Source organism: Rhipicephalus microplus, chromosome 3 (assembly GCF_043290135.1).
Source record: "Rhipicephalus microplus isolate Deutch F79 chromosome 3, USDA_Rmic, whole genome shotgun sequence".
In the NCBI taxonomy this organism is placed as follows: Eukaryota; Metazoa; Arthropoda; class Arachnida; order Ixodida; family Ixodidae; genus Rhipicephalus; species Rhipicephalus microplus.
Window position 1 is genome coordinate 219580240 of NC_134702.1, and position 72089 is coordinate 219652328.

General features: G+C 46.2%; 2 protein-coding genes across 3 annotated transcripts; one reads left to right on the forward strand and one right to left on the reverse strand.

The window, feature by feature from the left end:
- Nucleotides 1-5486: 5486 nt before the first annotated feature.
- LOC119177196 (protein numb) lies at nt 5487-6969 on the reverse strand. Its single transcript, XM_037428644.2, has one exon. The coding sequence runs from the start codon at nt 6675-6677 to the stop codon at nt 5487-5489; it is 1191 nt and encodes a 396-aa protein (XP_037284541.2). The 5' UTR covers nt 6678-6969.
- Nucleotides 6970-9828: 2859 nt separating this feature from the next.
- On the forward strand, nt 9829-40561 carry LOC119177027 (uncharacterized). Of its 2 annotated transcripts, none has more exons than XM_075890723.1 (2): nt 9829-9880; nt 39321-40561. In XM_075890723.1, the coding sequence occupies exons 1-2, from the start codon at nt 9869-9871 to the stop codon at nt 40236-40238; spliced, it is 930 nt and encodes a 309-aa protein (XP_075746838.1). In that variant the 5' UTR covers nt 9829-9868; the 3' UTR covers nt 40239-40561. The 2 variants fall into 2 exon arrangements, with proteins under 2 accessions (XP_075746838.1, XP_037284313.2); XM_037428416.2 differs by lacking the exon at nt 9829-9880 and adding an exon at nt 38670-38740.
- The last annotated feature ends 31528 nt before the right edge of the window (nt 40562-72089 follow it).

Genomic DNA, 72089 nt, shown 5'->3' on the forward strand with positions numbered 1-72089 from the left:
AGACAGACAGACAGATGGACGGACGGAGGGCTGAGTTGAGAGCCCACGAATCTTCGTTTCGCTCATCATCATTTACTCCGTGGATATGCTGTGATTGTTTTATTAGAAACTGCCTCTAAGTTCTTATTACAATGAAGAAGCGCTTCAGCCTAGTGACAATTGTTTCAAAAGTGAAAATATCTAAGGCGTATTTTATGCTGCCGTGAAACTTTAAGCGGTCTTGGTTTTTGCATTTCACGGTTCTTTAAAAAACACGCCACATTTTCTTAGGCTGTCCAAATTAGGAATGCTGTAACACATCAAGCGCATTTTCCAATGCCTTCTAATAGTTTCCGAGTCCCTGCAAACTAATATTTTTTCAGATGTTATTTTTTTCTTTATTTAGTGTCGCTTGTTATAGCCGTAGTAGTTTTCCTTGGTTTCCTAAAACTAGCTTCAGTTGCTGAGTATGCGTGAAGAAGTAACGTAAAATATGAAGTCCTGTTTCGATTGATTGATATGATTGATATGTGGGGTTTAACGTCCCAAAACCACTACATGATTATGAGAGACGCCGTAGTGGAGGGCTCCGGAAATTTCGACCACCTGGGGTTCTTTAACGTGCACCCAAATCTGAGTACACGGGCCTACAACATTTCCGCCTCCATCGGAAATGCAGCCGCCGCAGCCGGGATTTGAACCCGCGACCTGCGGGTCAGCAGCCGAGTACCTTAGCCGCTAGACCACCGCGGCGGGGCAAGTCCTGTTTCGAGTCTCGTATTTTCTAAATTCTGAGAGTTCATACTTCAGTTCTCGTCGGTTGTCCATGTGGTGGTACTGCAAATATTTATGCTCACTGCCATAAATTTTTCTATTTGCCTTCGTCTTTCATGCTTCTTTTTGTAGCATTACGAATCACGTAAAGCTAAATTTAGTAAATAGAGGTAAAACAATACGACTGTAACAAGTCACATTGCAAAGAAAAGCCAATCATCTACAGCGTCGACTCGAATTCTGGTTGCTTGAGTTGGAAGCGGGCATTCTACCACCGCAGCCGTTTGGTGGAGCTGCACGCTACTCTTAAATGACCACATAGTGCAGGCCACAAGCGGCATGACCCTGTTCAGTCTTCAGTTTTAAAAGCTCGTTCTTGAGCACTAACCTGTTCCATACACTCTAGTGGAGTAAAGGAGGGGCATGAACGGGCACTGGAGGGAAGGTGGACGGGGGGCGAGTTCGTTGCTCGAGCAGTAGCTACGAATTTTCATCATTAGAAAGAGCGGGTTTTGTGAGCAGTATATCGACAGACAGCAATAGATTGAGCGTAAGCCCTCGTACGTGCTGTATGCTCTCACCACCTACTTTACGTTCAGGTGACTGACAGCAGGAAGCCACTTCACTACTTCTAGCAGCCGAAATCACTTTTACAAAATTTTGTTGTTTCTTGAGGTCAGATCCAAAATAGTGAGCCATTAAACTCAATTACAATGCTAGTGTAACAGTTTCGAATTAGATTTATTTCTTTGCCATTATGACGAAACAAACTTTTGTTCAAAATAAGCTGATGGCTAAATTATTTACGAAGCCTAGCGTACTTGGCTCTTAACATGCTCGTTAGCATGCATGGAAAACACGCTAGAACATTTCAGGATCCTCTTGCTTTACCTCGTGACGCTGAGTTTGTACACCTGAAGCAAACATTATAGTATTTGAAATATTGTAAAGCAGCGAATGAAGAAGGATGACGATGAGAGTGGGCGCAAGCGATGTAGCTTCTGACTGTCGCGAGACTTTTGTAAACCCGACTGTTTTGAAAACTTATTTTTTTATTTTTTATTTTTTTGCAATTTAGGCATTGCGTGAGAAGTGTCAGAAGTGTGCTATTTATAAAATGTCCTCAAAATGTCCCGAGCAACTGAACTGTTATGCCTCATACTCTGGCCTCCTTACTGGCTGTTACTCGTTCTTAGGTCATCGACAGTTATGCATTATCTTTGAGCAACCTGCTTACTCTGAGTTAGCTCAAAGTTAGCCGGCTTATCTGCGAGCCGTACAGTTCACACAAAAAAAATTCTCTAGTTTTTTGCTGTCCTAGGAGAACTTTTGTTTGGGCGACCTGGTTCATGGTGAAACTTTTTGTGGGGCAGCGTTAAGAAACACATGGACCGAGACATAGAATGGACGCCCCGGGCACTGCTGTGTGGCTTCTACAGTGTGTGTTTACCTGCCCATTCTAAAAAGGTTCACTACTCACTTATTTATTATTAATTTGTAAAAATATTTGCGTAATATTTTAACCAGGTAATTTTTCACAACATACTGAAGACCCGGTAATGGTTCAAGAAGGAGAAACAGAAGAGTACTACGCAAAGAGGTGTAAAAAAAGAAGAAACACTTATATTTATATTGTCTGAAATTGCTAAACGACAATGTCCCATATTTTTCAGTGCACATATTGGCGTCTTCTACATGCAAAGTTCTTTTCTTTAGCTTCGGTGATGCTTCATTAGGTGTTTCACATCTCGCTTAGTTTCCTGTACTTTATCGGCTTGGACAATTCAGCTAATTGTATTATCTGTGTCAACATATCTACTTTCATCTAATTTAACTTTTTTACAGGTGCGATCAAGTTTTAGAGAGCTTGCCTGCTTTCCTGACTTGATACTTTCCATACAACAGCACTTGCTGCTATAGATAATAGTTGAGTTTCTGTGTTGTGTACAATAATAATAATTTTACTACTTCATCTACTAATACTATTATTAGGGGCGAAGCTCCTTAAAGCGGCAGCCCCGCCGCAGTGGTCTAGTGGCTAAGGTACTCGGCTGCTGACCCGCAGGTCGCGGTATCAAATCCCGGCTGCGGCGGCTGCATTTCCGATGGAGGCGGAAATGTTGTAGGCCCGGGTGCTCAGATTTAGGTGCACGTTAAAGAGCCTCAGGTGGTCAAAACTTCTGGAGCCCTCCACTACGGCATCTCTCATAATCATAGCGTGGTTTTGGGACGTTAAACCCCTACAAAATCAATCCATCCTTAAAGCGGCACCCGTTCGTCCCTCGTAGTCATAGTCGTAGTGTGTAACAAGTGTTACATTTTAACCTGCCAGGTTGTGCCGGTGGGAGATTTCTCCTGTGCTTTCTTGAACAATAAAAAGTTTGCGGTGGGCGCGTTAACTAAAAGCCGAATGCTCCTGCCTCTCGTTTCCCATTAGCAGCCGTTGGCATGCTCCAGTAGGAAACGTTAGGGGAAGTAGAAGTGTTAAAAGAGGACTTCTGCTGTCTCTTATTCCCAGTAGCAGCCATTGTTTACCTCCAAGGTAGTGCCTGGTGAGATTTCTCCTGTTTGTGATTAAGCAATAAAAAATTTTTGTTCAAAACGCCGTTGATTGAAGAAATAAATCCACGAAAGACGCCAGATGCTTTCTAAAAGCAAAACGAAAAGGCGCCAGATGTTTCTAAAGCAAAACAAAAAGAAGAAGAAACTTTCACGGTATTACTTCCAGGAGCTTCGTCCAATCTCATCAGCATTCACCTTGTGAATCTGCCGTCAAGATTTACTACTTATAATATTATTATTATTAGTATTGATAATAACAATACTCATAATATTGATAATGTTACTATGAAAAAATAGTTATATTTATACTAAAATTAAAAAAGGACAACGATAGTAATAACAATGCGAAAACTACATACTACAACAAAAGTTCTCAGCATATCCATGGAGCGAATAATGATGAGCTTGCCGAAGCGTCTGTCTATTTGTATGTCCCTCCATCCGTCTGTCCTCCTGTGTGCCCATCCTTTCGCGTGCCCGTCGATCCGTCTGTCTGTATGTCTGTCGGTTCATCCGAACGTCCGTCTATCTGTGTGTCTGTCTCTCTGTCCGTCCATCCGCTCCTATCACAATAGAGCACGCATGAAATGAACAGACGGACGGACGGACGCGTCGCCCTTCTCATCATCATTGACTCTGTGGATATGTTGTGATTTTTTTATTCTGTGAATTTCCAACCTCTTTAAGCGTCAACTATGGAAATCTACTAAGGCATTTAGTGGTATTTCCAAGGACAGATACAGACGACGCCATCTAGCGAGCAATTCTTAAAACTAACTAGAGGTTGCTACAACATCATAATATTACAGAAAAAGGAACGACCCACACCCAAAGAAGCTTTGTTTTTAAATGAGTTAAGCTTCAAAACTGTTGTTACGTTGGACTACGGTGCTTTTTCGAGATCCTCCAATCAAATATTGGCTAGTGAGCGATAACTTTTGTTACACCATCTGAAGCTTATTTCCGCTCACCGACTTTCAAATTATTAGAATCGTGGGTGTAAAAGCAAGGTGAAACTACGAGGGAAGATGATTTCTTAGGACGTTGTAGTAGCGATCCCATCCGCAAAATGACCAGAAGGTGGTACCGAGATTTATAACAGCTTTACCAGTTCTAAAAAGACAACCATCCAATCATCTGAAAGAAGATCGATGATGGTTTTATAAAGTGACTTTTCACAACCTATGGCATATACCAATCAGAGTGTTCTTTTTCTCTTTGTCATCGATATTCATTACTCAAACTGTCTCACAAACTCAAATGCTTGATCCTAAGCGGGTCCTCCTTCAGACGGCATGAGACATGTTTCAAGCATTATCATGAGGCTACTTTTCCTGAAAAGATCGGCTCCACAACATAGAAAAGCAAAACCAATTTTGAAACCGGTAAATAAGCGAAAACAGAAGTGAACGAGGGCTTTTTGATGTTAAATACTTCGGTATAACCAAATTAAGTTACAAGCAGCTGTATTACATCATTCGATGCGACAAGTCACGGGCTGGAATCCCACACTGGCGTCATCGGCATTGAGGACGACAGAAAGAGAGCTCGGCACAAGTCTGTGATTGTTAAATTTACAATTTGTGTCTCGCCTTAAAAGGCAATTATTGAGATTGATGCCTTGACATCAAGAAATAGATGTATGTCACATCTAGACGTGCAATGAACGTAGCTGTGATCGTATTGCCACGGTACATTTCCCAAGTTTTTGTTATCGTCCCAAAACACCACACGATTCTCAGCCCAAACCGCGCCTGCAGTTTTCGAGAAGGTTCCGAACTGTAGTAGATCGTTTCGATAAGATCACGCCCACTGTGCGAACGGTACAGATTGTTCTGGAACCTACGCCACCGCCAGCGATAACGCTAGAACATTCGACGGCAAGAATATAAATGCCGACGCGCTTCGCCGCTTGTCAGTAGTTGATCGACGGCCGACGCTCTGTTCGCCGCTATAGATCTGTGTATGTGCCGCTAATTTCCTCTATGGATAATGGAGTTTGTATGCCCCATAGTGCACAAGAGGGGTGTCTAAACGAGCACTGTATGAATAAATGATGTAAAGAGTTTTTTTTGAGTTTGAAGTTAATAAACTTCTCTTTGTATCAGTCCAAGACTGCTACTGTAATCGGACTTTCCGTTTACCGGGCACAGGTTCGCCCAAATAAACAGTTAAATTCCTACGCAAAGTTTCCTGTCTTTGGCCACGCCACGACCCCGTGACATCTGGTGGAGGTGCTGGGTAGGCAGGGAGGCCAGCCAGGCATCGGCGCGAGAGGAGTCAGCCCAGGGGTTGCTCTTTTGCACGGGTGCCACGCCGGCTTGTGGCAGTGGCTGCTGCGGAGCATCCTTTTCCCGGAACGGGTCGTCCCTGGCTGAGTCGCTGAGCAGGGTGAGCCCCTGGCTCACCTGCTGGCACATGGCGCTGATGCTGTCGGGCCTCTCGCTCAGCGGAGAGGACTCGGGTATCGGAGGGGGCACGTTGGTGAATCCGTTGTGACGTGCAGTGGGTGGCTGGAAGAGGTCGGTGGTGGCGGTGTCGAGGGACATGGCGCGCTGTCGCTCAAGCGTTGAGGGCAGCTCGTTGAGCCGCAGCAACAGCTGTCTCTTGAAGGGCAACGCCTGGCTCAGGCTGCCCAAGCCCCGGAAGGAACCCTGCCTCTGCAGCAGCGTCACTGTCGCGTGTGGCCACTCGATTGCGTACGGCTTCACCACTGCCTTCACTGGTGGTGTTTCTGAAGGTTTTCCCTCCTGGGGGTCATCGGGCAGGACAGGGTCGGTAAGGGAGCCTTGCCGGAAGGAGCCCGTGAAGGTGAAGCTTGATGTCTTCCGGTCTATGCTCATGAGGACACTCTCCTTGTCACGCTTCTGCTTGCGCTCCAGGCAAACCGCAAAGGCACAGCCCACAGCGTGGCTCAAGCGCTCCCCCGAGTCCTTGAGGGCCAGGAATCCGTGGCACATCCGTCGTCGTGTGGTGCCATCACGGGAGATGTACGAGAAGCCGCGGTAGTGATTGCGGTCGGGCGCGCAGAACGACACCTTCTCGATGGTCTGGTCGACCAGCAGGCCCCGGGTGCCTGTCTCGTCCACCACCCGAAGGCCATCGCCTGTCACGTGCAGTGTACCCCGCACCATGCGCCGCCAGCTGTTGCGCAAAACTTTCAGGGCCTCTTCACACAACTGCATGCCACGAGACTCAATGACTTCCACACAGCCGAGATATTTGACTGGGAAGGTGCAAGTTCCAGCCCGGACAGCCACCTCGTCCGCCTGCCACTGGTGCGGCTTGCTGCATTCGGGCACGTGCTCCCGACGTGCACCGCGCCGAAGGCTGTCTCGCAGGCTCCGTCGTAAACGGTCCATGCCTCAAGGCTCCAGAACCGGGCTTTCTCTGCCGTCGTTGCACCCGCACTTCACAAGCGTGTCGTCGAAACTCCGCGGCGTTGCACCGCTGGCGACACGGTGGTGTAGTAATCCAGTCGTCGTCGAAGCGTCCAGTCGCTCATAATCCTTTCGCACGCGGTCGCGGTCTAGTCGGCGGTACGTCCGCGACGGCAGAAGAGCTGCCACGGCCTGTAGCCCTGTGCATCAAGCCTATCGCTTATGTCGTACCGCTGCACAACAACGCACACCGCACACAACACCCAACAACCAGGCAGCACCAGGCAGGCTTCTCCGCTTCTCCCCCCGTCAGGACCTACTGGGGCCATTCCCGACGTCGGCTTTCGGAAACAAGTGGATCGTGGTAGCTACCGACTACCTCACCCACTACGCCGAGACAAAAGCCCTGCCAAAAGGCAGTGCATCCGAGGTAGCTAAGTCCTTCGTCGAAAATATCGTCCTACGTCACGGCGCCCCGGAGGTCCTTATAACCGACAGAGGAACGGCATTCACTGCCGACTTAACTCAAGCGATCTTGGCATACAGCCAAACAAACCACCGTCGGACGACAGCGTACCACCCACAGACCAACGGCCTCACCGAGTGGCTTAACAAGACGATCGCCGACATGCTGTCAATGTACTTCGATGTCGAACACAAGACGTGGCACGCCATTCTTCCGTATGTGACCTTCGCATACAACGCGGCGGTGCAGGAGACGACGCAGATATCTCCACACAAATTGGTCTACGGAAGGAGCCCGGCAACGACGCTCGATGCCATGTTACCCAACGTCACCGACGAAGAAAACCTCGATGTGAGCGAGTACCTTCAATGCGCCGAAGCCCGACAACTTGCGCGTCTCCGTATCAAGAATCAACAGACGACCCACAGCCACCGTTACAACCTTCGACGACGCTTCGTGGAATACCAGCCTGGTGAACGTGTTTGGGTGAGGACGCCGATACGCCGACGTGGACTAAGTGAAAAGCTTCTGCGACGGTACTTCGGACCGTACAGGGTGGTTCGACGTCTCGGCCCACTTGATTACGAGGTTGTCCCCGACGGCATCACGAACTCTCAACGACGCCGATCGCGACCTGTAGTGGTCCATGTCGTGCGCCTCAAGCCGTTTCATGCGCGTTAACAAACTGAACCAGTGTTTTTTGTATTATTGCTGTATCGTAATTTATTCATTGTACATTCTTGCATTATTATTGTACTTTCATCTTTGTTTAAAGCATCGGGACGATGCCTTTTTTCAGAGGGGGGCAATGCCACGTTCCATTTCCCAAGTTTTTGTTATCGTCCCAAAACACCACACGATTCTCAGCGCAAACCGCGCCTGCAGTTTTCGAGAAGGTTCCGGACTGTAGTAGATCATTTCGATAAGATCACGCCCACTGTGCGAACGGTACAGATTGTTCTGGAACCCACGCCACAGCCAGCGATAACGCTAGAACATTCGACGGCAAGAGTATAAATGCCGACGCGCTTAACCGCTTGTCAGTAGTTGATCGACGGCCGACGCTCTGTTCGCCGCTATCAGTCCAAGACTGCTACTGTAATCAGACTTTCCATTTACCGGGCACAGGTTCGCCCAAATAAACAGTTAAATTCCTACGCAAAGTTTCCTGTCTTCGGCCACGGCCCGTGACAGTATATTTCCGCGGCACTCACCTCGTTCTTTGCAGTGGGGCTTCTTTTATATATATTGTCTCTACACTTAGACATATTTAGACATCATTTCTTACCGCCCAGACGCATTGCTCGAGGGCAATCTTTTGATCATGGGGGCGCGAAGGAAGACTGATTGTACATATTCGAGTGCAAATATGCACATGAATACTGGATTGAGTACCGAACAATGCGTGCGTTAGGAGGAAAGCCTAGACAAAGATTAAAAAGTATACTTAGAAGTTATACTTGAAATTAGTGGTTATACTGCATGGAGTTGTAGTAAAAAAAGCGCGTTACATTCCATTTGCGATACTTGCGTCTATGTGTTTCGAGTTGTCTATGAATTCACCTTCGTACTGTCAATTGCTAGCTTGATGGTTAGCCCAATGGGCACATTGACCACCCTGGATAGGCGTTAGCCCCGGGTTCAAACGCCGGACTCGGACAGATTTTTCGGCAACTATAATACTTTCTTTCTGAACAGTCCCTATGAGTTCCTTGTGGCGTTGTGCTAAGAAGTTATAATAAAACTAAAAACGGCGAGAAGAAGAAGCGTTTGCAGACCTCTGTTTGCTAGATGCATTTACGAGGCTGAAAAACGAGGAAAAAAAATTAGAAGTGACAGTGGCTTGAGTTGCCGATGTGTTTCCACTAGCATGTATATGAAAGAATGGCTTGTCAGTGACCGTAACAGTAGCAGTTTGCCGTGTCCTACCAGTAGTTGCTTTTCAGGCGCGCCTGTACTCAAAAGAAAAACTATGCAAACACAAAACTGAAGCGAAATCTTGTTCTTTTGCATTCATAACTGGCACGCAAACGAAACTGCGCCCCATAACAGTTGCATATTATCTGTGGGCCCCTAACTTTCGTAGCGCTTGCATGAATCTATCGAGAAAATGAGCCGTAAATAAATTTGCATGCTCTCACATAAGGAACTGAAGTCGCTGTTTTGGTCTGGCCTAATATTGTAGAAGCATGTGAACCGGTAAATGTACGAGCACTGTTGACCATTTCCTCGTCTGTCCCTGGGAAAACTGAAGCTGTGGTGACCTCACGCAGCGCGAGAGCGGTACACTTCACCGCATTCCTGTGCAATTGAGGTCAACCTAGGCAAGCCCGGTCACTTCGGGTCCGCCTCATCCTCACTGCCGGCACGAATAGAAAAGTAAAAGCGTAGCTAATTTGAGCAACTTTAAACACACGTCTTAGCGTTCACGCTACCGTCTGCAATCAAAGTAGGAAGCATCGAGAGCGTCGTGCATAGTGAACCGTAAGGGAAACATTTCATTTCTGGGTGAGAATCTCAAGGGCGATAAGTATCGTTTGGTTCTACGTGACAGCAGTCTTACTCGTGACTTTCCTGCTTTACTTCTTTTCTGTTAAGATGAACCCTTTGATATTCACGGGTATTTAAGACTGGGAGCCGAACGCTGTACATGCATTGCATCTACAGTTTTCGAGGAGAAAATTGCCTCCACCGTCCAGCTAGCGAAATGAAAGCATTGGTGAGTACGGAGAGGTTCATTCGTAGGTATTCTAATCATTGTCAGCACTTGGCATGTGATTCTTAGGAATAGAAAGAAAAGGCAGTAGCATGCTTTGTTCATCACTTTATTTAGGCGTCTGTGAAGGTCCTTCACTGCGCTCGCATTCTCGAAGTTTTTCTATGTCGTTAAACACTATTAGCCTCCATTCTATGCATAACTTTTCTACGGGCATTTCGGAACTCTACCCTTCAGAAATATCTTTCGCAATATGTATAAATGACACCAAGAGGAACGAACATAAAGTGTCCCATTTTATGCTAGTTTGAATACCGACCGTTTGAATGCCCTATTAATTTATTTTTTCCACATTTTTTACAAATTTTTGAGCCTGTCTCAAAATTATTGCGCGAATAACAAACGTCACATATACTCATCGCGCCTTTGAGAACGGCTCTATTAGTGTTGAGATCTTGATCTTTACTTCATTTCGACATGTTATGGAGTAATACTTCAGGAAGCAAATCTGCGGACTAGAAAATATAACAAGTTTCATTTCACTTTATTTTTAGTACTATAGATACCCGTTGTGCTTTGTCTTAGGAGAATATTAGCACGTGTATGAAACAAAAAAACAAACGTTACAGCCATTCGCAAGTTCATACAATTTCCAGGTATTCTGATTGACTTTAATGGGCAGCAGCATCATGTAGTATGCCATGGCACTCTGTAGTAGCTAGAGCAAAACATGAGGGCTGCAGTGTTACAATTTGCATTCGACAACGGAATACATGCAGTGGACAGCTGAAGCTGTGCGACATGCATGGCGATGACGTCGTGATGTAACGTCGGTGGTTTTACCAGCTTTAAAACGACTTCTGGAAAGAAGGAAATTGACAGATCCCACGTTCAGTGCGAATCGATGATGTGTGTGAGTAAATTATGCCGTACCTGACTTCCATGTCATGAATATTATGTTTGTCGTATCTCTATTTCCGCCAACTATTCACGTTATGTGATACCAAATTTCGTATATGTTGAGCTAGCGAAAGGGCCGCGAGCGTGCCATGAGCGTCGCATGTAGTCATATTTCACATAACAAGCTTGCCTTGATTATTAGGTTAGGACGTGTCATTTACCTTCGTCGTCCATTTACATCACGTGATACCCAATTTCGGTATATGTCGAGCTAGTGAAACGGCCACGAGCACGTCATGAGCGTGGTATGTTGTGATGTTCTTACATCACACGCATGTCAAGATTATTATGTTTGCACCAGTCATATACTTTCGTCATTCATTGACGTCACCTAACACCGAAATTGGTAATTGTGAAGCTAGCGGAACGACCGCTAGTTCAACATGAGCGTAGCATGTAGCCGTGTTTTACATCACACGCTTGTAATTATTATGCTTGGAGGTGTCATTTACATTCGGCTTCCGTTCGTGTCCCGAAATACCAAATTTGGTGTATGCGAAGCTAGCGAAACGGCTTCGAGCGCATCTTGAGCATGGCATGTAGTCAGTTTGTTATATAGCACGCATGAGATGAGTATTATGTTTGCACCAGCCACAGATCTTCTTCATCCATTCAAGTTCCGTAATATTAAATTTTGTATATGTGAAGCTAGCGCAACGTCCACGAGCACACCGTGAGTGTGGCATGTAGCTATGTTCTTCCATGACACGCATATCATAATTATCATGTTTGGACGTAGCAATTACTATCACCATCAATTCACGTCGCGATTTACGAAATTTTGTATATGTACAGCTGGCAATGCAGCCGCGAGCGCACATCTAGCGTTACGTGTAGTCATGATCCTACATGACACACATCTCACGATTATTATGTCTGTACCAGTCATATACCTTTGTCATCCATATCCGTCCCGTAATACTGAATTTGGTATAGGTGAAGCTAGTGAAGCAGCCGCGAGCGAATCATGTGTGTGGCGCGTAGTCATCACTTACATGACATGCATGTCATGATTTCCACGTCAGGGTCTGTCACCTAAGTTCCCATTGTTGTCATGTGATACCATACGAGCTTTTCAACATGTCATGTGAACAAAACCACTGCAAGAGCAGCAAGACCATGAAATCTAAACCATCACATTTATGACATACATTTCATGATTTTCACGTTATTACTACTCGCGAATGCTGTCATGCGGTCACGTGCCATACCAATTTAGGTGTCGATGCTACTATCGGAATGAACAGGACAGCTAAAAGTCGTAGGTGGCGAGACAGATACCTAAGTACAATTAAAGTCGTCGAAGTTTGCTAAGAAATGCTTCGCATTTAACGGAATGACAAGTTGACGCCTAACATGAATTCTACGGGCCTGTCAAACTCATTTCGCGGGGGTAGTGCAACTACCCCGGAGATATTGCAGACCATGAGGGGAATAGCGTTTCACTAATGCTAACACGTTTCTCGCCGGTTGAATCATGTTAGTCCACTATGTATTCCAAGACAGGGTGCGAGATATGATTAATGTCGAAAGACTTGTAGATTAGAACTGACTGTACGAAAAAGTTTACGAGTGGTTAGGTAGAAAAAAATTGACCCCATATCTGTATACTTCACTGCAAACGTCATCAAAAGATGACACTCTTGGGTCTGGGTGGAGTGAATTAAACGTTTATTTTTTATGTTCTGCGTGAGAAAATCGGTAATTGTAATTCTTAAGGAGGAGCGTGAAACTTGAGCGCCATGTGGCAGCAATCTGAAAAAACGAAAGAAGCCCTGTAATATAGCAAGTGCGCGGCGTGTGCGCGATATTTTGGAGGCCATTATTTGTTGAATTCAAGAAAACGGGTAGCTGCCACAACCGTATTGTCTTGGAAAAGCGCTGCAAAGACTCGCCTTTTCGTGCATAGCATTGCACTGTCAGTGCAGCGTAATAAACGCTACGTTCTGTTATAATTACTTATGTATGCCATTTAGAGAAAAAAAAATACGTCACAGATAATGATGTGTTCAGCTTGTGCCTCCGATGAGCGCAATATTTCCTTTTAATCTATTCACAAGTATGAACGCCGAGACCAGATTGATATTGGTGGGGGCTGCCGATGAGGTTAGATGTTAGCTGTTTTGGGTGACAATCTGATAAGTCGACAGACTAAAAATATCACACCGAACTATTCTAAAAATGACTATCATCGCTAAAAATGAATGACGGTGAGTGAATTATGCGTCTTTATACTTCTTAGGAGTTAAAAAACGCCTGAGCGAAAGTTTTGTTTGTAGCTTTGATATTTGTAGCTTTGCTTCAGGTAATACCGAAAATATATCAAAAATGTTTTAACACATCGTATAATTGCTGTTAGCAGCGTTAATTCAGAACAACGTCTGCCTAAATGCAGTGAGAAACTAGCGCCCTTCAGCGGAGCAATGCGTGAGACTGTTTACAGATAGGGAGACTCGTGTGCCGTGAGAAATAAACAATGTGGGTGCTTTGAGCGTGTGCTTTGCAAGAAAAAGTAAAGCTTCCCTGGCGTAAGCAGCCAAAACCACCTTAAGGGCAGCTAGGAAACAGATCGAGAGGGGAAACGAACAATAGTCCTCGCCGGGTGCCAGTCGGTGCATTTTGCGCGCCCCGCCAATGTTGACCCTGCAACGTCACAAGAAAGTCCTGGTCTGCGTCAAACCACAGAAAATGTCTGTCGATTGCACTTGAATACTTGGACGAGCACACACCCTCAGTTTAAAACCAAATTAAAATATCTTCTAAGCTACGCACGCCACTAATAATCGGTAAGAAATGGCCCCGCATGCAGGACTGTCAAACAAAACAAGCATTTCGAGTTTCCAAATTTAATGTTAGGAGTCCTATGAGGCCATTAATCAACGGTATTACGAAGCGTGAACGCTATCAAGGTCGTTTCAGTGGGATGCTTGATCTGAAGTGTTCGCTAGTGTGCGATGAAGGGCAATGTAAATGCTGTACAAGATTTTTAGTGAGGGAAAAAAGTGGTTTCAAGAGACTGAGCACTATAGAATCCTCATCTAGCAGTAAGAGTAGTTATCTGGAAAGATAAAGCGGGGTGGTTAGTTAGGAATTATTTTGTTCAGTGCATGTGAATTTAATCTGCATAAGCTCAATATTACTTAATAATAGGTAATTATGAGGCAATATATCAAGATTTTTCAAGCAGGCTAAATGATTTCACTCGTTTAAACGCTGTAATCAAGAATAACATGAAAATCATGAAAACAGCTAGCTGTGTTTACTGAAGGTGCAAACTGACACTAGCTTACTGACTCTAAATAGACAATGATGTGCGAGTATAAACATGTTTCTGGAACGCAGTATACATAAAAACATTGCATTTTTTTTCATTGTAATTTTTATTATTGGGAGCTAATTGTTCTAAGGGAAATGCGTTGCTGCAGAGGCGTACTTAAAAAGTGTTAGGCTGATCACGAGTGTGCATCCTGTCTCTATTGAACGAATTTTGAATAAAAAAGAAGTAAAACATTTTGATAATAAGATGATGTACAAAATGAGTGAGTTAACCTATCTTCTTCCGAAATGTCCAGAACCTTGGCCTTGTCATCAGTGCCGTTGTGGCTACAGCCATGGCCGGTGGATTGCTTGGAGGCTACGGCCTTGGCTATGGTGGTGGCTACGGTGGGGGATTCGGAGGAGGCTTTGGCGGAGGTGTCGGCGGCGTCGGCATTGGTAGCAGCGTGGCTCTCTTGCACAGTGGTCCAGGCTTTGCGAAGGCTATCGCTGGCCCTGCGTTCCTCGTGAAGAGTGTTCATCACGTTCACAAGCTGCACGGAGGAGGAGCGGTCATTGCGCACTCTGGCTTGGGAGGGGGATACGGAGGCGGTTACGGAGGAGGATACGGAGGAGGATATGGTGGCTTCGGTTACGGCGGCTATGGTCTCGGCTATGGCTTCAAGGGTTGAACACCACACGCAACTTTATGGTCTAGTGAACGCTATCATTAGTTCACTACTATGACAGAGAATAATTGGGCGTAGAGACTGGCCCCGATAAGCAGACTGGTGGAGACTATGCGCATAACAATACTTTGGCGCGTTAGGTCTGCGTGCGATGGGGTAGTAGTTGCTGTAATGATAGATATCATATGAATTGTTATGAAGCCGAGTGCGAGAGTGATAGGTACACAACTTTCATAAAATCGTAATAGCCATTCTCACCGACGCTTTGCGAATGCTGCATTTCAGCGATGCTAGTTCAGAACGCATTGTTGTATCATTTTGATCATGGCTTGTTTAATTTGAAGTATTGCTTCGTGTCATCGAAGAGTCTTTCTCATGCACTGTATATATGCATTGTAGTCAAGAAAAAAATACAGCAACGTTTTTCAGCATGCAATTGTGTTTTCTTTATGTATGCTTTGCGGGCCCAATGTTGGAAAGAGTGGAGGCGTAAGAACTGCCGAAAAATTGAGAGTAGGTGATAATACAAGACCAGCTGCAAGAAGTGCAGCGAAAACAAGTAAATGACAAAGATGCATGCTGCAGATATCTATAAAACGTCAGTACTGCAAAAAGTGTTCTTGTTTGTCTCAGTTTAGAAAACTATTCATAAAGGTCCAGATGTCTGTGCCCCAGCACACGGCGGGCCACTGACACGACGAGGCAATCAGGTGGTGACCTTTTTTCAACAGCCCCAAGTTGTTCTTTCGACAGCCCAGAGTTGTGATTGTATGCCCGGACTTCTCCGAGTGGAGCCGCAATCGCCGACCGATACCGAATCAGTGCCACATACCGAAGCGTGCTTCTAAAGCAGGTGGTTCAAGGCCGCTAAACCACCACATTTCGCAAATAAGTTAGCTAAATAAACATCAGGATAAAGCTTGCAGAGAAACGCAGGATTTGGGTACGTTTCGATATGAAGTATTGTGAATGTCAGCCAGTGCCTGCACTATAATAAACTTGCCAGCCGCAGTTTGCTATCTTGACAAGAAGGTAAAAATTGTACACAGATAGACAAAAATTTTGGCGTCCAAAGTTCCCAAGAAAAAATATCGTTTTTAATATTGTATCCATAACGAAGTGCAGGGCAACTTCGTTGTAAGTAGCTGGCAGATTCTTATTCACGGAATTTTAAGGGTGACTCACAGATCCTCCACTGCCGCGGACAGCTATACTTTGCTCGTGGTAATGGGCCAACTGATTGAGTAGCATTTTTCTTTATGCTAAAAACGAGCTGACAATGGGGAAATACGGGTGGTTAATGAAAGGTGCAGTACCTGCTGTGAAAGCTGAAGAATTCTATGCTTTTTTTTTCAAAGTGGGATATTAAAAAGATTCTCATTTCTTATTGTTCCCTTTCTAGCTACACCTCTGTTGAATTTAGCCAGTGTTAGTACAACACTCCACAGGGTGTCAATACGCTTGTTCCGTAAAAAAAAAAACGTGCTCTCTAAAAAACGTATTTTCACATAGAATGCGTTAGGCTATCATCTGTGTTGAAAGGACTCCAGCTATCCTGAACTAAATGCTTCCTTGTTCTGTAAAGACTGTGTTCAGTTATGTTTTGTGTAGGCTATAAGCCACATGCATTCGGCCGCAATGGCATGATGGAACACGCAAAATGTCCGCACATTCTGTCTTTGACACTCAGTAACAAGATGCGCTTCATAAGTTCTTCGTAATCTCTCAAGTACTAGGAGAACGAGTAAAAATGAATATTGAGAAACATCCACTGAGCCGTTTATGCTGCTGCCTTCTTCACAAACAAGGAAACTTAATCTTCATTCTGAACAAGATATTGATTGCGGGAGACGAAATGACCCTGATCTAATACACTTTAGTAGTCAGTGCCAGTTTGACAGCGCCGCTTTCTATGCCTGCCCTCGGTCATGATACAAGAGCGAAACACCATCATCATCGTCATCATGAACCAGCACGTACATTCGTTTTTCTGTGGTGCGAAGAAATAACTCGAAGAAAGGTATAGAATTGATGGAAGAGACACGGAAAGAAAGGCAGAGAAAAAGAGAGAAAGGAAAACACTAGAGCAAAGAAAAACAAAAAATTCTTAGCCATAAACAAGCTAGGGCTATGGCACGCTTGCTCACGATTCAAAGCATGCAGAGTCAAGACAGTCGCTACAAAAAGTCTATGTATATCAATAGAACAACTGCACGGCTTTTCATTTTACCTAATTAAATAAAGTAAACATAATAAAGCGAATGATAGTGCTTGTAGGGGGTGGGGGGGGGGGCGATTTGCTCATTTTCAACTAAATTGAAGCAAATAGGACAACAATGTAAACAAAACTATATACAAGACTTTGCAGCTCCCTACCAGTCACAATCTCAACCACATAGTTCACTTGTAGTGTACATAAGAGAAACAAAGAGCTACAACGTCTGGTTCAGAATTGTTCATTGTATGCCAAAAAACAAAAAAAAAACGCAAGCAAGAGTGCGTGGCGGTTCGAATTTGAAAGGGAGGAAACAGGAGAGAAGGCGTTCGCTTTCAGTCGCCCCCTGTTTGTCCAACGCGTTCCCAGAGTTGTAGTTTTGTTTTTTGGCAATCCCGCAGGTGCCGCCTTCGAGACGCGGCATAAGAAGAGGCGCTACGCGTTATACGCTGGTGATAAACTAGCACCTGTGTCAACGCGGTGGTCAATGCCTTCATGGGCAGAATGCGTGGTTCATTTATTTGTACTGCACCCTTGAATGAAAATGACTTTACTCACCTGACAACTGAATCAGCCATTACAGATTGGTGGCATAGGCTTCCGCTTAGTGGTATTTATTACCAGTCGCACTGCATAACTAAAAAGGAAGGAACGAGCGTTGCCGTCAGTCGCAGCATCGAGTAAGTATAGCCCGGGGGCATCTAGTGGCTTTCGCCACGGTGTAATAATGAGAGAGTGAGAGAAGCAAAATATAAGAAAGGTCGGGAGTTTAACTATGGTATGTTTAGTTTGCTACCCTACACGGGGAGAGGGGAATGCAGAAGAAAGAGAGAGAGCAGGAGACACACATTGCACATAACACACACATCAAACGCACAGTTAAGGTTCCACAGGCGGTCACACAATGACGTTGCCCTCAAATTGTTGATTGATATGTGGGGTTTCAAGTCCCGAAACCACCGTATGAATATGAGCGACGCCGTAGTGGAGGGCTCCAGAAATTTGGACCACCTGGGGTTCTCTGACGTGCACTCGAATCTGAGCACATGGGCCTACAGCATTTTCGCCTCCATCGAAAATGCTGCCGCCGCAGTCGGGATTGGATCTCGCGACCTGGGGGTCAGCAGCCGAGAGCCTTAGCTACTAGACCACCGTGGCGAGGGATGTTCCTCTCAAGCAGTGCAGAAGGGCTCGTGTGCCTTTCTCGGCTGAAGTACTTGAAGGCCACGCTCCCAAGAACTCAAAAGTGAAGGGTTGATCAACCAGCCTCCTTAAGGCACACTGGAGAGTCCTTCGATCTTTTTCGAAGTCTGGGCAATGGCACAGGTCGTGGTCGAGAGTTCCTACACAATGGCAATCATCACAGTTGGGAGAGTCAGCCATACAAATGCGATAACTTATTGAATAGGTGAAGGCAACGCCGACTCAAAACCGACACAGCATTGTATACCCGTCACGAAGTCTTTGATGGTAGCTGTAATTGGAGTAATCAAGTGACGACGTGTGGGCATCGAGTGGAGTTCAGGGGAAGATTCCAATGCATAAGTGGGGTAATATGCGCGATGCGGCGAAGTTCTTTTGCGGCATCAACCCTTGACAGGGGTATGAGCAGTGTGGGTGCTCCGTCGTAGGCTTATGGGGCAGCGTTGTTGGCGAGGTGGTTACCACCAATTTCACAGTGACCAGGCAGCCATTGAAAGATTACGCCATGTCCTTTGTTAGTGGTGCGATGACAGATTTCATTGATTTGAGATACCATCTGATGGTAGCTCCCGTGTCGTGGACTTTGCATACATTGAAAGGCCACATTGGAGTCACAATAAATAACACAGAGCAGGGGATTCTCGCAAAACAAATATAATTGCGGCTATAAGGGTGTCAAGCTTGGAACCCGTAAATGTTGTGACGTCTGAAGTTTTGAGCTTGACAGTCGTTGACTGAGGTGGATTCACAAAAGTGCCCGTTGAATTTCGTGAAACTGAACAGTCCGTATATATATATGAGTTCAGTTTGCATATGATGTACGCAAAAGGTCCAATGAGATCTGCTTGAAGGCTGCGAATGGCACCTCTTTGTATATCCTCGGCACTTCAAGGTGTACAGGGGGTCTTTTCAGGCACCACTCTAGGCTTAGCGGTATTCTTGCGGGTGAGAACATCCAGGAAATGGAATGCTGGTTAGCTGCCACCACTCAAGAGAACTCTGTCTTTGGTCGTTTTAGTGACAGGCTAGCAAGGTGGTGGTTAGGCTGTCTGGATATAAGGCAAATATGCGCCCAGAGTGTGTCGACAGTTATATATGTCGTAATCGGGTTGTCTTTGGCACTGGCAATAGTTGCGACCGCAATAGCGCACCTAGGCAATTCCAAGAATGCGCGAAGAACTTTGAGCATCGAGCTTTGAGCAAATACCAAAGGTATTTTGAGCCTTTCTATCTACTTAGCTTCTCACTGAGCTCGAGTCCACCACTTTTCGTCCACTTCACAAGCTGCCTCCATTGCTCCCAATCGCCATAAGCAAGGCTGATCAGACTTATTGGAGCTTAAGGCGGCAACCTTTCTTGGCACTTCCAGTACGGCAAAAATAAAATATTCTGAAGGATTAGTCGCAATCTTATGTTCAAAGCAGTTTCGCCAGAGCAGTGGTTATGATAATCCTTTTCAATGAAAAAAAATCAATTTCCTGAAGCAGAAAATGCTCTGACTGGTCCATAAAAGGTTTGTTGATTCCCTTGTATAAGAACATCGGCCAGTCACAGATAAATAAAAAAATGAACAGGTGATGAATTATTATAAGGCCCCTGTTCAGTGCTAGCCTCCTCTGCACTACTACAGTACAAGGCGGAAAGCGTCGCAAAGAGCCTTCAAGGAAAATCGCCCCTGCGCAAATGTTGGAAAATTATTACTATATTCTACCTTTCTGACGTAATACTTTCTTTTCCTCGTAACGATATAACTGAGTAATTACAGTGGTGAAGAAAAATTTTCGCATTAGTTGTTTTCCCCAGTGCGCAGCAGACAGTTACCACTGTCGAAAGTGGGGACACTGAGCCCCCCTAACTTATTCAGTGGGGGGGGGGGGGCTTGCTTCCCTCTTGCCTTCCCGGCTGATACGCCTATGATGCCGCATTATTGAGTATACCGAAAGACAAGATCAATTCTGATGACTAAATAATTGCAGTGAGCTCCACACAGGATAAACACCCTACCTATGTCCCACCATCGCTGGTGTCACCAAAAGAATGTGTCCCATTTTGTCTAACTTCTTTCTTTGACGCAGTAACGGGTGATCAGTCTGCACGTGATAGTCACAGCCAAGTGTTGCCTAGAAATGGAAGCGCAGTTTTGGAATAATTCTCTCACATGTCCACTCCAAGCGCGACGCTCGTAGTGTGCGTGACAAAAATGTTCGTTTGCCTTATCCCAGAAAAAAAACGCCGAACAATGGTCTGTTGACGTGGCTTAGAGCTTGCGTGCATCCCAAAGTTCCACCTCTGATCACAGGTACAACATTGGTGAAATCTTGTCGACCTCCAAAATGAAAATCAGAAATAGGTGATTGACCGATATTTTTAGCTTTGCATTCTGTGATTTGTGTCAAACAATTATCCTACTTTGTTCCATTTACGTAGATGTCTAAGCAATGCATCGCAAAAAAAGCATAGTATACAAAAAATAAATGTTTTTCGACCTATTATATGTGCTGATGCTGTTTGAGTATTTTTGGGCATGCTTAGCTTTATGAATGGTATTGTGCTTTATTATAGTAGTCATGTCTTTATGAGTAGTGATCATCTCATGTGTGGAATTATTTTACGTGCATGTTTTATCACTCATATATTGTGTGTTTGTTATTGCGAAGCATATTTATTTATTAGGGGCGAAGCTCCTTAGGGCGTGGGCTGTGCGTCCCCTGTAGCCTGTATGTAGCCACCTCTAGTTTAGTTCTTGCAGTGTTCACTAGATGGCGGTACGGTCCCCTGTATGTAGCCATCTCTAGTTTAGTTCTTGCAGTGTTCACTAGATGGCGGTACCGTCTCCTGTATGTAGCCACCTCTCGTTTAGTGCTTGTACTGTTTACTAGATGGTGGTACTTGTAGCTGATGATGAAAAGATGCAAGATGTTATAAACTAGAAAGCGGTACTTGTAGTTGATGAAAGACGCGAGATCTTATAAAATAGGAATGATGTCACATATGGCGCGTGTCATTGGTTGAAGGCAATCGTTCGATTTAGTGCGGCGACGTACGCTAGGGGGAGCGTTGTAATAAAATCCGTTCGCTGTTGGCGCGCGCTCGGAGTCGCCGGATGGATAAGGCTGCACAGCGGAGAGAGCGCAAGGCGGCAGCAGCGCGCGCTCGCAGACAGAATCCCGATGTGCGAGCGCGCGAGGCAAGGGACATCGCAAGCCATCCATCGTCTAAGAACAAATAAAAGTTGATTTGTGTATATACATACACAGCGTTTCTCACGTCTTTACATGATGATCGACTGGGCGAATTACACGGAAGATTCACAGTTTACCGATGAATCCCTCCGGAGCTTCGCCCATTCATCATCATTCACCCCGTGGATATGCCGTAATTTTTTTTCTCTTGTTTCTTGATTGTGGTTTACTACTTTAGTTTTCAATAGTTGCAAGCTTCATTGGTGGTATTGTTTTTTAATATCCCTCCGCTGCTTAGGCCCAAGTAGGACCTGCAATATTTGTAAATAAATAAAATAAATAAATAATAATATATAGAAATAACACGTTACTGTTACGTTGGCGGCGGAGACGCCACCGGAGACATGAACTAGCTGGTGTCCCCACGCAGAAGACCCAGCACAGGTTGATGATCGGTCAATAGAGTAAACTCTCCCTCAAGTAGATAGTCGCGACACCGTGCACCATAGACCAAAGCCAGTGCCTCTCACTCAATTTGAGAATAATTCTTCTCGGTCGAGATCAATGAACGCGACCAAAACTCGATCGGTCTATACTGCCCATCCACTCGATGAAAAAGAGCAGATCCTACGTCATACAATGAAGCATCACAATCTAAGAGCAGCTGTATTGATTGGTCAAAATGAATCAGTACCGAAGCGGCACACAATGCTTTTTTAGTTTTTTTCAAAAGCATCCTTTTCAGTGGGCCCCCATGACCATCGAGTTATTTTTTCTTCAAAAGTTGGTACAGTTAAAATAATATATGAGATCAAATGTATTTGCCTATGCTTGGTAAAAATGTTTGCTATATGTTAAAGATGTTGTTCTATCAGTGCTTTTCCCACGTTTATTATAGCACGAAAAGAACCATCCTTCCCGTAATGACCCTCAACTTAGAATAACAGTATGTATAAATAAATAAATAAAAACATACATTAGCTGGAGATTTCTCATATCATTCAGCGCACACACAAACACACTTGTGTGTGCTGTGTGTGTGTGTTTGTGTGTGTGTAAGCACATGTGTACTAGCCAGGTACCCAATATGCGACGATCTGGCATAAATATGTGGGTTTTGTGAGAAGTATGAAACACTGACTCTACGCGGCCCATAATGAGTAGTTGTTATTCCTAATATAAATACTATTCTCTATGAGAACCAATGATAGGAGAAAATAAGCCATCGTGGTATCATGTCCTTTCTTGTTTTTCCAATCACAACCACAAACCAAAAAGACAAAACAGGTACAATATCATCGACCAATGTTGGCTACCCATTCATTTTTTCTCATCCTTCAGAAGCTTTACTGCATTTTTATCTTCAAGTTCTGTTGGCATCCATGCATTTATTGCTGATCTCAGAACAAAATGGCTTATAACCTTGCAGCAAGTATACGACTTGTATTGATCTTTACGCAGCTGTCAGTTTGACAAGCACGATCTCACATTAGAGAACAGAAAGAAAAATTTTGAATGGTTAGAGCTGTGCGGGCGTAACGCTCAAACTGATAAGTAGATGGATCAAAAGCGGGCAGTCTGGCACCCATATCATGATATTGTTATAAAAATTTCTGACTTGCGCGGTCTTCATGGCTGGTGATCGGTCGAGCACGTTTTTATAATTAGTCTTGTCGAGTTAAACTTTATTTCACCTCAAATTTGCGAATGTTTTTGTGTGTTTCTTGCTAGTAATAGCAAGGGGGACGTGCTTGGCCTGGGATACCACAATTTTCGCAATACATCAGCAGCCTGGAAGCTGCGATATTCCGATGCTCGAGCGCTTCTCTCACGAGAAGCGCGCTCATTGCTTGTAATACGCAAGGTGCGCATTTGTAACCATACGTATGTGAAAACCGTATGTGAAAACCGTAAAGCTGCTGTAAGAAGTGCCAAATAAGACAAAGCCGTGCTTCCGTTGTTTTCTCTGATGGCGGTATGCAGAAGCGTAACCTCCCGAAACATAACAAATGAAAGATGAAGGGCAAAGTGGTGGCTGTGATTTTCATTGCTCAGGATATTTGTACACGGGGTGAGGAATGAACGTTTATATTTGGATGAATGTATACTATACGTTGTTCCTTAAAAGTAATGTTGCGGCATTTTACTGCTGTTGAAATGATCACTAGACTGTGTCATTGAGGGACCTTGAAAATCTTGAGTGGACGGATCTCCTTAGTTTACACGAGTGACTTTATAGCTAAGGGTCCACCCAAATACTTTAAGATGTTGTAATGCTCTTACAAAAACCAAAGGCACGTCTGCACTTAATTTAGGAGCGCATAGTAATCATTCAAGACAACCTACGCAGGACTGCCAGATGCTGGACTCATCACTTTTGTTTCGTGGCGTCTGGTAAAGACTGCAAAAATTGCCGAAGAAATAGGGTTGCAGTAAGAAGCACGGAATAGTGGAATTGGTATCGAGAAAATGAAAGAGAGGTATATATTGCTGCGGGGACGTGGCAGCTTTTTACGCTGATGGAGTATGCGACTGGTTCTCTGGGAAGTCCGTCAATAAGCGCGGGATTTTAAAACCATTTTCGCGTCCAAGTGAAGCTCACGCAAATATGCTGTGTAGTTTTGACGCTATTTGTTTATTTATTTATACTGTTAGCCAAAAAGCCAATAGAGGATGGGTGGAGTACTGAAATGCACTTCATACATTTTTCAGAGAAGAAGCACTACACAGTGAGTTCAGACATCTGGTAGCTTTAAAAAAAGCTCCATCTCACCGACCATAGAAATCGTCATGCAAATGAAAACCAAATCCAACGAAAATCACAACGTGCAAAGGTACTCAAGTTTTACAAAGTAGTGACAAACATTGAGCGGAAAGTAACACAATCACAGACACTACAGTGGACGTACACTGTTCCATATGATTCAATATTAGGGTCATCGAAATTGGTTATGAAAAGTTAAAAACAGTTATAAAAGCAAAGTGTCTCATACACATTAGGAGGGCGTTGTTGACGTAACCTTGAATGATAGAGCACCCTGCCCAGAAAATATACTAATGAAGTTTTAGCATGCTTCGTCAGCAGTCTCTTTAAATTTTTCTTTGTTTACTGACTATCATCGCGGGTGCTGGAAGCTTCAATATTTGTTTTTGGTAAATCACTCTGGCACCTCCCTCACAAGTGTGTCACTTGTGACGCATCGTCGATTGGTTTAAAGTTGTTTGCGGACGACTGTGTACTCTTTAAACGAATTTCATCCTCAAGTGACCAAAGTAACCTGCAATGTAACCTTGATGCTGTCTCTGATTGGTGTGAAAAATGGTCCATGAAACTTAACTGTGACAAATCTGTATTGCTCCAGGTAACTAACATTCACGTCCTCCTACAGGCTCAATAACCACACGCTGAAACAAGTAGACGATTATAAATATCTAGGAGTTACTATAACAAGCCGACTAGCTTGGTCCAGTCACATTAACAAAATTTGCGCATCGGCCTCCAGAAAACTCGGGTTCCTCAGGCACAAACTAAAAGCCGCTCCTCCACGTGTTAAATTGCTAGCTTATAATTCCATTGTTAGGCCGCAACTCGAGTACGCAAGCGCAGCATGGGACCCATTCCTTAAAAAAGACATTCACAAATTAGAAATGGCGCAAAGAAAGGCAGTCCGGTTCATCTTTAACAGCTATCATAGCCGAGCTTCTCCATCGCTTCTCATGGAAAACAACAATATAATGACCCTGGAACACAGGAGGCAGGTTGCGCGTCTAAGATTTCTGTTTTTGCTTAATTCCCAACAATTCAATATTAATCCAGGACTTATATTCAGCCCCGCTTATCTCGTTCAACTCGAAGCACCCATGAGCACAATCTAACTCGAATTTTTGCACGCACTAATCTTTTTAAGCACTCCTTCTTTCCCCGCACAATCAAGCAGTGGAATAGATTGCCTGTTGATGTGTTTTCAGCGCGTGATGTGCCGGATTTTGAAAAGCGTGTACTTTCTGCAATATTTTAAACATTCACTGTGCCGCTATGTTTCTTTGTGTACTGCTATCTTTTTTTTTCACACTTGTTGGACTGTTTTCAGAATTGTGTACCAATTTACCATGCGGATTGATGCTTTCTATGTAATTAATACCTGCCCACCTGCTTGGTCTTCGGACTGCAGTATGTCTTAAATAAATAAATACTTCAATATTATTTCAAACTGCCACATACCAGGCAGATATTTATGCTAGGAAAAGCATTGATCGGCAGTCTTCGAACAAAGTGATCATTGGGATGCTCTTTGGCCGTTGTACACTCCGATATATACTGAGAAGTTCTGAGCAGACATACTTGAAACCGACCTCATGGAGTTTCTGAGAAAGTTTCGCACATTTACGTGTATACACGTAGCACTTCATGAGATCTCATTGAGATTCATGTTTAAATATAAGAGAGTTCTGTTGAAAATGGCTGACCAGAATTTTCAAAATGCTGTGGTATCCCGAACGTGTTTTATTGTTTTTTGGAAGTGCCGACTTTTAGTGATTCGGTGGGACATAATTTTTGTGTGATTGTAACAATGCGATGCTATTTTACAAGTGTCCGACATTCTCTTCACATGCTCCAAAAACTTAAGGGGATGTGTGGTCGATGCAATGTGAAATATAATGATTGATAAGTGGGGTCTGATATGTGTGATATGCTGAGTACTTCAGGGGACGAATTGCAAGTCATGATTACGGAGTTAGACAAGGAGAGCAGAAAGGTGGGTCTTGAAATTTATCTGCAGAAGACGAAAGTAATGTACAACAATCTCAGAAGAGAGCAGCTCTTCGAGATAGGTAATAGTACACTTCAAGTTGTAAAAGACTATGTCTACTTAGGGCAGGTAATAATCGCGGAACCGAACCACGAGATTGAAGTAACTAGAAGAATAAGACTGGGGTGGAGCACATTTCGCAAGCACTCTCAAATTATGACAGGTAGATTGCCACTATCCCTCAAGAGGAAGGTATATAACAGCTGTATCTTGCTGGTACTTAGCTACGGAGCAGAAACCTGGAGACTTACAAAGAAGGTTCAGCTTAAATTGATGACGACGCAGCGAGAAACAGAAAAAAATGGTAGGTGTAACCTTAAGAGACAAGAAGAGAGCAGAGTGGATTAGAGAACAAACGGGGGTTAAGGATATTGTAGTTGAAATCAAGAAGAGAAATTGGACATGGGCCGGGCATGTAGCACGTATACAGGATAACCGCTGGTCATTAAGGGTAACTAATTGGATTCCCAGAGAAGGGAAGCGGGTTAGGGGGAGACAGAAGGTTAGGTGGGCAAATGAGATTAAGAAGTTTGCGGGTATAAAGTGGCAGCAGCAAGCACAGGACCGGGTTAACTGGTGGAACATGGGAGAGGCCTTTGTCTTGCAGTGGACGTAGTCAGGGTGATGATGATGATGATGATAATGATGATGATGAATTTAACGTCCACAAACCACCGTGTGTTTAATAGAGATGCCATAGCGGAGGGCTCCGGAAATTTCGACTACCTAGGGTTTTTTAACGTGCACCCAAATCTGAGAACATGGGTCCACAACACTTATTGTGAAATATAAGTACGACTATTTTTGAGCCTATTATGCAATTTTTTTCGCTGACTCATAGCGTTTAATTCAAGCAATGGTGTTCATTGTTTCCGTGGTGTTTTCAGTTATACCCCTCTATTGTATGCCCACATGTTTTCTACACTCTTTCTGCACTTCTCAGCAGCCTGTCGATTCCCTTTTTACATTGCTCAGGCATGGAACTTTGTGAACAAACATCGACAACTTTCGTGTCTACTGCGCCCTGCAAGGCCGCCACAAAATTTTCCGCGATGCTGGATCACTCTACAGCCGCTTATTTTGTAGACGGGTAAACAGACGGGTAAACATGCAGAATATGAAAACCTTGTTTTCATACGGGCAGTGGTCGTGACATAGTCTGCACTGTGCACAGCTGCATGCAGGGGGGTGAGGATCACGACTCTAAAAGCCGAGCTGAAACTTGTACAAGGCACTGGGAAATATGTAAAAAAGCACGCGGTAAAGCTTTTTATACTCATGTATTGTGGTTATATTGCTATTCAACATAAATATTCTGTCTCATACCTTATGTCTTCCCTAATATGTCTTCCCTAATGTCTTCCCTCTACCCTAATTTTTTTTTCCTTTAATAGTGGGAATGCGTAATTTTGCTTTTCTTTATTTTTGACGTTAAACTTTCATGTCTGGGTTGTCTACCGTATCGCCACTTCCCGGACCACCTTGATTAACTTTCAATGCTAATTCATTCAAGTTTATTGTAGTCCGAGGACTGGACATATTAGGTAGAGCTAGCGCATGTCTTGAATCGACGCTGTGATACTGCAACAGCTTTCGGCCTGCTTTGTGTGGTTTTCATCCAAGGAGATTCTCTACTATGTCTTCTGTAGTGGAGGTTCGCCCCGATAGGTAACGCCGGTCGCCGCCATATTGGAAAAAGAAAGACTCGGAAGCAGACGGCAAAGTGCGCTTCCTAGCTCCGCCCTCGCAGTGGCCTTTGGAGACTGTGACATGCTTTGTAAAGCAGTTAAAAATTTTACAAGGCCATGGTGACTTCGTGCGTCGCTTACGGCGGCACAAATCACATTAGGAAGACGCCTGTGATCACTTTTCACGTGTAAGTATTTTCGCTTCGTTCGCTGACGATCGCCTGAATTTTCGCATATGCTGTTAAATTAGAAACAATATGAAAGGTGCACATGCGTGTATTACATGCGTACCGCTGTATGGAAGGTAACTTGAAGCTTTAAATGCTCGCTGACACAACGTTATCTATGAGTTTTAGGTTTATGGACGAAGCACTTGCGGTGTACGGCTGCACGTATGGAACATTGACACGAGTATAGGACGTTTAAATGCCATTTGAATTCCAAGCTTTCTGGTAATGACTTACAAGGCAAGACTGACGGCGTGCAGGCATATTTTTTGGCGAGTGAATATCAAGTTTGATGCATGTTTATCGAGGAATTCGCAAACGTAGAGAATAATTCCAAACCGTGATTATCCATGTTACAGGTTTCCGAAAGACAGTGTGCGGCGTTTTGCTGGGAACGTGCTGTTCGTAGAAATAGTTGGAGGGCTACGGACGGTGATAGCCTCTCTTCTATTCACTTCGAAGAATGCTGCTTTGACAGAACGGGGCAGACTATAATATAACCAGACTGCAGCCTCGCAGTGCAACTTCGACCTCCTTGACGTAGCTTCAATAGAATGTAGTCACAGAAATAATTGAGTCTAAAATAAGATGACACATTTTTCTGATATATCTTGCCGACGAAACCGAAACCAAAACGCCGATAGATGAAGTTGCCAAAATCAGTGAGTTGCGTTATATCAAACATCGAGCTACCTAGTTTCTAGGCTCTGAAGGCTGCGCTCGCCATGACCACACACGTCGCCAATAGAAGTTGATAAATATTCTGCATAACTAACGTCACTGCAATCGTTATTATGAACGGTTCATTTGGGGTACGTCTCCTGGAGTTTCTCGGTTGCACGCGACATCGGTGCTTCGGTATTGGTTCCGCCTGTAAAGTGGTTAGAATTTGATAACTCTAGAAAAATTACTGGTGAATCCCAGTTTACTTAACTATTTCTCTTTTCTAACTTTAGTTTTAATTATGTCAACTTGCTTATACATACACTCTGGTAATCTGTCGACACACACACAAACACATATATGAAAGAGGAGAGATAATGCCACGTTTCCCTTGTTTTTGAGTATCTGCAGGCACATTTCTTAAAACACCCAATATACTACAACCCTTTTGTACCGCGATAGTGCTCCAGCAAGCTCAATATGCGAAGCATCCCTCGACAACAGATTGATCTGATAGCGTGCAGCTGACAACGGGTGCATGAAATAATTTGTTTCATAAACAAGAAGAGGCATTTGTTCGTTGGCGTAACCGGAAAGTGGTTGCCATCTTATTTTTTTTGTCGCGAATCTGCAAACCGACGCGCGCAAACGCGCGTATTCCATTACAGTCTATGGCGGTTCCGCCCTGTTTTTTCTATAGCAATATGGCCACCGGTGGTTTCCCTTGCTTCTGTTGGCGGCGCCCGGGACTGCCACTCCAGAGGTTCTATAGAACATCCTTGTTTTCATCTCACTGCCTAATGCAGTACTTGGCTCAAGAACGGCACAATTCGTCCAGGACACTTTCCTTGTGCATATACTATCTGTTACAAGTTATGCACTGCTGGGGCGCATGCAATACTTCTCTATGGTATCAGTACTTGAATTTTGTATTGCGTTTCCATAGTTAGACATACATATTTCCAAGCTCCAACATACTAAGTACAGTGAGTCATTGATGCCACGTTATGCTGCATTATTGCAACCATTTTTTTTTTTTGCCTTGTGTCTTGTTGATAATACCTCACTGCTAGTGGGATGCGTGTTGCGAGATCGTTGGGAAGTGCTGAAGTAGAGCGAAGCAAGATGGCACAAAAAATTGTTCGTTGATGCAGGCGTTGACTCTGGGCTCTTTATTTTGTGTCTCTGTCAAGTGTAAGTACTCAAATCAACCATTGTCACGTAACCGAAAAGCGCAATCAGTTTGACACAGTCCTTTCGTGATTGGCAATTCTTAAAAACATGCCCTTAGTTTATATTCTAACGATACCGAACTCACGCAGCTGCTACTTTCACACGTCATATGCATTGCCTCTGAAGTGTCCCTAACTCATTCTACGCACGGCTATGTAAAACATACGCATGACTATGTGAAACGGCCCTCTCATACCTGCACTGACTAAAATATTTAGTTTTAGCCATGCTACTGTCATATATGTGGGATGTTTTGTGGGTGACCAGGCTATTGTAAGCCATATGTGCCCTTGTTTTCAGGGCTATATCACTTGTCACAAAGTCAAGTGTGTTTTAGCGTAGTGAATATTGCGTATGTATGTAATAGGTGTACCAGTCTACCATCAATCACGCAATCAAAAATACCGATGTGTGTCAGTCACTTTGTTGTTTTCACTTTCATTGTGGCGGTCTTTCTGTGAATTAGTGGCAACGTCTTAGAATAAACAATCGCAAATCGGCACAAATGTTATTGTGATACCTTGTTCCTTGCTTTCTTTCACGCCGTATCAGCGCCTGGGGTCAAGAAAACAAGATTTTGCGAGTATGCACAACAATCATGATGAATACATGTGTCACTGTGTTTCTGTTACATGGTTGATTCGTGGTACCTAGTGTAATTTTTCTAATTATTGTACTTACACAATTTTACAAACTCTTTAGAGCGTGCCTATTATTTGCTTTGCTCATGTATTTTAATACAGCTAGCAACCAGTTTCATAAATGATGATTTCTTGTTCATTTCTGACTGCTTCATAATCAACGCTTCAAACAAGGCATAACTTACACTTGTTTCTATTTTTGTTTTATTGTATATACTTGCAGGTAAAGTTAAGTGACTGGTTGGGCAATAATTCTATTGTACAACTACTTCTATTTTTATATTCACTCTATTTCTAAAGATTTCCTCACCATAGATATGATTACCCAAGGTGCTCTCCTTGTGCGTTTATTCGCCATTCCTCGTCAGCGGCTGGATGTCTACGTTGTACAGGTATTCTAATTTTTTGTTGTCTTTCTCGACACGTATTGTGGTTTAGGTTCAATGACGTGTGCTCCTGAGGAGTTGCATGTCATTCCTCGACAGTTTACGCGCTTTCTATATACATATGGGTAAAGCTGCGCTACACAGGCAGTGAAGGGAGGGTAACATCATAGCACTTTTTAGAGACGAAGCTCCTCTTAGTCTCACCTTATCAAGCGTCATGTGTAACCATGAAACGAAGAGACGAGAAAGAAAAGACAACAAAAGAAGTGGATGACCATTTTTCGCCTCATTTTCTAGATGGCGTTACTCTGCCACTTCTCTAAAAAGTGCCGCTACTATCTGATTGGCTGCTGCGCGTGCTTTGCCAGAGTGCGCGGAGAACGAGTGCCTCTCTTAGTCTCCTGGATAGGGGAGACCCGCTCAAGTTTGCCCGGCGACGCCAGCGCTTGCCTTTCCCCTGCCAGAAAAAGCGCACAACAGTAGAGTCTTCCGACCCTTCCGCTCCCTTTGGCTTCCACGCATTTGCGAAGCACGCGCTGCACGTGAAACGTCCCTCGTTCCGCGACGTCACCCCAACAGAAAAGGGGGTGACATTGCTGCGTCGTCAACTGTCACAATAACCATGCAAACACGACGAGGTCGACTCCACCAGTGAAATTCTACTGATTCCCAAACCGATGGTACGAAACAAGCAGACGACAGAAATGGATTAAAGCAGTGCGCCGAAAAAAGTATGTAAACAATTTTTTTCATAAAAATTAGCACGCGCACAATGTATTCAAAATTACGGGTGTTAATTCCTGCGTCACCGTTCCTCTAATCTATCGATTTACTGGGAGATGCACGTCCCCATCTTAAATGTATAAAGTTTCAACGCCAGTCTTTAGATCACTGTTAAAAAATTGCGAAGAAATATTTTATGCTGCTACTATTATTTGATATTGTTGGGGACGTAGTAGTTGAAGCTGCGTGCACATGTGGTATTGGTAATGTGTTGTCATATATTTTTAAATCTACGCAGCGCCGACGGAAGTGTGTGGTTGCCAAAAGCTTGGACAACTATGAAAAAAAGAAAAATTGCATTAGCCGTTGTTGCACGTCCGTTGGCAGATACAGTGAACTAGTTGTTACTGAGTGTGCAGGGGTAGCCCGAACAACACGGTGCATTTTCGATACGTGACCAAGATAAAATGCCTTTATAGCAATGTGCTCTTCCACTGCAGATTAGACACACACAAAAAGTTTCTCTGAAAGCTGGGCGCTCATCATGATGGTACGCACGCTGTTCGTGAACTCAAGGTACCAGCGATGAGAACGGTGATAAGGCAAGAAAAGACACGCAAGATAGATGTCAATTATTGTTGTGGGTCAGAAAGAAGCCCGAAATAGACCATTTATTTTTGAAGTGCTGTGTATATACCGCACGATAACTTGGGTGGGCGCTAGTAAATTAAGGTATCCCAACTAATAGCAGTCACAGCGCAAGAACCGTTTAACCTAAAGCACGAGAAGCGGCCTTGCCCATGCATCCAGTAACAAACATAGTGCATAGTACACAGAGTAAACCAAATAAAACAAGTATATAATAATGAACGTACAGAAAGTTTTATTCACCTCTAACGTCGTATACAGCATCGTCTTTCACTTGCGAAACGCACTTCGCTCTGACGAGGACGGCGTCGTCTGCTACAACTTGCTTCGCTGCTCTTTTACTAAATTGCTGCCACGAAAAAAAATCCTCAATTGCGGCATCCTAATAGATCCGGACAGAGCGCACCGCACGCGACGCGAAACTCTCAAAAACACGTGCAGAACGCGTGCAGCGCGCGAGCAAAGAAACGCGTTTTCAAGGCAGGTTGAATGGGACAGCGGAGGGGCGAAGACTCGAGTAACCAGTTTTCTCCCCGCATTGACTGACAGCGCCACGCTCCGCAGCGCCTCCCTCGGCGTGGGTCTCCCCTATAGTCACCTGCATTTCAGATTGGCGAATGGACGAAGCAGAGTGGCGGGCGCGTTGAATACGCTTGCACTCAGCTGCCTTGGCTCGCGTCTCGTCGGTGTTACCCGCTCGCCATCTGCACTCTCGTATGAGATCGGACGCATGCACGGACGGACGGCCAAACAGACGCATAGACGGACGAACGTTTTGCCCCACTGATATCATTCACTCTGTCGGTACGCTGTGATTTTTTACTTTACTGGCTTGTGGTTACATGACGCTGAATGACACAGTCAAATGTCGCGATGTCTGTTTAATACTGTATATGCATTTACTGAAGTGGTTGAATATTTAGTCGCCTATCTTAGTGGTCGCATATATATAGTGATAAACTTCAATGAGCGGAAATGTGACCATACGGGCAGTGTTGTGCATGTAGACTTTATGGAAGTCATTAAATGTTGATGAAGAAAAAATGGCGTCGAAAGACGACAGTGTTGCATCTGAAGAGAGAGAACAAAACGTTCATTTGATGCTCTGCGCAAGAAAATCAGTGAATGGTATTCTGGAGGTGCTGCGTTAGAGTGCTTCGAGCGTGTAGCGGAGGCGAACGAGCATTTTGAGGCACGTTAGACACGAGCGCCATCTGGTAGTTATCTTCAAAAACAAAGACGTGCGTGCCCGCGGAGAAAGATGCGCGCCAGTCTCGGAGGTGGCAAGGTGTAGAACGCAAAAGCGACGGGCAGGTGCCACCACCGTGTCGTCGTAGCAAAGCGTTGGAAACACCTTTTTGACCATCGCGTTGCGCTGTCAGCGCAGCGCGTTGACCGCTACAGTCCTTAGAACGTTTGCTGTGTGTGCCCGTTCTAGTATAAAGGCAGACATACAAAACATCGACGTGTTGTTATGGCGCCTCAGATATGTGCAATAATTGTTTTTAATTGACAATCGCACAACTATGAACGCCAAAGCTTGAGCAATATTGGTGGGCGCTGCGGACGGGATTGGACGTTAAAATCCATTTTAGGTATCGTTAAGGGCAGACAAATAGACAAAAGTACAGACAGACAGATAAAAAATTTTTCCGCTGAAGGTCCCCAAGAAAGGCTATCGTCTTTAAAAATCGGTTCTGTGAACGGATGAAAAATGGAGTTTAACTGAATTTCTCTCATTGGTGCTTAAGAAGACGTCAATTAAGAGACACCTATAAACTATTAGCTGAACACTGGAAAACCTTTAAATTGCAGAAAGAAAGGAAAACAAAATATACTGTAAAAATGTTCTGTCAAATTCATAAAAATGTTTCATTATGGTGAGCCTGTAATATGGCTGTAAAAACATGTAATAAGACTGAAAAAGTAACAATTGAAAATGTAGCGCAACAGAAACTTTCTGTCCCTTTCACAAAAATTGTCTCTATTTTTAACGGACTACAACTGTGAATTGCCAGAAAAAGCGAAAACGGGAAACGTTGCGAAACAAGAATTTTCTGGCAGGCCAGCAGCCAGAAAGTTTTTTTTTTCAATTATTAACATTTCTTTTTAATTTTTACAGAGATAGGCAATGAAAGGTAGCTGTAATTTTGTAGCATGGACACAATTTATCAATTGAAACCATGGCCTAATAATGTAGACCAGAACAGTTTCCAAGGGCGTGGGCAGTATATGTTATCGGGGTGAGGGTTTCCATCTATACTTTATGTTCGTGTGTGCACTTGTATGTGTACGGGTATCATGATCAACATCATCATCATCATCATCATCATTGCCATCATCGTCACGCTCAGTCTGCCCGCGTTCACTGCAGAACAAAGCCCTCTCCCATGTTCCGCCAGTCAACTCGGTCCTGGGACTGCTGCATCCACTTTATACATGCCAACTTTTTAATCTCAAGTGTCCACCTCACTTTTTGATCTAATTTGCGCACGTGTACATGCGAGCGCATTTGTTGACTCTTCTTAGTCACTTATACATATCATCATTATTTGTACAACTTCTTCATCAATATATATCAGCATCCACGTGTGTGAGCCGGAGCTCACAATATATGTATGTAACTAAACTGAAAAGTTTTGGGGGTGTGGAATCAAACCACGCAAGCGCCCCCCCTCCCTCAATAGGCTGCGTTCATGTCCGTTATCATAATTTTCGCTGTATTGAGGCAAGTCGCTACGAGTGTTTTTGGCTAGTCTGTTTCAGCAAACCCTTTCCCACCAATTGAGTGATGTGGTTCTGGTAACCTGAGTGACGGAGAAGTGTCAATGGTTACGTTGTCGAGGTGCTCACACTACCGAACGCCATGATTTTTTAAAGAGACGCCCAAAAGAAACATTGACTTGGTTTAGATGAATATGAGAACTCTAATGCCACAAAGTTTCACTGTCATAAGTTCACTATTACCATGAAAAATCAAGGTTGAAATTTCAGTGATAAGTTTTGTACCGAAATCTCTGCGTGAGACGTAAGACATTTCTAAATGTTTTTTGGTCTTTTCACGACGCACGCTTCATGATATTTTCTGAAACTTCCTATGCCAGGTCTATGGCATCCACAGATGACAATGTACAGCAATTTTATCGCTCAGAACCTAAGTAAGACGATGTAGACGCCTTGAAACTTCATGACGCCATGGGGTTAGGTGCGCTAAACTGAAATTGGCATCTTCACCGACATTCAGCTTTGCGCTTTTTCAGCTTACTAAACGTCGCGCCGCAGTAAGAGTTGTAGCGATCGGCGAGCCCTCCTTTCCCGCAGGCGCCGGGACCGAAAAAAGGCAGCCGCTTCACTTTGTAGAGATAAGGAGGAGCGTGAAGACGCCCGGCTGGTTTTCATGTACTCAAAGGTACGTGATTGCAATTACTTGACGGAGCCCTGCTATTGCTGGGACCAGAGCAGGAATGTGACACAGAGCGCCTTTGTGCCACAGGACAGGCCGCAACACCGAGTTTTCGCCGAAAACAAATGGCGGACCATCACGCTGTGCGTCTCTGGAAAAAGGGTCCGCGACGCTCAAATCAGCGCCAGGTATCCAGGCCCATGCCATTGGCGCCGCCTACTTTGCGACTGCTGTTCGACAGCATGGTGGTCGGCTGGAGCGGTGACATGACACATTCATCACGCCCCGCTTGCTCGAAGCATGAATCGCCGGATTAGAACCGTACAAGTGTTTGTGTTGCGTATGTGTGTATGTTGAGGGCGCTGCTGGCATAATAACGCTAGAAAGTGCTTTAAGACCTGTTATAGGACAGCGCAGTTCACACGCATTCCCCGATCTAGGAATCTGGGGAGAAAGTACTTTATATAATGGGCTACCGAGCGCCTTCGAGGGGGCTGCCGAAATGTATATGCTGTAAATATTCATTTACAGAATCCTGAAGTGTCATGTGATCTTTAGAAAAAGTAAATTAGGATAAGCCCGCAAGATTACACAGTCATTAGCACAGATACGGACTTGGGCTTTGAAACGGCTGAGAAAATTGTTTCTATAAATGTGAATAAACAAGAGAGCTTGAACGGATGTATGTAGGAAACCAGGTGTTACATTTATAGATGTTTATAATGTTAGGAATGTTTATTTCATATTCTATATACAGATAAGAAACACTTTAAGACCTATTGCCTAAGGATGGTTGAAGGTCCGGGAAAAGGATACCTATAGCTATATTTTAGCAAAGCAGGTAAAAGAAAAAAAAAGTTGTGGTAACATTTCTTATGTACAAAAATTAAAAATTGCTTCATCAGATCACTCGTAATAACAAAATTTACGAAGAAAAATACATTAATGTACCTAAGAACAAAGTGTACGGACTAAATACAGATACAATGATAAAATACTGTGCCATTGATGAAGAAACTATGCAGTGAAAAAAATCTATTTAAATTTGAAATACTATGGAAAAATTGTCCATAGGTGACTTGCAAAATACGCTGGCTACGAGAACGACGACATAGCTATGACCATATGTGACCTAATAACCCAACACTATCGCATGTCAGTTATGAGGGCGAAATGAAATTGAGCCCAACAAATTGAGAATGTGATTTTGGAAAGCTTGTAATTAATTGGATAAAAAAAGCAAGCAGTGCACTTGAACTCATTGGTTAAGAAAACAGCACGAGTGACCATTCGAAAAGTTGGAGGAAGGTATTGGAATTGTCAATCGGCAATAAAGAGGCAACCTCCACCAGCAAGAGACTGTCGTTCTCCAAACGTCAGTCTGGATCATTCGTGGTACATGCCGCCGCTTGCACAGTCGGCAGAATTTAGAAAGAAATTACATGCAGACATTTTTAAACATTCGATTTTTTTAACTGATGGTCTGAATGCCTGTCTGACGGGTCTAAAAGCAAGCCTCAAGTCCGACTTGGCTCTGCATCTGAGCAACTTGTTTTGATCGCCACGAACACAATATTTTGTTGATAAACAGTTCCTCATTTATCGCGTGGTGAGATGGCAATGTATAACTGCTCAACACTTGACATCTCTTATATGCTCACTGTAGCACACTCTGTGACAGCAAAGTAGCCTTTGCTTGAATAACTGCCGGAAGAGGACTGTTTAATGCGGAAAGATAGAATACTGTGCGCTTAAAGCCCTAATTACAGCTCAAGGGTTTTAGGAAGATAAACGCATAATTTCTACTAACGTTAAGGAAATCTGTAAAACTTGAAAAATTGCGGCAAACTATGCGTTCATCAAACTCGAATGCATATATTCACAAAAACAACAGGAAGTTCGATAAAACAAAATGCCTCCATGGCTTTGTGGCGCTCGAAGCATGATAAGAAAGCCACCGTGCAGGAAGATGTAGCGACAGTTGCAAACCAGGATTTCAGAGCACGTTTCGATTGGTAACACTTAACGTTCGTCAGAAAGATAGACTATATATACTAGGCGCAGCTTCTCACATCATGCAAATAATACTACTGTCTACATTCAAAGTAAATGATACAGACATTGCCAACGAATAATTTCTGCTTGATAAGAAAGTGCAGGAAAAGACGTGAAGCTACATCACGTTCTCATTCTTCCATGAATCCCGAATGCACTTCAGAAAGCGTGACCGTCCACGGAAAGACATTTCTAGGCGGTTGCTATCAAAGTAATCTTCTTTCTCATTGCTTTTACAGAGCTAGCCCGCTAATCTACAGCTTCTTTTATGCTAAAACGGTGCCTCTACAACGGTACCTCTTAGCAAAGCAAAATGCGTGCCTGCGTAGAAGAAGGTACTCTAAAGGTGCGGTTCTTTGCTCTATTCCGGCGAACACGCACGTGGCGTGACGTTAAAAGCACCAGAAAATAGATTTCCGGGTCGATCGCTAGGGTATATTCAACTCTCTTCAGAATGCGACATACTCAGCACTCAAAAGCACTCACGTTATCACATGGGGTACAGACATACGTTCGTTCGTTCCAGAAAAACGTTGTGGGTGTTTCTTTCGAAACCGGAATCTTAGTTGCAGCTTTTGTGATTCGCGCAACACCCGGAGTGATTGCCGTTGCGCGAGTAAAGGGGAGAGATTTGGTGCGATACTGCAACGAGTGCCAGTCGTATCTTTCATGTAGTAAAGTCAAAAAAGCAAGAGAACCCTGAAATACAAGATCGCAGTCGTGCATTGTTCTTGCCCGACGGCCCCGAATTGTCACCATGATCTCTCATGTGGAGAGGAGCTGTGTAAGAGCTTGTATAAAAGCAGCGCATGCCGCCTCACAGAACGTAGCATACTCAAGAATCTCTGGACTACCGATCCACAAGAGCCATGAAACTTTTGGTAGAAATTATTTTCACCATGGGGAAATGCAAGCAGTCTATTTTATTTATTTATAGGTTGCGTGATGTCTGAATGGAGCCGTAGTTTGGAATGACTTCTGCCTTTTTCTTTCTTTATATTGAATATGTTGCGCTTTATTGCCGTGCAATTCTTCAATTCGTCTTTTGTTGAAATACTTGTTAAATGGTGCCGTTCGAAGTAAAGAACACGTGTTCAGTGGCAAGAAATTTTTTTACTACAGATTATTTTAATTTGCGACTATGTGCAGGGAATGCTTCACAACATGAAACATAAGCAGTGAGTGATATTTTGTGATATTGTCGTACGTAGTTACCGAATTCACTTTGCGTGTAGCAATAATAAAAAGTAATGCTCCCGTGATCGATCACTCGTATAATAACTGCAGTAGCGCAGCTACCGTGGCTGATTAGTTAAACATCGATAACGCAGAATTCACGGCGGGCTTTTATTTGATGAAATCTGAAAGGTCGTATTTGACGAGCGTCTCAGGACAAGTCACAAATTATATTTCCGCTGTAAGTGGCATTGCGGTACAATATACGTGCAACTTTTTGTGCAGGTCCTTGCCGTGTTCCTCTGTGTTACAACTACGGTAACACTTGCCGGCCAAGCATACGGACCAGGCGGCTATGGTGGAGGCAACTACAGAGGCTACGGAGGAGGTCGTGGCGGTGGGGGTGGTGGATACGGTGCAGCTTACGGTGGAGGCGGCGGAGGCTACCGTCGCGGTTACTCTGGAGGAAATGCCGCTGGTTATGGTGGAGGATACGGCGGAGGCAACGCTGGCGGATATGGTGGAGGCTACGGTGGTGGATACAGTGGAGGAAACACAGGAGGATATGGTGGAGGCTACAGTGGTGGTTACGGCAGAGGAAACGCCGCTGGATACAGCGGTGGCAACGTTGTCGGATACGGGGGAGGCAACGCTGGTGGATACGGTGGCGGCAACGCTGGCGGATACGGTGGCGGTAATGCCGGTGGATACGTTGGTGGCAATGCCGGCGGATACGGTGGGGGCAATGGCGGCGGATATGGTGGTAGATACGGCGGAGGAAACGGTGCGGGATACGGAGGAGGCTATGGTGGTAGAAACTACGGCGGCTACGGGGGTGGATACAGTGGAAGTTATGGTGGTGGATATAATGGAGGGTACGGTGGAAGATACGGTGGTGCCTACGGTAGTGGCTATGGAGGAGGCTACGGCGGAGGCTATGGTGGAGGCTACGGTGGAGGCAATCGTGGAGAAAACGGTGTAGGCTATGGCGGTGGATACGGCAGAGGCTACGGTGGTGGCTATGGCGGAGGCCTTGGTGGACTTTTTGGTGCTGGCTATGGCGGTGGCTACGGTGGAGACTATGGCGGAGGATATGGCGGAGGTTATGGTGCTGGCTATGGTGGTGGCTACGGTAGTGGCTCCGGTGCAGGTTTGAAGCCTGGCATAAGCTCTGCCGCGGAAATATATGATTATTGGAGATGAAATGCACCCTTAGCCCATTGTGCATGGTACAACAATTCCTGCCCTAAAAGTTGTTCGATTATTCAGCGCGTCAGCGCTCGCACTATTCCTTAAAAGCAGTGGAGTGGGGTTATCAGTGATCTCTTGTAAACGAACAGTATGGTCACCACTTTGTTGTGAATGTTGAAACAGGTGAGGTATTGCGAACTTTCTAATACCCATTGTGTCGCTTACAAAGATGCTTTCTGTGACTAGAGTCGTAACGTTTTGCAGAAAATGCCCTGCGGCCATGACGTGCTGTACTTTGGTTTGAAAGAATAAATTATCATAGGATTTAGTACGTATCAATCTCTTAGTGTCACTGAAGTTACCCACTCTATAATGAAGTTTCAAATGCATGTAGTTATTTTTTCTCAATTCCAGATAATTCTTGTCATAACTTTAGCACAGAGAGTTGCCGAACTTCAGCTCTTTACAGCATCCCTATCTTCTCAATGGGCTACGCAACTGCTAGTATTGCAGTCATTACTATTGATTAAAAAAAGTGACATGCACATTGTAGTTCATTACAGGAGAATACTGTATGAATCACTTTCATGTTAAGAATCCGCGGAAGTAAAAAACATGGTAAATCTCATCATTAGGCGTGGACAGAAGAAAGCGGTCCAAATGTTTCAAATAAACGTGGAGGTATCACAAAGTGCCCGAAACAAGCTGATTTGAATATCAATTATCGCAAAAAATATCTCTCTCATACCCATCGACTGTAGGAAGGTATGATCTTAAAGGTGCATCTACTCAGCATTACATGCGAGGTAACAGAGTTGCGTAGTATGCAGCACATTGGAAGTCTGCAGCACATTGAGACCTTTTGGTGGTGCTCTGCATGGTTTCAGCAATTCACAGAATATAACTCGGTGTGTGCATAGTCCAGGGCCACAACAGAGAAAATGCAGTATCTTTGGCCCAGCACTTTTTAAAGAGTGGTTGCCCGTGCATGCATCTAATTTAGAGGATGTGTAGCCGAAGCAAGGTGCCATTATACTTGGCCTTTCATTGTACTGTACTGCTGACATAGAAAACAAGACATAAAAGATGTTTTGACTGTTCGCATCAGAAGTGAACAAGTGTCAGTGATTCTATCTGCGAAAATACTCAAACTCCGTTTCTCAGCACTGCACAACTTATATCCTGAAATAAACACTGTCTGGATTATACAAACAGTGCAGCAGTTGCTTTTCCTCGGCTGCGACAAACAAAGAGCAATCATTTTAAAGTTACCAGTTTCCACCATTCATTTTTAGCAAAAGTAGTTTTTCGGCACAACGACATTTGAAGACATCGGCCGCCACTGACGAGTTCTATATAAAAATCGGTTCTCTGTTCAATCTGTTCTTCCCTATCATCCCTTTTTTAGGAGCAAAAGATTAGTGCTCCTGCCACCAGCGTATTTTTATTCGCAGCGTTTAAGAGCCGACCGGCGTGGAGTACGCGAGCATGATCTGAACCCTTCATGCCTGGTTTTTCAGACTGAGGACTTCTGTCTTTCATTGGCTTGGTTAAATTCGTGTCCTCACCGAACAGTATAGTCATGAGAAATTTATTTAAGATGAAGATACTGCCAAATAAAATGCATTTCTTTGATTTTTTTATCCTCACCGGTAATGTATTTTATTTATGATTTCCGCTTCAATACTTACGCCTCCAAACAAGCAACCATGGAGAAACGCGCCACATTTGGGTGGTCACTAAAACCAGCGGGCAACGAACGCTCTACAGAAGCAACACTGCGCATCGCTGTGGCGGCAGGCACTATGTGCCGCTCGTTAGCCGTAAAATGGCAAGAATATGCTTGTCGCCCTTCATTTTTATAGTTATTTTAAAACGTACGGTCTTTTTTTGATGTAATGCATGCCTTACGCGAACAACTTCATTATTACCCTCGTTAGCAGGCGAGCAGCGTGTTTCTGCTTTGAAGCTCGTTCCTGACTTGACCAAGCAAGACAGCCTGAGCATCTATGAAACGCGAAGGCTGACTTGGGCGTTTTGAAGTCCGCTGCTTGCTTCGCGCCGACTTGCTCAAGTTAAGTTGAAGTCGCGAGCCAAGTAACATCTCTGCATTCGGGGGTTAGTTTGTGGCTATACTGTATGTTCGAGAAACACATAATGAGTGCTCCGATATTGTACTTTCTAGTTATTCCTTCGGAAGCTCTTTCACTTTCTTATTTTTTTCTTAGCACCTAATTTTACATAAAAAGCTAAATATATTTCCACAAGGAAGATGGTGTGAATACTGAAAACGTTGACTTATTGGCACGTTGAGTGCAATGATTAGGACACATTACTGTATACGATTTTATGAAACGGGAGAGAACAAAGGCAAATAGATTGGTTTATGGACCATCTCCCCGAAGGGAAACATAACTGTATGCGAAGTAGCAGTGGTGCACACGGCGATGACCCATTAGACAAAAAGTTGACGCGATAGTTGGAAGAACGATTTGAAGCGATCTCAGTGTAGCGTTTACTCAAATAAATGCTTGTTTGAAACGCAAAGACACGGGAGGCGGTTTGGGTTTTGTGTAAGTTTTTTCGCAGACAAACTAGCCGAAAGAGTCTTTCTACTCTACGCGTGGTTGAGCGCTGCGGATGGTGGAGAGGGTAAAGCGAGAGAGAAGTGTGTTGAGAGCGGACACAGAAGCCCGCAGCTGTGGGCGCTGCGGCGAGCATGCTGCGAGTGAGAGAGTGTGCCGTCAACGCGCACCTAGAGGGAAGCATGCGAGAGGAGCGTGACCTCAACGCGCAGCTGCTGCGTGACCTACTTGGCACTGCTCTAGCAGCTGCGGCTAGGGGAACGCGTTGCGGTACGTTCATATGAACGCACGTGCGCACTGCGTAACACACATGAGCCAAAGTGTTGTTTCGCATCGTAAAAAGGCTTCACATTACAACAGGTAACATCACAGAATTATTGCTTGGTACAAACGCACACTGCCATCGGGCATAAGAAAGTGTGGTTATTATAACGACTTCATTGTTTAAAGTCGTTTACGTATTATTCCAAAAGGCGCAAACGTTACTGCGCGTTTTGCCCTAATAACACGTTGGTGAGTGCATAGGAAGTTTGAAAAGATTTCGCGTGCATATTTTCCCAAAGTTAAAACACATTATCCAATGCACAGAACGCAGCCAAATTAGCAAGCTTCACGCACAAGCTACTTCTAAATTTGTTAATTACTTTGTAGTCATCGAAAATTTGAACATATCGTATAACATCATGCTTGGTGCAGTAAAAAGTACGCCCTAAATGTTCGAAGTACGCGAAAGGGACAGGATATCACTATCACGTTCAAATTTTAAAACAGTACCGAGATGATATTTACCCATGTCAAGGTTTTTGCGTTGACGAGTACCTATAGACTCCCTCCCTAGCGGCGGTTGGGTTTGTCCCCTTAGCAACGCAAGTGAGGGACGAATAACTATCACGTTTATTGGTTGATATTTCTATTATCTAGCACGATTCAAGGTGGCCGGCAATCCCACCATTTTGAGCACTGGGAGTGCTACCAGTGCTGCAATCTCGCGGTGGCTTCTAGATCGCACCATAGCTGGCCACTCGTCCACATAAAAGAGTGATGGCAGAATCAGCTGTTCCGGAAACAGTTCGTCTGCTCGGCGCACACGTTCATTCATGTCTTGTCAGCTGCAATGCGATCGTCGCCGTACAAAGTGTCGACTAGGGTTCAATACGACAGTCTAGCATGGAGAAACATACTTACACAAAGAGCGGACACTTTTGTAGGGCACGGCGGCCCAGCTACTGCGCTGATTTCAGCGCAACAGGTGGCTGGTCAGACCCTATAATGTCTTCAGCGCAAACAAAATAAGAAAATGTTTCTTTCTCGTGCGATGATTTGAACCCGTACTCTCATGGTTCAAGAGCGAGTGTCTTCACCCCTAGGTGACACACCGCTTTTTTGTTTCTTTATTAAGGCTACACATCTATGCTTCCACGAAGGGAACACATGTACTGCACAAACAAATCTAGAAGGCAAACACTATCTAGCCAGATTTTACTGATTTTAGTATTAAAGCAATAAGCTTCCTCTGCGGGACACAATGGGGAGCGGATATAGAAAATTCCACGAATCATTAAAATTTCTTCTTCGGAAAAATTTGAGGCTAAACTTGGCTTTTTATCATCCTCCTGATGCGGCTATTTCATGTCTTGAAAACTGAGTAAAAGCGAGTATAGAAAGCTATCTAGCGGTTGGTCAGATTGTCTCTTGCTGGCCGTGAAAAGGCTTGAGTGGCACTCTTTATATAGAATATATATGATGCTGAAGCTTTGCATCACCGCGATTCGTGACGTCGCAAATCATTTTTGTTTCGATCAACTCTTAGCAGAACAGCGATTTTAAAATGAATTTGTTCCGAGCAGCAAAGAGGTGCCCAAAGATACATCAATCGGTAATGCTCACTCATGTGTATCAATCAGCAATATTGGTGTGTTTCTGCGTTCAGAGCATTTAAGTTTATTCAAAGGGGTCAATTGAATATTGGTATAGGGATTGCGCACCAGCTGAAAAATGAAATACGTTCCCTACTTGTCAGGTTCTTTGCACCTCCTGTTGATCCCACCTTTCCCGGCTCTGTCGGTTGTGGCGGCAGTAACCCGGTATAACGCAGATGCAAAGAATTGTACGGACTCACTATTAACGATACCTGCGTGTTCATTGTTTGCCACTATATCTGTCAATACACTGCTCTACTTTGACAGCTTGAGGTCATGTTGGCTTCTAAAATACGTGTAATAAATGTGCACCCTCATTTCGCCCTTTGCGCACTTTGAACCAGACGATTGTAACTCAGAACGGTTCCCCGACACGTCGACTGACGAGCACACGTTAAATTTATGCTCCTTTCTCTCGCCGATCTTTTATGGGTGGTTCCCATGTTTGAAATTTCACGAAATCATTCAAAGCGATGCTACGAAGATCAGACATCACAAGTAATCGGCTGAGTTTTGAGACTTTGGCGCCACAATAAGAACAATCGTGTCGAGGACACCGAGAAATGCTGTTTCCTCCTTCTCGGGTAGAGTTGCCGAGTCAATGGGTGAATGGGACAGACAGTCAGCGTCCATATGTCGCTCCCCTTACTTATGTACGATTGCCATATCCAACTCTTGCAGCCTGAGACTCCATCGCGCTAGTCGGCTGGTAGGGTCTTGATGATGTGTGGTGTTTTATGGCGCAAGGGCCAATTGATGGCCAAAGAGCGCCATTTCAATGAGTATAGAGATGTGGACAATGATATGTTGCGTGGCTGTATAGGGGCCTTAAAATTCCTCGCGATAATGCGGGTAAAAACATAAGTATTAAAGACATGACAACGGCGTGATATGCATATTAAAAAGGGTGACAAAGGTTTTGATAATAAAAACATGTAAAAATATTTGGCACTAGCACACTTGCCTCATCAGTGCCCTTGTGTCTAAGGGCTGCGAGGCAAGTTCTTTTAAATGTAATCACAGCAGCAGCGACCTCTCTTGAGAGGTCACGTTACGCAATGCCTGGGTATATTACATGGTAAAAATTAACATCTCTTAAAAAAGCTAACAATGATTTATGGGTGAAAAGTGGTTCCCTACCGACAAACATTGCAGGGTGTAAAGGTATATGTTGTCGGTAGGGTAATGGGAACTGTTGTCTTCTGAGAGTGTCTGTTTACATTGGATTAAAACGTGAAGAACTGTTAATGCCTCACCACATTTATCACACAATGGTGGATCACCACCGGACAAAAGATGTGTGTGTGTCGTTTATGTGTGTCCTATCCTGAGTCTTGTTAGTGTAACCTCTGTTAGACGTGATTTTGATACTGGTGGCCAATGGCCAAGGTGTGGCTTGATGACGTGTAGTTTGTTTTGTGTGTGTTTATTCCACTTGCTCTGCCAGTAGTCCCTGAGGTTTCGTTTGAGAGACTGCCTCAGATCAAGGACGGGGATCGATATGGGTGTAGGGGCAGTAGTTTTGTGGACGATATGCAGCGAGCTGATCCGCCCTCACGTTGCCTTGGATCTCACGGTGCCCTGGCACCCAGCGCACTACAACATGTTGGTTGAGTGTGTAGAGTGTGCAAAAAATAGAGTAAAGTGAGACAAGGACAGGGTTTTTTTGTTTTTTAAGACTGTGCAGAGCCTTTACCACACTGAGGGAGTCTGTATAAATTACTGCTTTTTGTATTTGTAATTGTTTGATGTGTTTAGCCGCCACAAGTATCGCGTAAGCTTCCGCTGTGAAGATACTTGTGCCTGGGTGTAGAGGGCCAGCATCCGAAAAGGAAGGGCCAACAGCAGCGTAGGACACAGAGGACTTAGACTTGGAGGCATCTGTAAAGAACTCAGGACATGTGTATTTGTGTTGAAGTTCCAAGAAGTAGTTTCGGATATGGGCAATAGGTGCATGTTTTGTAACTTCTAGAACAGACACATCGCCGTCTATAGTCTGCCATTGCCACGGTGGCGGGTATGCTACAGGAGCCATTAAACTGTGTTCAAGTGAGGCTCCAGTTTCCTCAGCTAGACTCTTCAGGCGAACTGAGAAGGGCTGCCTCATCGAAGGCCTGTTCTGAAACAGAGTTGAGCTTGACAAATCATCAATTGTAGAGTATGAGGGGTGCTTCTTGTCTGCTTTCACCTTAAGGAAATAAACAAAGCACATGTAGGTTCTCTGCAGATGAAGCGACCACTCATTGGACTCAACACAAAGGCTGCTTTCTACGGGGCTGGTGCGAAAAGCACCCGTAGAAAGGCGGATGCCCAAATGGTGCACGGGGTCCAGCATCTTAAAGGCACTTTGAGTAGCAGACTGATAGACAACGGCCCCATAATCTAAGCGGTTGCGAATGAGGCTTCTATACAGGTTCATGAGGCATTGCCTGTCACTACCCCACGTAGTACGTGACAACACTTTTATAACACTCATGGCTTTTAAACATTTTGTTTTTAAATACTTGATATGTGGTACGAATGTCAACTTGTTGTCCAAGATTAAGCCTAAGAATTTATGCTCTGCATTGACAGAGAGACGTTGACCGTTCAGTTCAATGTCAGGTTCTGAGTGCACACCTCTCTTTCGGGAGAACAAGACACACGTGCTTTTTTCTGGGTTCAGCTGGAATCCGTTTTCCTCTGCCCATTTGGAGAGCTTGTTTAAACCTAACTGAACCTGCCGCTCACACATTGCTAGGTTGCATGACTTAAAGCCAAGCTGGACGTCATCGACATATATGGAATAGAACATCTTGCGGGGGATAGACAGGTGCAAGGAATTCATTTTAATAATAAAAAGTGTACAACTAAGTACACCACCTTGCGGTACTCCCGTTTCTTGCACAAATGTTTGGGAGAGAGTACTGCCCACACGGACGCGAAATTTCCGATTGGACAAGGAACTCTCGAATATGGAAAGCATTCTACCGCGCACACCCAGGCGAGACAAGTCTCTTAATATCCCAAAACGCCATGCAGTGTCGTAAGCCTTCTCGATATCAAGAAACACTGAGAGGAAGTATTGTTTGTGGACAAAAGCGTCTCGGATCTGTGCCTCGATACGCACCAAATGGTCGGTGGTGGATCTACCCTCTCGAAACCCACACTGGAACTGGTCGAACAGATTGTGTGTTTCAAGGAAATGTAAAAGTCGGCGGTTTATCATTTTTTCAAAAAGTTTACAAAGGCAGCTGGTTAGTGCAATGGGCCTATAACTTGAAACTGAGGAAGGGTCCTTGCCCTGTTTCAAAATAGGAATAACAATAGCCTCTTTCCAGAAAGCAGGGACGGTGCCAGAAAGCCAGATAGCATTGTATAGAGAGACTAAAGTTTTTCGCGTTTTAGGCGGCAGATTTTTCAACATTTCATACGTGACACGGTCGTAGCCTGGTGCAGAATTACTGCTAGAGTTTAGTGATGTTTGTAGCTCGGCTAAGTTGAAAGGTTGGTTGTATGCCTCGTGTTTTGTGCACTTATATTCTAGTTTCTGTTTTTCTGTCCTTGCTTTGTATCTTTGGAAAACTTCAGTATAGTGTGCCAAGCTAGATACTTGATCGTAGTGTGCACCGAGAAGTTCGCCTGATCTTCCAGGCTGTCACCCTGTGTGTTTACGAGTGGGAGTGAGTGTACTTGTCTTCCTGCTACCCTACGAACCATGTCCCAGACCTTAGCCTCTTGTGTATATGAATTTATCCCTGATAAAATCTTGTGCCAGCTTTCTCTTCTGGCCTGCCGACGCGTTCTCCTGCCTCGCGATTTTATTTTCTTAAAGCTCTCAAGGTTTTCTGCTGTCGGCGAGTTGCGCAGCAACCTCCATGCCCTGTTCTGTTCCTTTCGCGCATTCTGACACTCAGTGTTCCACCACGGGACGTGTCGTTTGCCGGGCAGTCCAGATGTTTGTGGAATGCACTTGGCTGCTGCGTCAGTAAGAAAGGCCGTGAAGTACTGCACAGCTTCATCTATGTCTAATCCGCATATGTCGGTCCAACTTAGGTGTGTTATCTTTTGACATTGTTCCCAGTCGGCTTTGTTCACCAGCCATTTGGGAACATGTGGAGGACATTCATATGTTATTGGTGTACTCAAAACTAAAGGAAAATGGTCACTTTCGTATGGATTATTTATGACTTTCCACTGAAGTAATGGAACAAGTGAAGGAGATGCGATACTGAGATCTATGGAGGAGTAAGTATTGTTTGCAAGGTTATAAAATGTTGCCTCTTTTCTATCCAACAGACAAGCACCTGATGAAAAGAGGAACTGTTCAATGAGACGACCTCGTGCATCACATCGACAGTCACCCCATAAACCGCTGTGCACATTCAGGTCTCTTAGAACCAAATAAGGTTCTGGTAACTCATCTATTAAAGACTGGAAATCATGTTTTTCCAGGCGGTGTTGCGGCGGTATGTATAGAGAGCAGATGGTGACGAGCTTATTTAATAGAACTACTCGAACAGCCACCGCCTCTAGAGATGTTAGTAGTGGTAGATGACTGCATGCTACTCCTCGATTAACTATAATGGCTACACCACCAGATGACGCCACAGCATCATCTCTGTCCTTTCGGAAGACAACATATTGACGCAAAAAATTTGTATTCTTGGATTTTAAGTGTGTTTCCTGTACACACAGCACTTTTGGAGAATGTTTGTGTAGAAGTTCTTGGACATCGTCGAGGTTTCAAAGTAGTCCTCTGACGTTCCATTGTATAATTTCTGTCTCCATTATGAGAGTAAAGAAGTGCTGTGTGTACGAAATGAGTGTGGCTGGTGTTTAAAGAGAGAAGTGACTTATCTTACAGAGCCTTTAGAAGGCCCTGTAATTACCGTTTTGTCTTTTTTAGAGCGCTCGACGGAACCCCGCCGCTCCTTTGGCGCAGTCTGCGCCGGTGCAGTTGATGTGTCCATCGCCTCAGGAGAGACGACAGACAATGTCGTTTTAGTTGTAGGCTTCGTCGTGACAGACGGGGCCTTAAACCCCACCGGGCTGGAGGTCGAGGGGACCTCTTTAGTTTGTGTGGTGCCCTGGCTGCTGCCAAGGTTCACAGGGGCCTTCGGTGGGGCTGTATTCAAGGAAGGTGGGGCAGCCGAGGCTGCTCCCCCCATGGGGGCTTGTGGCGTTTGCCTCGGCACGCTGGGCGTGGTCCAAGGCATTGCCGAAAACCGAAGTGGTGCTGACCCCCCTCGCACACCTTCGGTATACGATGTGTTCCCAGCAAAATGCGGGGAAACGCGCTGCCGCGCTTCACGGAAGCTTATGTTCAATTTAAACTTTGTATTAATGATTTCTTTTTCCATTTTCCAGGCCACGCATGACCTGGAATATGCAGGGTGGTCACCCTCACAGTTTGCGCAGTGCACTTGTAGCTGACAGTCATCGTCAGCGGTATGACCTTTGGTGCCACATTTCGCGCAAGTAATCTGTCCTCGGCAGCTCTGGGAGCCGTGCCCGAACCTCTGACACTTAAAGCAGCGCCGCGGGTTGGGTATGTATGGTCTAACTGGCAGTTTAAGATATCTTGTTGCTATTTCAGCGGGGAGGGTGCTAGATGCAAAAGTTAGTATGATGTGCTTCGTTGGGATTTCCTTATTTTCTCTTCTTATTTTGATACGCTGCACCTGAATGACGTTTTCCTCTTTCCAGCCTGTTAGAAGTTCATCATCAGAGAGGTCCATCAGGTCTCCATCTGATACAACACCCTTCACTGTGTTCATGGTTCGATGCGGTGTGATTGTGATAGGCTGATCTCCAAATGCTGTGAGTTTATGTAATCTCTGGTACTGTGCGTTGTCTTTTATTTCAAGTAACAGGTCACCACTGGCGGCCTTTGTGGCCTTGTAGCCTGCGCCCAGCGTTTCTATGAGACATTTGGACACAAGGAAAGGTGAAATATTTCTAGCTTTCTTTTCTGTACTTTCACAGTGGATAGTGTGGTACTTGGGAGAGTTATCTTTTTTGTTTAGAGCAAATTCAAAAATTCCATCGGTGCGCCACCTCTTGGAGGGGCGATTAGTCTGAGAGGGCTAGGGGTTCCCATAAATTTGATAGCTCATTCGGCGGCCATGCCAGCCGCCCACCACCGAGCCCAACAAGGGGACGCTGCGAGATGCGAAGGAGGCGCAGGCGCCAGCCGTACATGGCCGCTATAACCTAATATATCTACCCAAGGTTGGATATTTACACTAGGTTAACCCTTGCCGCCAGGAAAAATTGGAAGTGAAATGAAGTGAGGAGAATACAGGAAAGATGTAAAGTGAGAACAAAAGACGAAGATGTCGGGAGAGAGAGATAGGAAAAGGCGACTGCCGATTTCCCCTGGGTGGGTCATCCCAGGGGTGCCGTCTACGTGAAGCCGGGACCAAAGGGGTGTGTTGCCTCTGCCGGGGGGCCTTAAAGGTACAATCACCCAGCGTCAGCTCAACCCCCAGGATCCCCTTTTTCCCGGACACGGCAAAGCCACGCACGGCTAGGCGTGGGAGGAAGCCGAAACTCCCCCGTTAGCTCGGGTCCGTAGTGTCGCTACACACCAAACGCCTACTTGCGCAGGCGCCCCTGCGGGGTGGTAGGGTCTTTAAGATTTGTTAACTGACAAAGGGAGTGGTGGTCGCTAAATACTTTGAAGGGGCGGCCGCATAATTGCGGTCGAAATTTTGTAACCACCCATAGTACGGCACGGCATTCGTTCTCAGTCGTGGAGTAATTACCCTCCACGCGTGTTAGCGTTCTGCTGGCATGGGCGATTAGTCTTTCTGCGCCCTCTTGCTGCTGCACAAGCACAGCTCCCAGACCTCCTAGCATTGGTGTGAAGCATCGTAGGCGCTCTCTCGCCGAAGTCCGCAAAGACTGGAGGTGTTTGTAGTCACTGACGAAGATCGTTGAAAGCAGTTTACTCTTCGTTGTTCAACATAAAGGTGACGTCTTCTCTCGTGAGGCGAGGTAATATTGATGCGATGCGTGCAAAGTCTGCGATAAATCGTTGATAATATTCACAGATGCCGAGAAAGCGTCTCACAGCTTTTTCATCAGTCGGCACAGGGAACTACGCAACGGCTGTGATTTTTTTCAGGATCGCGACGAACACCTGCATGACTCACGACGTAACCAAGAAATTGCAGCTCTTCGTAGCAAAAGTGGCACTTCTCAGGCTTCAATGTCAGGCCCGCAGACCGTACGGCTTGTAAGACCACTTCAAGCCTTCAAGGTGCTCATCAAACGTTGCGGAAAACACTATGACATCGGCCAGATATACTAAGCACGTTTTCTATTTCAACCCAGAAAGCACGGTATTCATGAGTTTTTGAAAGGAAGCATGCGCTGAGTACAAACCCAATGGCAAGATCTTAAACTCATATAACCAATCTGGGGTCGCGAAAGCGGTCTTCTCGCGCTCTCTCTGGTCCACCTCGATTTGCCAATATCCACTCCGTAAGTTCATTGAAGACAAGTATCGAGCATGTCGAAGTCTGTCGAGAAATTCACCTATACAAGGTAGTGGTTATACGTCTTACTTGGTCCCCTGATTAAGCTTCCGGTAATCTACACAGAAGAGCAGGCTTCCGTGCTTTTTCTTAACGAGGACCACGGGTGACGCCCAGGGGCTCTGTGAAGGCTGAATGATGTCATCTTCAAGCATTCTGAATTTCATTCTATTTACTGTTTTACCGCTTCGCGTTCTGTTGGAGCGACGCGGTAAGAGTTCTGGTGAATAGGTCTCGCCTTTTCCTCAGTATTTATTTATTGCTTGGTTAGAGGCGTGGGGCTTACTCTTGATGTTGTCGAAAAGCAGTCTTGGAGTTCAGCCAATAGCTCAAGGAGTCTGCGTCGCTCGTCTTTCGTCAATGTAATGCTAAGATCCACAATAAGCGCTGAATCGAGCTTTAGCGCATCGTAGACTACCGCCAAGCAGCCTTCGGCATCTATGACTTCATCGAAGTAAGCGACAGCCATGCCTTTTGGAAGGTGCCAGCACTCTGTGCTACAATTGGTCAGCAGCAAGTCCATGCGTCCAGCAGCAACTCTGACGATACCTCATGCGATGGAAATGCCGTGGGTGAAAAGAAGCGACCTCATTCGGTCTGCAACTCATTCGGTGTCAAACTGTACAGCGGCGGCTATAGAAACAAGCGTGCATTACCTAGGAGGAAGGACCTGGTCGTCATCGGTAAGACGTCGTTGGTTTGGTTACGCCTCTGGAAAGTCGAGTAAGCCCAAACTGTTGCAGAAAGTAATCAAACTCACTGGGATGTTGATGACAGCACCATATTCTCGTAAAAAATGTATGCCAAGGATTATACACCTGCAGCATGCAGAGATTACGACGAACGACGCAGTGAAAAGAGAACCTCTGATGTCAATTCTTGCTGTACATATTCCTGAGGGCATCAATATCTGGCTCTGGCCCCCTGCCGTTCTTATATGAGGGAGGGCCCGTACACGGCGTCTTCACTTTTCTTAGGCTGTCGGCGAGGTCCTGACTGATAATAGAGAAGCCGGTAGCGGTGTCAACTAAAGCTTTCACTTTGTGGTCATCAAGCAGAATACTAAGGTCATCAGTCACAGTTTTATCGCTATCAATGCTTATCGGCTGTACATTGTCAGGCAGTGGGGGCTTTTTTTGTCATTTTCATGGCCTGCAACTATGCCCCCGGAGGTCGCCACCCTCAGTTTCCCCAGCGTAAGCTAGGTGACCTTCTTGAATTAAGGTCTGCGCAGATGCGGTGGCGCGACAGAGGTGAGCGCGTGGGAGACGGAGAGCGGGATCGATGTCCCTGACCAGGCGGGTGAGTAGGCATTGCCTCTTATGCAGTGGTAAGCCGTTTTCAAAGGGAGAACCAGCTCTGTAGAAAGAGGTGTCCCCGCGACACGGAGTGTATTCATCGTTGGAACGTCAACCTTCAAACCAAGGTCAGAGAGGACAGAATGGATCACCTCGATTCCAGCAATGACGGGCAGTATGACCTGTACCTCCACTGTGAAAGCATAGTGGATGCCTGTCGGCTGTGCGGCATGCATCTGTTTTTTGGGTTGGTGGACGTCTGACGATTTCCCCTGGCGTCGATGCCCATTGCGTGGCTGTAGACGGCTGGCTGTACGGCTGTAGCATGGGTGGTTGCTGCAGTGTCTGCTCTTGCGGCGGTGACCAAACGTCCATTGGAGCCGGGCGGCATGGCGTTGGCGTAGCGGATGGTGGAAGTCCTAGAGTGGCAGCATAGCTCATGGAGGACTGCTCAGCATTATGACCAGCTGTAGACAACGCTTGGCGTATTTCGTCGCATACGACGTCAACGACCGATGCAGTGGGAGTTTCGGCAACCGAAGTCCGGAGCTTCTGCAGGTCTTCGTGAACTATTTCCCTAATCGACTCTCGCAAGGAGCTGTGACTCACAGACGTCATGGCGATAGCATTGATTGGGACATTGCTGCACATGCGATCATATTGCCTGCAGTGTTGATGAAGGGCCCACTCGATAGCCGTAGCCTCCTTAATAAAGTCAACCAGGATGTTTCGAGGGTTGCGCAGTAGCCCGGCGAAAAGCTGTTCCTTGACACCGCGCATGAGGTAACTCAACTTTTTGTCAGCCGTCATGTGCGCGTTAGTCCAATGAAAGAGACGAGTAATCACCTCGGCAAACATTGCAAAGGTTTCGTTAGGTTTTTGAACCCATAGCTCCAATAACTACTGCGCACGGTCACGTCGATCAACATTGGCGAAGGTATCGACGAACTGCTGTCGAAAGTCAGGCCAAGTTGACTGATTTGTGTCTCTATTCTCATGCCAAGTACGAGCACCATCGTCACGGTAGAAATAGGCGCGAGAAAGTTTTTCCTGTTCCGACCACTGATTAATCTTGACAACACACTCGTAGTGGTCAAACCAGTCGTCAATGTCTTCATGGGCGCCACCACTAAACCGATCGGGAACACGTGGCTGAAAGATGGTCACCTGATAGGGCTGCGTAGGAAAGCGGCCCCGGGGCACATGTTGCGGGCTTGCGTTGGCCATTAGTTGGGGTGAGCGATGCCTGGGAAGTTCCGGCGAGGGAGTGAGCTCTGACGCAACGCCTCGCAACCGTCGACTGAGGCGGTGAACCGCAGTGGCAACAGGTGACAATGCCTGTGGACTTGATGAACGGCTCCCAGCGGGAGTTTAGCATCACCCAGGGTCGCGGCCTAGCACCTCCATCAGTGTCGCACTACAACGCGAACAAAACACGGGTACGCCTTGTGACAGCGTAAGCGGCGTGTTCTCTACAGCTGAGCCTTGTCTGTTTGTTTGCAGCCCGAAATCCAAGGCACATACCGGCTATGCAGGATTGGCCAAGAAAACATTCAGTATTATATTGACGATAACAGCTTAGCCTTTGCTTTGCTTTGCTTTGCTATCCTGAATACATGGCACGTACCCACTTTGGGGGATTGGCCAAGAGTGCAATGTAGAGACTGTTAAAGGTTATTTTAAGTTAGCCATTAAATTTAAAACCAAAAACGAAGAAATAAAATGGCAATTATACGTAAAATATCCCATTTAACTACAGGTAATATGCTTTTGAGCCTCTATTCCAGACTGCCGCAATAACTTGACGGAAATAATTTTGAAAGATTAAGTTTTAACCTAATGAAATGACGAAGAAATTAAAAAAAGCAGAAAAAATTTTGCTCGTTGAGCATGTGTAACGAAATTACACACGGCATCAAAGGCATCCTAGTGGCAGTATCCCAAGCCTGAGGCACCGAAGCTTGAACTATTTTCCTCTGATAATGTCAAGCATATTTTTGAAAAAGAGTAATTAGAAATGGAGTTATGATACGAGAATATTGTCACGGGGTCGTGACGTGGCCGAAGGCAGGAGACTTCGTGTTGGGATTTTAATGTTTATTTGGGCGAACCTGTCCCGGTAAACGGAAAGTCCAATTAAAGCAGCAGTCTCGCACAGATAGCAGCCTCGGACTGATAGCGGCGTACGGAGCGTCGGCCTTCGATCAACAACAGACAAGCGGCGAAGCGCGTCAGCATTTATACTCTTGCCGTCGAATGTTCTAGCGTTATCGCTGGCGGTGGCGTAGGTTCCAGAACAATCTGTATCGTTAGCACAGTGGGCGTGATCTTATCGAAATGGTCTACTACAGTCCGGAACCTTCTCGAAAACTGCAAGCGCGTTTTGCGCTGAGAATCATGTGGTGTTTTGGGACGATAACAAAAACTTGGGAAATGAAACGTGGCATTGCACCCCTCTGAAAAAAGGCATCGTCCCGAAGCTTTAACTAAAGATGAAGGTACAATAATAATGCAAGAAAGTACAATAAATAAATTACAATACAACAATAATAAAAAAACACTGTTTCAATTTGTTAACGCGCATGAAACGGCTTGAGGCGCGCGACATGGACGACTTCAGGTCATGATCGGCGTCGTTGAGAGTTCGTGATGCCGTCGGGGACAACCTCGTAATCAAGTGGGCCGAGACGTCGAACCACCCTGTACGGTCCGAAGTACCGTCGCAAAAACTTCTCACTTAGTCCACGTCGGCGTATCGGCGTCCACACCCAAACACGTTCACCGGGCTGGTATTCCACGAAGCGTCGTCGAAGGTTGTAACGGTGGCTGTCGGTCGTCTGTTGATTCTTGATACAGAGATGCCCAAGTTGTCGGGCTTCTTCGGCGCGTTGAAGGTACTCGCTCACATCGAGGTTTTCTTCGTCGGTGACGTTGGGTAACATGGCATCGAGCGTCGTTGCCGGGCTCCTTCCGTAGACCGATTTGTATGGAGATATCTGCGTCGTCTCCTGCACCGCCGTGTTGTATGCGAAGGTCACATACGGAAGAATGGCGTCCCACGTCTTGTGTTCGACATCGACGTACATTGACAGCATGTCGGCGATCATCTTGTTAAGCCGCTCGGTGAGGCCGTTGGTCTGTGGGTGGTACGCTGTCGTCCGGCGCTGGTTTGTTAGGCTGTATGCCAAGATCGCTTGAGTTAAGTCGGCAGTGAATGCCGTTCCTCTGTCGGCGATAAGGATTTCCGGGGCGCCGTGACGTAGGACGATATTTTCGACGAAGAATTTAGTTACCTAGGATGAACTGCCTTTTGGCAGGGCTTTTGTCTCGGCGTAGCGGGTGAGGTAGTCGGTAGCTACCACGATCCACTTGTTTCCGAAAGCCGACGTCGGGAACGGCCCCAGTAGGTCCATACCAATCTGCTGGAAAGGTCGGCAAGGTGGATCAATTGGCTGCAGAAGTCCCGCTGGCCTTGTCGGCGGTGTCTTGCGTCGCTGACAGTCCCGGCATGTCCTCACATAACGAGTGACGTCGGTGGTAAGACGTGGCCAGTAGTACCTTTCTTGTATCCTCGCGAGCGTGCGAGAAACACCGAGGTGCCCTGCCGTCGGATCGTCGTGCAGGGTCTGCAGGAGTTGTGGTCGCAGAGCTGAAGGCACCACAAGGAGGTACTTAGCTCGCAGGGGTGAAAAGTTTTTCTTTTGTAGAAGACCGTTTCGTAGGAAGAACGACGCAAATGCGCGCTTGAATACCTTCGGGACTTCGGTGGTCCTACCTTCGAGGTATTCTATTAGGGCCTTAAGTTCCGGGTCGGCCCGCTGTCGTTCAGCGAAGTCGTCGGTAGTTATCGTTTCCAAGAAGTAGTCGTCATCCGGGTCGTCGGGTGCACGCACGTCGGTTGGTCGACAGGCGCACGAGAGAGACAGTCGGCGTCGGAGTGTTTTTTGCCGGACTTGTAAATGACAGTAATGTCATATTGTTGAAGTCTCAGGCTCCATCGTGCGAGGCGACCTGAAGTGTCCTTCAAGATGGCTAGCCAACACAAGGTGTGGTGGTCGCTCACAACTTTGAAGGGCCTGCCTTAGAGGTAGGGGCGAAATTTAGTGCCGAGTGCCTCGCCCAGATTATGGCGAGGCACTCCTTTTCTGTTGTGGAATAATTTGCTTCTGCTTCGGATAGCGATCGGCTGGCGTAACTAATAACCCTTTCAAGTCCGTCAGCCCTCTGCACAAGAACGGCGCCAAGACCTACGCTGCTTGCGTCTGTATGTATTTCTGTCTCGGCGAATTCGTCGAAATGGGCAAGTAACGGAGGCGTCTGGAGGCGATGTTTCAACTCCTGGAAAGCGTTTTCCTGTGGCGTTTCTCACTTGAACTCCACGTCGGCCTTGGTAAGGTTAGTGAGAGGATCGGCGATGCGGGCGAAGTTTTTCACGAACCGCCTATAATAGGCGCACAGGCCCATAAATCGGCGCACGGCTTTCTTTTCAGTGGGCGGCGGGAAGTCGGCGATGGCGGCTGCTTTCCGTGGATCGGGACGACCTCCAGACTTGCTAATAACGTGCCCCACAAACAAGAGCTCCTCATACGCAAATCTCCACTTTTCTGGCTTCAGTTTGAGTCCGGAAGTCTTGATGGCTTGAAGTACAGCTTGAAGGCACCGAAGATGCTCGTCGAAACTCGAGGAAAACACGACGACGTCGTCCAAGTACACAAGGCAAGTCTGCCACTTCAATCCTGCCAGTACTGAGTCCATAATGCGTTGAAAAGTTGCAGGCGCTGAGCAAAGGCCGAAGGGCATCACCTTAAATTCGAAGAGGCCGTCCGGTGTTATAAACGCCGTCTTCTCTCAGTCTCTTTCCTCAACTTCGATTTGCCAATAACCAGCCTTGAGGTCCATTGACGAAAAGCACTTGACGTTATGGAGCCGATCAAGTGCGTCGTCCATTCGTGAGAGAGGATACACGTCCTTTCTTGTGATTTTGTTCAGGCTGCGATAATCGACGCAGAAACGTAGGGTCCCATCCTTTTTCTTCACTAACACCACGGGGGTGCCCATGGACTCTTGGACGGCTGGATAATGTCATCCCACAGCATTTCATCAACTTGTCTCTTCATGGTCTCACGTTCTCGCGTCGAAACCGTGTACGGACTCTGACGGAGTGGTCTGCCATTTTCTTCGGTTATGATGCGATGTTTCGTGATTGGGGTCCGCCGAATTTTCGATGACGACGAAAAGCAATCTTCTTATTGCAGGAGCAGGGCCTTGAGCTGTTCTTGCTTATCGTTCGGAAGTCTGGGATTGACCTCGAAAGCTATGGGAGGGGCTTGGTTCCTCTGAGCAGGTTCCGCAGAATCGGCGAGGGCAAAAGCACTGGTGGCTTCGACAATTTCTTCGATGTATGCGACCGTTGTTCCTTTGTTCACATGTTTGTACTCATTGCTGAAATTCGTGAGCATAACCGTTGCTTTGCCTCCCCGCCACTCTGCAATTCCTCTTGCGACGCAAATATTTCGGGTGACCAACAGATGCTGACTGCCTTCAACGACGCCTTCGAAGTTGGGTGATTTAGGAGCGCCGACTGAAATAATGACGCTTGAGCGAGGCGGAGAGGTGATTTGTTCTTCCAGCACATTCAAGGCATGGTGTCCTGACGGCGTGCGCGGCGGTAGTGCTTCTTCTGTGGATAACGTTATCGACTTTGTTTTTAGGTTGATGACAGCACCATGGAGGCATAAGAAGTCCATGCCAAGGATGACATCTCTCGAGCAACGCTGTAGGACTACGAAGTCTGTACGATAAATACGGCCGTTAATGCATGGTAACTCTCGCTGTGCAGATTCCTGCAGGCGTTACGAGATGACCTCCGGCTGTGCGGATTTCAGGGCCTTTCCAAGCTGTCCTAAATTTCTTTAACTTCGCGGAAAACGACCCACTGCTGACAGAATAGTTGGCTCCAGTATCGACGAGAGTGGTCACACTGTGGCCGTCGATATGAACGTCGAGGTCGCTAGTTCGCCGTTTCGCATTACGGTTAGGGCGTGGCGTCGGGTCACGGCTGCGTCGGCTTGTTCCGCTGCTTCCATGTTGCGTCGTCAGGCAACCTTAGGTAAGTGAGCTTTCGTCATCAGGGCTTTGCCTGGTTGGCGTTGTGTTCGGAAAGCTCCGTCGCGGCGTCGTCGTCGTCGGAGGGTCCTCGGTAGTTCGTCGCACAGCAACCGCACCTCCACCGGTTGCTGCCCTTAGTTTACCGGATACGGGCTAGGAGAAAGGCTCCGCGTTGGGCCAGAGTACTGCCGGTGGTGCGGTGACGTGCGGCGGCTGAGCGATGGCGAGTTCGAAGGGCTTCGTGGTGTCCACCAAGTTCCTGTCAGGAAGTCGGCAATGTCACGTGGTCGTTCTCTTGGCTGTGGACGCAGTGCATTGACGGCGAAGCCACGTAGTCCCATCTGTCGGTACTGGCAAAGGCGGTATGTGTGTCCGGCCTCGCCGCAGTGGTAGCCGAGTGGGCGATGGTCAGGGGTGCGCCAGACGTCAGTTTTCCCCGGTGCACTGCGCTGGGCCGCTGGTGAACGGTATGACGTCGGTTGGGGTGGCGGCGGTGGTGGCGTCTGTCGACGGAAGTGTGATGGGGCGGTGTTTTGGCGTGGACGGGGAGGAGCGTTGTGGCGCAGTGCAGCGGCGCAGCTCATAGCTTCCGGCTCGGGCAGCGGTGCGTGGGGAATTTGAAGCGATTGCCGAAATTCTTCTCGCACAATGTCGGCGATTGAATCCACTTGAGGCTGCGCCGAAGGCAACAGCTTGCGCAGCTCTTCCCGCACGATCGCTCTGATTGTTTCACGCAGGTCTCCGGAGTTACTGGCTTGAGCAGCAGCTCAGTCTGCAGTGAGCGACGATTATACTGTCTGGTGCGCATGTCCAGGGTCTTTTCGATAGTGGTCGCTTCGGCTACAAATTCTTGGACGGTTTTCAGTGGGTTTCTCATCAGTCCCGCGAAGAGCTCCTGTTTGACCCCTCGCATGAGGAAACGAACTTTTTTCTCCTCAGGCATGTCTGGGTCAGCGTGACAGAATAGTCGGGTCATTTCCTCTATGAAAATGGCAACATTTTCATTTGGTAGCTGAACCCGGGTGTCTAATAAAGCAGCGGCCCTCTCTTTGAGAGCGACGCTCGCGAACGTTTGCAGGAATGTGCCGCAGAAAATATCCCACGTTCGGAGCGTGGACACCCGATTTTCGAGCCAGGTCCTTGCGGTGACTTCCAAATAGAAGAACCCATGACGCAGATTTTCGTCATGGTCCCAGTGGTTGAGGGCAGCCACACGGTCGTATGTTTCTAGCCAGGACTCCGGGTCTTCGAACGATGACCCATCGAAAATTGGTGGTTCCCTGAGTTGATGCATGACCATCGTGGGCTGGGACGCTGCGGTTGTCATTGTCGCTGCAGTCGCGGTCATGGCCTTGGTCTTCCACGCCTTGTCTTGTAGAAGCCCATACTCCGGTGGTAGCCCTTGCTGTCGGCGGCTTGTTCGCTGCTCCTGGTTGGCGCCGGTGTCTTCTCCGTGACGTGGGCTGGGTTCACGGCTTGACGGGAGCGTCCGGTACATGAACGAAGCAGCACCTCCACCAGATGTCACGGGGTCGTGACGTGCCGAAGGCAGGAGACTTCGTGTTGGGATTTAACTGTTTATTTGGGCAAGCCTGTGCCCGGTAAATGGAAAGTCCAATTACAGCAGCAGTCTCGCACAGATAGCAGTCTCAGACTGATAGCGGCGAACGGAGCGTCGGCCTTCGATCAACAACTGACAAGCGGCGAAGCGCGTCGGCATTTATACTCTTGCCGTCGAATGTTCTAGCGTTATCGCTGGTGGTGGCGTAGGTTCCAGAACAATCTGTACCGTTCTCACAGTGGGCGTGATCTTATCGAAATGGTATACTACAGTCTGGAACCTTCTCGAAAACTGCAGGCGCGGTTTGCGCTGAAAATCATGTGGTGTTTTGGGACGATAACAAAAACTTGGGAAATGAAACGTGGCAATATCTTGCGCATGACAAAATTTATTGTGAGATATTTTCCAGTTCTCCACAGAATTGGCAGAGGGGTGATATCGTCAGACGAGCCCTGTATCAGTAAAAGTTTAATGAGGGACATGATATCGAAATTTGGTGATCATTACTTCTGATTGTCGAGAATGGCTCCACTGCGATTTCGATGGATATTTTAGGTGATTATAATTCTTCCACGTGGTTATTGCTTCTACCCTATCTGTGTGTATAGCTCATCTTCTAAACCTGATTGTGGTGAAGTGTTCTATCACCGAGAGAACCTGAATTATTAGAAGATCTAGCGATGAGTAGGCTAAGACGTCGGCCCTTTCAATTATAGTTAGCCCACAGTGACCATACTAATTTCAGGTACTTTGGCTGAGACGCAACTAAAGAGCATAACGTCTTGATGGCAAGAGAGGTATGAGAAGTTGTAAGAGCTGTGCATACCGAGAGCGAATCAGTAATTGTTATTGCTCTTTTCTCATTCCTCGGAAGTTTTTGCAGTGCCATGATGACTGCCATAAGCTCCGCCTCAAAAACAGGAGCAAAATCGGGTAGCCTCCCGGCAAATGGCCAGCCAAGTGAATGGAAGACTATTCCTACACCTGCCCTTTCCTCATTGACTAAAGCATCTGCATCTATTATGTTGCATGTCGGTGTATACTGTGGTAAATATGCTAGCCTGCTCTCTAAGAATTTGCGGGATTGAAATTTAAATTGTAGAGGAAAGATATCATGACATTGATACGTGTATGGAACTGTCGCCCCGACACAGCTGAATTGGCACCCGAATGAAGAAGACGACAACGAGGTTGTAGTGGGTTGGACTCTTAAGCTTCTCCCGTTGGCCTGCTCGACTGTGCGCTCTCTAAGCCGTTAGCAAGACCAGCTCTCGGTGAATAAATCTTCCCCGTAACATCTTTTGGTGGAAGGTGCCGGGTCTTCACACAACCCAGCTCTGGAACTCCACAGAGGACGCCAGCTTTGTCCGGCGCGATGCCTGAAACTGGCACTCAGGCCCCGCCATCCGTGCCGGCTCCATCACCTGTGATTCCGCCCCATCTTCTCGACCCTTGCACGTTTTCCGGGATGGACAGCACAGACGTCGAAGAATGGCTCGCATTATTCGAGCGCGTCAGCAAGCACTACAGGTGGCACGAAACGCTTATGCTGGCAAATATTCTATTCCACCTACGGGGTACGGCACGCGCCTGGTATGAGACGCATGAAGAAGAATTAACCAGCTGGGACACATGCAAGCAAAAGCTTCGCAATTTTTCCGGTCGGTCGGTTGCTCGTCAGATGGCAGCCAGGCAGGAACTCGCGTCGCGTGTTCAATCATCGACGGAGTCGTACGTCACGTACATCCAAGACGTACTGGAACTGTGCCGGAAGACTGACAAAAACATGTCCGAGGCGGATTAGATCAGCAACGTGTTGAAAGGCATTGCTGATGATGCTTTCAACATACTAATGTGCAAGAACTGCACCACTGTCGACTCCATCATATCTGAATGCCGGCGATTTGAGCAAGCTAAAAGCAGGCGAATCACCCACCACATCGTGAGACTACCAAACACTGCTGCGACTTCGTCTTGCGGGGATTCTGCAGCGCCCCGTTCACTTGCGCCTCCTGCCAATATCGCAAGGATTGTTCGCCAGGAGCTGGAAGCCATGGCACCCGCTTCCTATCAGCCCCCTGCGCAAGACAACTGGGCAACAGTCTCGCTTATTCAAGCCGTCATATGTCAGGAGTTTGCTAACCTGGGCGTCCAGGTTCCCCAGCCCGCCAGACTTATGCCGCAGCCCATGAGCACTCCCGTCAACAACGCTGACCACCACTCTGCTCCACTTGTCGCTGCGGCAGCTTCGACTCCTCGGTTTCCACCACGCTACCGAAATCCATCTGAGTGGCGCACGCACGATGATCGACCCATCTGTTTTTCTTGCTCTCGAGTTGGGCACATCTCCCGCCATTGCCGCTACAGGTGGTATTTCCGGCCAAGCTTTCGTAATGTAGATCGCCGTCAGGACCGCGGACACTATTTGCAGCCCGGTTTTCCGGATGACCATATTCGGGACCCTTCACCTCGCCGTTCATTTCCACGCTACGAACCGTCCTACGCTGACGTCGTCGCCCAGAGAAGCTGGTCTAGCCGCTCGCCGTCACCTCAGGGTCGGCCGTCACGTTCCCCTCAACGCCGCCGCTCTCCGTCACAGGCTTATTCTGCCCATTCCCCGGGAAACTGACGAGTGCAGCTCCTGGAGGTAGCGCTGCGTTGACGACTCGGAACGCAAACCCTCAACCGGCTACAAATTCAAGACGCAATTTACTTCGGGTGTTCGTTGATGGTCACGCCGTTACTGCTATAATTGACACTGGTGCCCAAGTATCTGTTATGAGTTCTACACTTCGATCTCGCCTGAAAAAGGTTCTCACACCAGCTATGTTCTCTACTGTTCGAGTTGCCAACGGAAGTCGAACATCGGTGCTTGGTATGTGCACTGCCCGCGTTACTGTTGCTGGCCACCACACTTCCGTTCTCTTCGCAGTCCTCGATGCTTGCCCACACGACGTCATCCTTGGAATTGACTTCTTAACTGCCCACTCCGCCCTCATCGATTGTTCTACCGGTATCTTACGGCTCGAATTGCCTTTGTGCTCCGATTTCCCTCCTCCAAGTCACTCTCGGCTACGATCCGTGGAGTCTCTACGGCTACCGCCCCAGGCTGCTATGTACATTCCTCTGTCGCTCTTCCCGTCCGTTCCTGATTGAGACTATCTGGTAGCTCCCCTCATTGATTTGACCCTTACGCACCACATCGCACTACCACATACTATAGTGGTTGTTGCTAACAACACGGTACTACTTCCAGTTCTGAACTTCTCTACGTCGACCCAAGTGCTTCCCTAAGGCATCACTTTAGCCGATCTTTCCACCCTTGAAGAATGTTCGATTTGTTCTTTTACACCTGACACCAAGACCATGATGAAACCTGTCATGACGTCGCAAAATAAGGCGTTCCTCGACAAAATGATGTCCAGCGACCTTTTACCTTCCCAAGTTGCGGCGCTCCGGAGTGTTCTATTTTCTTACCTGGATATCTTTGACGTCGACGACCGTCCCCTGGGCCGCACAAGTACCGTAACCCACCGCATCGACACCGGCGACGCCAGTCCACTCCACAAACGCCCTTATCGCGTGTCACATGCTGAGAGCCAAGTAATACAGACGGAAGTCGAGAAAATGCTGAGTAAAGACGTCATTGAGCCTTCATCGAGTCCTTGGGCCTCCCCTGTGGTCTTAGTTAAAAAGAAGCACAACACCTGGCGTTTTTGCGTCGACTATCGCCACCTGAATTGGATCACCAAGAAGGACGTTTATCCTTTACCTCGAATCGATGATGCGCTCGACTGCCCCCCCGGCGCCAACTATTTCTCGTCCCTTGACCTTCGATCCGGATACTGGCAAATTTCGGTCGACGACCGCGACCGCAAGAAGACAGCATTCATCACACCCGACGGCCTTTACCAATTCAAGGTCTTCCTTTTGGGTTGTGCAATGCCCCGGCTACTTTTGAACGTATGATGGACTCTCTTCTTCGCGGTTTCAAATGGTCGACCTGCCTCTGCTATCTGGATGATGTAATTGTTTTCTCGGCCTCCTTCCAAAGCCACCTGTCTCGTCTCTCCGCAATTCTTGACGTTGTCCGTTGCGCTGGTCTCCAACTGAATTCGTCAAAATGCTGATTTGGACGTCGGCAGATTAAACTACTCGGCCACCTTGTTGACGCCACTGGTGTTCAACCCGACACTGACAAAATCCGTGCAGTCCGAGAATTCCCGGTTCCGCGTTCCACACAAGAAGTTCGCAGTTTTATTGGGCTCTGCTCATACTTCCGCCGCTTTGTCTTCAATTTCGCGGATATTGCTAGGCCCCTCACGGATCTCCTCAAAAAGAATGTCGCCGTTTCTTGGCAAAGGGACCAAGAACATTTCTTCGCGTCGCTAATTACCGCCCTCACATCACCATCTGTGTTGGCTCAATTTGATCCAGCGGCTCGAACAGAGCTTCGCACCGATGCAAGCGGCCATGCATTGGTGCTATACTCGCTCAGATACAGAATGGCACCAACCGTGTGATAGCCTACGCTAGCCGCTTTTTGTCGCAAGCGAAACAAAATTATTCCATCACTGAGCGGGAATGCTTAGCCCTCGTTTGGGCTATTGCGAAATTCCGTCCGTACTTATACGGGCGTCCGTTCGCAGTCATCACGCACCACCATGCGCTTTGCTGGCTGTCGACGCTTAAGGACCCTACAGGAAGACTCGGCCGATGGGCACTTCGATTACAGGAGTACACGTTCTCGGTTGTTTACAAATCTGGAAAGCTGCACAGCGATGCTGACTGCTTATCCCGGTACCCTGTTGATCCACCTAGCTCCACTGATTTGGAATCCGATGCCTGCGTTTTAGCCATCACTGACTTTCTGAACGTGGCTGACGAACAGCGTCGAGATCCATTGCTGCTCACCATCATTGACTGCCTTCAATCGCGTTATGCTGACCCTTCTCTTAGCAGATACCTGCTTCAAGACAATGGTTTTTACTTCCGCAACTTACACCCCGACGGCACGGAACTTTTACTCGTCGTACCGCATCACCTGCGAAAGGATAATCTGCGACAATTCCACGACGCTCCAACTTCTGGACATCTAGGAGCCTCCAGAACTTACGACCGCATTCGACGACGAGTATTCTGGAAGGGTCTGTATCGCACTGTTCGCCGTTACGTCACATCTTGTGACCTCTGCCAGCGCCGAAAGAAGCCTACGACTCCCCCTGCCGGTCTACTTCAACCTATTGAAGTTCCAGCTGAGCCATTTTATCGAGTGGGGTTGGACTTGCTAGGCCCCTTTCCTACTTCTACAACTAGAAGTAAATGGATTGCAGTGGCCACAGGCTATGCCACTCGATATGCAATCACTCGAGCGCTACCAACCAGCTGCGCAACCGACGTTGCCGACTTCCTGCTGTACGACATTATTCTCCAGCATGGCGCTCCGACTGACCTGCTTACAAACCGTGGTCGCTACTTTCTATCTCGTTAGGTTGACGATCTACTCCGATCTTGTGCTACCCGTCACAACTTCACCACATCTTACCACCTTCGGACTAACGGCCTTACGGAGTGACTAAACCGCACATTGACGGACATGCTTTCTGTGTACGTATCTACTGACCAAACTGGTTGGGACATAGCTCTTCCGTTCGTAACCTTCGCCTATAACTCGTCACGTCATGAAACAGCGGGCTACTCCTTTTTTTATCTACTCTTCGGACGTCATCCCTTACTGCTCTTCGACACACTGCTTTCATCAGACCAGCCATCTTCCACCTAGTACGCTGAGGATGCAATCACCCGTGCCCTCACGGCACGTGCGGTAGCGCGTGCTCGGTTATCATCGTCGCAGACAGCACAGAAGTCTCTTTATGACCGTCGACATAGAGATGCCGTTTTTTCTGCGGGATCTCTTGTTCTACTGTGGCTCCCATCTCGACGTGTTGGCCTCTGCGAGAAACTACTATCGCGATACGCGAGGCCCTACCGAGTCATTCGTCAGGTAACACCTGTGACCTACGAGATTGCCGCTACCACAAACTCATCAGTTGCCTCACCAAGAACGGAAGAAGTCCACGTTTCTCGTCTCAAGCCCTACAACGCCGACTCGCTCATTTAACAGGCACCGAGACGGTGCCTTACGGGCCGGGGTGATGATACGTGTATGGAACTGTCGCCCCGACACAGCTGAATTGGCACCCAAAAGAAAAAGACGACAACGTAATTGCAGTGGGTTGGACTCTCGAGCTTCTCCCGTTGGCCTGCTTGACTGTGCGCTCTCTAAGCCATTGGCAAGACCAGCTCTCGGTGAATAAATCTTCCCCGTAACAATATTTTATATTAAGAATACAGTTTGATATATCAGATGAGCCGCAAGATTCTCTTCTTCGTTCTCGAGTAAAGCCAGAGGCCTACTACCTGGTGTCCGCTAAGTCCCCCCATCATTGTTTTTGTCCACGTTTCGTGGTTCGTCTTTTGTCGCGGTTCGCCACGAGAGAGAGAGAGAGAGAATGCATTAGAAGACAGACAGGCTGGCCTGAGCTAGTTCACTGTAGCCTGCTTCTCTACAGAGGAGATAAAAGAAGGAGGAAGGGAAGAGAGATGAATGATGCTGATGAGGGCAAGAAGAGGTGATGCGTATGTACAGTAGCCACTTATGATAGCACCCTACTGTCTAGTATCTAGTCCAGTGCTCTTGATAAAGCCTAAAACAGCCTTTTTAGCAGTTTTTGACATTATTTGGTCGTTTATTGCTGACAACATGTCGCTTTTACTCAATGGCACTCGCCCGATGCTTGCCAATGTTGAAGTTTGTATTTTTCTTTGCGCAACGGCAGTCACAAAATATGTGAGATAAACTTTCGCGCACTTTGCAGCGCTCACAATTTGGGCTGTCCGCACGGCCGACTAGGTGGGTGTAGTGACGAGTGAAGGCGATGCCCAGGTAAATGCGGTACAGTATATTAGACTGTATTCCGCTAATTTCAGCCCCACCGCAGTGGCCTACTGGCTAAGGCACTCGGCTGCTGACCCGCAGATCGCGGGATCGAATCTCGGCTGCGGCGGCTGCATTTTAGATGGAGATGGAAATGTTGTAGGCCCATGTGCTCAGATTTGGGTGCACGTTAAAGAACCACATGTGGTCGAAATTTCCGGAGTCCTCTGCTACACCGTCTCTCATAATCATATGGTAGTTTGGGACTTTAAACCCCACAACTCAATCAATTCGGTTGATTTAAGCCGGAAGACAAAAAGTTATATGGTGGTCTGTTTCCCAAAGACACTTGTTCCGATGATCTGGTAGCGGTCAGTGCGTGACAGCGCGTGTGCGCACGAGCGTTCTCAAAAATAATGAGTCGACGTCACTTCACGAATACCTTCCTTCGAAGTACATAGGAGCGTTGTATACTGCCGCTCTTGCTTCGCTATCGGCAATTTCGTTACCAACCAGGCCGCAGGGTCCCGCAATTCACTGGAGTGCAATCAAGTGGCTACTGCTGTGAGTTAGGTCGAATGCTTGGACGATTGCTAACGCTAAAGCGTAAAATTGGTCTCTTCTTGGGCAAAAATGAATGGCTTGAAGCGCTGATTTTTCATCGGACAGAATTGTTCATTTACGCAGTGCTTGGCCGTTCACAAATTTTATTACTTCCTGTATAGCAACAAGCGCTGCAGCTGTCGAAGACGACCTGTGATCTAACTTGTACTGTCAGGAAATACCGAGTTGAGGGATCACGAAGGCTGCAGCTGAGGTGGAGTAAGCTCCGGATCTATCGGTGTTGATGGGCACAGAGTCGCTGTATAGGTCATCCAAATGTGCAGAGGTGAGTTGCTTGAGGGCGATATAAGAAACATGCGACTTATACAAAATTCAACGTATGTGAAGGCACACCAGTAATTTAGTCAATATCCATGGAGGCCCTCCAGGAATGGAGGCCCTCCCGGCCGGTGTAAAGCCTGAAGCGATCATGTGCTTATGCGTATCGAGGCATCGTGAATTGGTACAACCTGGTCGGTACGCTGGCAGCGAAGACAACGGGTGCGGTGCATGTCGGGTCAGCAGACGAAGGTGCACTCGAAGAGGCTCACAGGACGTGTAAACATGTATAGGGTAGGTGAGGGACTTCTCTATAGTGCCAGAGGTTGACGTGGCAGGCCTAGGCATGTTCTAAGTGCTCGTGTTTGAAGGCTCACCAAAATACGAAGGCACGTCACGCATGCCAGAAAGTACAGGTGAGCTGAACCGTATATAGCCCACAAACAATGCCTCGTACAACTGCAGAACACTTTTCTCTGGATGGCCCCATCTAAGTACTGCTATAACATGAAGGAGATACAAAAAACTGATTAGTTTGTACCGCAGCGCAGTCACATGCTTCGATGAGTACAGGTTGTGATCAAGGCGTCCTTTACATAGCGGTAGTGCTTGACCGCGAGAATCACTGCTCCGTCAGTGAACATTGGGTACCGCACCATTGATTTTTTTGTAAACGCCAATGCAGCACATTTTGCTATTGAAAGTTTCAGGTCATGACGACGCAAGTACTTAGATGTTGAAGATGTGCATTGTTGTATTCTTGCTCGTAGTTGTGGTCGCGTTGCTCCAGATGTCCATATACATATGTCGTCAATGTCGTCGGGACACGCACTGATTCTGACACCGTCGGGGAGCTCAGCTTCCAGGCCAATGAGTGTTAAGTTAAAAAGCAACGAGCTCTGGACGGCGCCTTGCAGAACTTCACGTCTTACGAGGTGCCTTGCCGTGTCTCCGTCAGATGTAGACATAAAAATGGTACGTCCTCTGAGATAGCTCATTATGCATGTGTACAGTCGGCCAGCAATGCCGGTTTGTTCAAGTGCATGAACATTGGCCTCATGAAGGACGCTATCGTACACACCCTTTATATTCGAAAAATGACCCCTACCAAATTTCAACGGTTTGTTTCCATTTAAAGAGAAGAAACTAGGTCTACAACACTGTCTATAGATGATCGACCCCTGCGGAAGCCATTTATACAAACCGGTAAGCCGACATAATTCTCCAGCAGCCATTCCAGTCTTGACAGCACCATTCATTCCATCACTTTGCCGATGCAACTAACTAGGGCAATTGGTCTACAGGAAGACAACTTGTGTGAACACTTGGCTGGCTTCAGTAAGGCTGCTATGTGGCTGCACTTCCAACTCTCTTGGACTGTCGCCGTTTCCAATGTGGAGTTGTAGAACGACAAGAAAGCTTGCCTTGCTTCCTGGCTGAGGTTGTATAGAGCCAAATACGTAATTTCATCAGGCCCTGGTGCGGACGAGCGTCGGGATGCAGAAACCGCAGCGTCGAGTTAATGCATTGTGAATGGTTAGTCGAGGCGATTGTCACGAGATGACGTTGAGGCTAAACATGAAGGTGACATCGTGAGGAGGACATACCTATGAGTAAGTGGCAATAATCTTCTGCAACCTCTATTTCAGTTCGAGCTTGCTCTACAGCCAAAGCTCAGAAAGGGAACAACGGTTGCATTGGCGTCTGAAGGCTTCGGACAATTTACCATTATCGAGATAGGGGTTTTCAGGGATCAAGAGAACCATAAAATACCGTCTACCTTTGACTGTAAAGTTTATCTAGGTATCGAAGTACATGTCATTGTGCTTAAGGTGCTGTAGATATGTCAGATGGTGATTTTATCTTCTTGTATTTCCTCTCTGTCCGGCGACGGATTGCACGAAGGTATTCATATTGTGCGTCAAGTTGTGATCTTGCTAGTGACACATTCACAAGTTTTGTATTTGTTGTTAAGGCTGATGCAATGAGGCTTTCTATTTCAGATACATATTGCATATTCCCGCACTGAGCTTTTACAGAAGCTTGGAATCCTGGCCCGTCTACGGATTTTACAGGCAGGGGAGTCGAATAACAGAATCCTTTTAGCTGTATATATGTAGAAAAATGGTCACTTCCATGTGTTTCAAAGTCTATGTTACAACAGGTGGTAGGCAAGAGACTTCTCGCAAAACATACGTCCAGACAGCTACATTATGATGCGCCACAGAGGTAAGTAGGTGAGCCATCGTTGATTGCCATCAGACCTTAATTGAGCGCAAAATCAGCAATGTCCCAACCCTGGGGAGTTCATTGAGGCAGAACCCCGTTTTGCTGCCGTTTTCCACTCTTGCTAGGAAGCAGGCAGATGTGAGAGCTACTAGTGATATATATATATATATATATATATATATATATATATATATATATATATATATATATATATATATATAAAAGCAAAGAAGTGTGTACACAAGGGCTCGTTTTTCCGTGTTTTGACACAATATTAAAGAGATCTAACAGACAATAATGCCAAGGAATGTATAGGGGAAGTTATTGGAACAAATAGAATGTAAATAAGCAGAAAGAAAAGATCTCATTAATATTGTGTCAAAACACGGAAAAACGAGCTCTTGTGTGCACACTTCTTTCCCTTCTTCATTAACGAGGGTCTCGTACTGGCAGACTTGGTGTCATTAGGTTGTATACGAGGGACTATTGGTCAGCTGCCTGCTCGTAATAAGTTCACATGCTACGTGACGCCACACATGCGCATAAAAGAGTGTTTCACACTCGCCGCTTGGCCACAGAGGGCACTGACTGACACTCGCACTTCTGAATTCACATATAAACCCAAAAAAGTGGGTGGAGGGAAGGCCGATGTGCTAGCTCAGTGGTTAGAGCATCGAACGCGTTATTCGATGGTCGTAGGTTCGATTCCTGCTCACGGCTGGTTATTTTTTCATCCTCTTTTCTTCTTCTTATTTACATTAAATTTGTTCTAATAACTTTCCCTACATATATATATATATATATATATATATATATATATA

Bases quoted from the DNA above. Each gene is read 5' to 3' on its own strand.
- LOC119177196 (XM_037428644.2), bottom strand. From the start codon at position 6,677: ATGGACCGTTTACGACGGAGCCTGCGAGACAGCCTTCGGCGCGGTGCA.